Source organism: Varroa jacobsoni, unplaced genomic scaffold (assembly GCF_002532875.2).
Source record: "Varroa jacobsoni isolate VJ856 unplaced genomic scaffold, vjacob_1.0 scaffold_1047, whole genome shotgun sequence".
Classification (NCBI taxonomy): domain Eukaryota; kingdom Metazoa; phylum Arthropoda; class Arachnida; order Mesostigmata; family Varroidae; genus Varroa; species Varroa jacobsoni.
Window position 1 is genome coordinate 588,551 of NW_019213949.1, and position 72,089 is coordinate 660,639.

At 40.4% G+C, this 72,089-nt stretch overlaps 1 long non-coding RNA gene across 1 annotated transcript; it reads right to left on the bottom strand.

Annotated features, from left to right (window-relative positions):
• Window positions 1-25,626: 25,626 nt before the first annotated feature.
• LOC147752730 (uncharacterized) lies at window positions 25,627-49,745 on the bottom strand. Its single transcript, XR_015313296.1, has 3 exons — window positions 49,501-49,745; window positions 25,866-25,974; window positions 25,627-25,666 (listed from the first exon to the last, which is right to left on the bottom strand). It is a non-coding gene; the product is annotated as an uncharacterized LOC147752730 (long non-coding RNA).
• Between the last annotated feature and the right edge of the window lie 22,344 nt (window positions 49,746-72,089).

The following is a 72,089-nucleotide window of genomic DNA, read 5'->3' on the forward strand; positions in this document are numbered from 1 at the left end:
TTGGGTCCTTTCGTCATTTTTCCATTTTCTTACTGCAGCTAAACGAAGTCTATCTTGAGGTTACTCAGCTGCACTTCGCCCGCACTTGGTTTAACGTCGCTCTTAGTGTGATCTTTGAAGGCGAATTAATAACTAATCGGTATTCAGCTACTCGAGTTCGCATTCAATTCTTGGCAGCTAGGTGCTTCAGTCTGACGATACACGTTAGCGCAAACTTTAACACTCGCCACCATCGAACGCATTCTCAATGAGGTTTATTTCCGAGGTGCTTTCAGACGGCTATCAACTACAACTATACATTGCCGATAACCCAATCAACCAAAACGAACCACTATGTTCTAGATTGTTTCGACAACACAATCCGCCCTTCAGAGTCACTGAGCTAAGGAAGAGAGCTCGCACGACCCACCCGTGCTTGCTCGCTGATATATAGGTTGTCAAAATACCTGTACAAACGTGCTTACTTTTAAAGCCAATAACAACTACCGGTGCATGAAAAACTGGAAGGACGGAGGAACAAAAAAAAACCCACACCGCTGAGGCCAGCAGCCATTCAAGACGCCACCTGTTAAAAGGACAACGTATGTATATACATGTACCTACTTATTGGCTTCGAGAAACGATGTAGAGAATATGTATCACATGTATGTCGAATATTCAAGCTGATCGTTGAAAGAACGACATTTATACGTGCAATGCAAATGTACCGCATGTCGAAGCTAACCTAGTCACAAGAAGGCATCACCGCACGCAAAAACAACTCTCGCACTCATTGGGCCACATATGAGGTTTCATGTATATATAAACCCTTTTAAGAGTATCCGTCAAGAGACAATCCTTTATTATTTTATTGTTCAGACAATTCACGTATACCTGAACGTAAGGACAGATGCCAAGGTATAGACACCGAGAGAAAGAGTATTTCTTTAATATAGCAGTATATTTCAAATAAACCGGGTTTTTCGTTTCTAATATAATTCTTAATACAGGCAGATTTGCAATTTTAAAAAATTCCCTTTATTCTTCTATATAATTTAGGCGTATCAAAGTCTACTGGGATAGCGATTAATCTGAAAGTAAGTTCGCTAAACTTATTTCAGGACATAAATTTAATAACCATTCCATAGAATATACTTTTACATGAAACACTTGGACTACTTATTTAGCTTATATAACAGCTTGCAACGCCATGTTCGTTACCATAATTTGACTTAAAGCATTTGCTTGTATTACAAAGTGTCCTTCGTGAGGTTATTGTAGACTAGCTACGCGTCGCTAACTGTTGATAAAACTTGTTGACCTCGAATCTTTTAGATTCGTCCTTCGTCTTTTAGATCGTTAGATCGAAGTCCATCTTTCTATTCATAAATGTTCTTTTAACCTGCCCGTCAAGGAGAATCCTTTCTCTTAAGACAATCCTTAGAGTATTTTGTGTTGATGAAGTCCACTTCGACTGTTAATATTATTATAGAAACCCAGTGGATCCTCATGAAAAGACATGACGGGGTTTCTGAGAAGTTCGTTTACTTATAGAGCTCTGCATCGTCGTACCATTACCGCATTTCAACACCTTTTAAATAAGCTCACGATTACGTAAACAAACTGTATTTTATTGAAAAATAGAATCTTACCTACCTTTAAGTCGCCTTGAAATCAAAAAATAACTTACTAGGCCGTATAAGCCTGGTACTGTTTTATGTCAATCACAGCGATAACGTGTCTGGTTCCAAAAATAATCCTAAAGTAATGTAATAATAGGAAATGTCAATCCTCACTGCAAGACCTCTGGATGTCCTAGAATCATTGTTTGTGCTTGACATATATAAGTATATATACGTTACTTGGGACGGTCGTTTAAAAAGTCGTCCTGCTACTACATTTAAAAACATTGAAGCTGAAAAATAGAGTATAAACATCGGAGTCATCGTCACGACGCGAAGCACGAGTCGACAGACATTTGCTTTGTTTATTTGTCTATTGGATGTAATATGTATCGTATAATACAAGGAGAAACATAGTAGATGATATCACAAATGCGTACATTGATTGTACGTTAATCCTTCTGGTAATAACATGGTATTTAGGTATGTACAAGAAAGCAATATCTGTTATTGTTTTTCGGATAATATCGAATATCTCGAGTGGTATGCTGCAGAGTAATAAGTGGATAATACAGGTTTTTCGGTGTAGCCTACCGTCGAAGGTGGTCCCACATGGCTCGTTCTCTTAAGCTAATATGAAGTTTTCATTAACTCGTGTCCGTACATTTATGGCTGCGGAAAAGCTCTCGTTATAGGCATCGTTAAGCCTAGCAAAAAAACAAAAAGGGGCTATAATCGTTAGCCGACCTATGGACGATTTGTATAATGATATAGAGTTATTGGGTAGTGATTTTTTTATATTATGGCTTATACCATACCACTCTATACGGCGAGATTGGCATATTACATGAGATGATATTTTTGCATGACGCTTTGCGCCTTTGAAGAGTTGCTAGCCATATCAAGCTTTGGGCCAATCGAGAGCAAAAACCTTTTCGTGAAGCCTGCCTGCAACTGACTGAGGTAAAAATTAAGCTAACTACACAAGCATTAAAAATAAGATACTGGGGCGGCGGGGCTCTTCTGCCAACAATTCTTTTATGTCAATACATAATGAATTTACAACGAACCGGTTTTCATAGGGTGCGTTCCATCGAAAGTTGGCGATCATCACGTCGACGACTGTCAGCAAAAGTTGTCTGTAACGGAGTAGGCCATCTATCTGCGGTATAATAACTCTTTATCGTTATGACTTTTCTTTAGAAGCCTAGTTTAAACAAAAACTTTCAATTAACGCCGGCGTCCTTCTTACCTCTGATTAGGTATATACGGCTTTTCGATCGTTAGCAGAATTTTATGTTATTAACGAAGGCCCCATATATGATGTTCTATATTCCGAACTATGCACGTATCACTGGCACAACTTGAAACAATGGCGATTGGCCCCTATCACGGAACGGCTGGTTTTGAAAAGCATCTCCTCTAAGGCTTTCGAAATGGTGCGCACCTAATAAGCTATGATTTCAAAATAATTTACTGAGGGCACCGCTGTGCTACTATTCCAATAGTCTACGCAATAAAAAATTACGCCATATGTGAACAAGGTTATAATCCAGAAAATGACCTTAAACTAGCCAAGGACCCAACCAAGGATAGAAAACAAATGTCAAGCATAAGAGAGACAAATCCAAACGGGCAAGTTATAGTGAAGCAAGTATTCGGAGAGTTCTTTTGTCCGATAAATGTTTTGCCATTCCAACTTGCAGAGCTACTTTAAATATTCGATGCTTACCCAACGCCATTTTACTGTGAATCTTCAGATACCATCTAGGTAAAATTTGATTTCGAACTAAGATTTGTAGATCACTCCATTGTAACAAATGTTTTTTTACCTAGCCATTTTAAGAAATATCTTCGATATTTTTTCTTCACGTTGATATGCTAATAGTAAAAACACTTAACCCGTTTTTTTTTGTTCCGAGGCACCATTGATAGCTAGCTATCACAAATTATTCACACAACGACGTGCGATACATCACTATGATTTAATTATTATTATTATTACAGATTATGGTTACGCCAGTGGAAATTTTTTCCCAGCTGCCTTCTCGAGCGCTTCTGTCGGGTGATAGAAGTTGATGGGTTACAATAAGACGCTTGTAGTTCTGGCGCCGCATTTAATACCCAAATAGCCGGGTCGAGTCGATCTAATAGAGGCTTTTTTCAATTGCTGTGACATTTTTCTAAAATGGCCGCACCATTGATTTCATTAATGAGCTAGCTGGTAGGCATATTACATTTCATACTTGCTGACAATAAGCAGGCCATAAGGTGCGACCGGTCGTAGGACATCCCTCATTGGGTGTTTCTAATGTTTCAGAGCAATCAGGTCAGCCAAGAATGTTCCCTATAAAAAAAACAGATCTAGCCTAGTTTCCAGATATAGATTTTGTACAATGAGCAACGAGAGTTTCAGCCACAAAGAAGTATGGATGGAGCATTAACCAGCGTAATTGCTATCGCTCATAAATAATAATGATTATTTAAACATATAGGCAAATACGTTTGAGCTTTTCAGGGCTAAAACGGTTGAACGTTGTTTTACGGTTAGTTCAGTTTAAACCTTGATGTACAGCATTGTGACACATGTACAGAATAGCTGGTACTTGTGGAAATTGCAGTTCCTCACAAGTATAACTTTCGACTTTCTATCATACATTCCAAGCTACAGAATTCGCCACCATGAAGCGGTCGATACGTTAGAAAGCCTAGCGATTTCTCGATGTTCATGAGCCAGATACTAGAATTTATCTCTAGATATTGACGGCAAGCACAGACGATAGTTTGGCCTTCTAGAAGGTCTACCGTAAACAGGAAGTGCAGTAGTTATGTAGATTTTATAGAACTAATCGTACTCTTTCAAGACCAAATTAAAATGACTGTGCTGTTGACCAGACGGATTGTACGGCATCCCTCGAAGGTTTTAATGTAAAACTGTCGCTTAGCGTACATAGGAATTGTTCTAAGGCCTGATTCAGGTTCAGCCGTTAGTGGGGCAACAATTTGATTCGTTAGACTTAGACAATGACGCGTTATTAGTCTAGAATGTACAGTCTTTAGAACTAAATAACTACCATTGCTTTAGATTATCGTTGCAGATGCTTCAGAAAATTGCAGAAGACTTCTGTCAATGTTTAGATTCTACCGAAGAATGAAAAACAGTCGATGTGTATTTATATAGTATGTTGTTTTTACGTGTTCTTGTTTCAACAATAAGGTGAAGTAATGAAAAAAAAACGCAAATATTTGAATAATCCGTGACATTTCCGTGGAACTGCTGCGAATAAGAGTTGTGGTAACTTGATGCGGAATGCGGTTTCTTGCTACTCAAAAAAAACGGACTGAGGAAAAGAAGAAAATGTGAGGAAGTGTTATCCATAGGTTTTCTTTTTCTATATATTAACAACACGGTTAGAGTGTATCATGAGAGTAAGTTGACGAGGCGGATCAAACTTCTGTGGATTAGCGATGCCGAAAGAGAGCAACAAGACCCCAAGAAGACAAGTAAGCCTAATGGCGTGGAGCGAATCTTTCAAGCTGCAAACGAATCTCAACGGACCTTACGAAAGGAGACAATCTATTTATTTAGAACAGTTAACTAGAAAATTGTTGGAGACGGGTTGCTTTTTTAGGCAAAAATCAGTCAAGACCTGCGATGGGTCTACCCACCCGATAGACTCGAATGTTCACCTAGCGAACATAGCTGAACTAGCTCCTCCTTTAACCAGCAGAAATACAATTTATTATAGAAGAACAGCCAATATAGTAAGAAGATTCATTCGAAGTATATGAATATAGTCGATCTGTGAGCCGGTGAAACTCGGTCTTTCTAGTACGAATTACTGCGTACAAACACAGAAGTAATCTCTGAAAATTAAGTGAAAAGCAGCGGATCTTATCGATAAACGCGGTCAATAGTAATTCAGACATTTTAACATAGCACAAAAAAACATGCTAAAGCCTAGTTAGTATCGTTGATACAGTTTATTTCAATGGATTTATGTTTTAACGGAACTTTATAGACGGACGGATAAACGGGCGCAGTTATATGTTGAACAGAAATATGTTAAAGCAGAACTGTATACGTACTTTTGAGGGTTCACCCTATAGTATTTTCAGCTTTTGTGTTCAAACTAGATAGTTATTTCATCAAACTTTTGCTATAGTTGTCTAATACCCTGCTAAGGCACAACAGCCTGATTCCATGTCAAGTTTTTTCATATTACATAGGTGTGCTAGCTGCCTGGCTATATTAATAACTCCTCGTTGTTCAAAGCAATGCTTTTGCCTTAGCTCTCTTCATTAATGGGCTTTTCCTGACAACAGTGGTCCTTTATCAGCAAGACGCAGGACAACAATATCGAGCATCATAGATAAGGGCATTCGTTTTGCACTTATGTCGAATTATCAGTGAACAGAGTGTACATGGAACTTGGAAAAATCCTTCGTTCATAGGAGATTTAACTAGCAGACCGTGCGATACAAGGAAGATTTTTGGAGAAACAAGACCATGTTGTACTTGCTCAGCGGCGATAACAATCTTCTCTCAGATCAGACGAAAAGATACTCAGATGTGTCTGACGTATTTGAAGCTCGGAACAGACTTTTAAGGGATGGGTAACTCATCATCAAAATTATTCGAAATATACGAACGTGTTCTTCTGTAATATTTTGTTTGAATTGATGAGCTAATAGCAAAGCGATACTTATCTCCAGACGGTTGAAGATGAAATTATTTTCACATACGCTGCTTTTCCTTTGAGAGTATAATGCGGTTTCCGCTTGTTGAAGCGTACAGCCTTAATACCCAGGTCAAACGAACTTTGCTACACTACTACACGTCTGCTCTATAGTGCAAACTCATAACATTCGAGTTATAACGTGCCCTTAACCGTCCTTCCACAAGAGATTCGTCGTAATTAGCAGGTAAGTGTAAACTCAAGTTGTTTAGCGGGTTGTCTACTTTCTGGTAGCAACATGGATACAACAGAGAGGACGCGAGCGACACTATCAAAGTGTCGGCCTTGGCTCATCGTTTACATATCAAAGTATACGAAAAACATTGGCCTACAGGCCAGAGCCCTGCCTGATCGTTGAGTGTGCATGTGAAAAGTTTTGAGAAAGTATATAAATGTCCTCTATCCATCTACATGGGTATGATTTGGAACGCGTGTGGCTATAGGCATACAGGAGCTACTAGAAAAAGCGATCTTTCCGGCATCTTAAAACCAGGCTCGGGGTAGCTTTTACGAAGGCATACATTATTCGAAAGGCTCGACAAGCTGAATGACGTGCCGGAGAGAGACACAGTGGACACGTAAATTGGCGACTTAGTCTGATAGCAATTGCACAGATTCGTACCTCACAACTGGGATACTTTTTAGAGTACTATTATAAACGATTTTATTCACTTCCGGCCAACAAAAAAATACCTGTGTTGGTAAATAGTAACATTTTGCAATAAAATATTTGTGTGTTCGGTTAAAATTTGTGTAACTCGGGCTCTAACCACTGGTTAATCGCGCGTATTTCAGGAGTGGTCTTGGAACCCAGTGAAGTATCGTTAAGCGGGTCGGACCGATTGGGCTCAATCACATTTCGCAAACTATGACCGTAACCGAGTTAATAACTACGGCTGTCTTGTTGGTTACATCGGCTTCAGAAAACGCGGATGACAGCCTGCATCTTTAATGAGAACGACCCATGACAAAGCAATATAATTAGATATATTTCCACATTATGAAATATCTGTGAGTGCACCTAATGTACTAGAGCAAGAATCCTTTACGTTTGCGGGTGGTATACCGGTCGTAGTCTACTTTGTATTCGAGCATTACATGTCATTACCGGCATCTTGACGGAATATTCTCCCGACGCGTCTTGCCACACAGGCGACATGTTCACCACAATTTCAAGCGTACATTCTATTCCGCAGAAATTAACGTGTGTAAAGAGGAATCTACTGTCGAAACTAGCATTGCTCCTGATTAGTTAATTACGAGCTTGTGTTCGGACCAAGTCAATAACTAGCTCTATACTATAGTATAAACCAGACCCAATCCGATGCAACTCGGTGAACTAGCTATATTTATTACTATGACCTCATTAAATATGGGTTGGCCTACTAACGTTCCGGTAGAACCTGTTATTTCAGCTTCGTTAGTAACATCTTCGGCTGCTACTGATCCTGTACAACTTTTGAATGTAATGCAATGATCCTCTCCAGAGAAAAAGCAGACGTCTTCCAGCGGCACTTCTAACAGCAACGAATTCAGCGTGGCCACGCCCGGACCAATCTCTGGAAACCTAATAGTTGACCAGATGCCACTTAAGTCTCTCTGACGAAAGTTCGAGGATCTTTTGTCACGTTGTCCCTTTTTTAACTTCTTTTCACACCTCTCATTTATGCCCTGTGATTATCTTAAAAATCTTCACACAGTTATCTAGTCCACTTCTATTTATTGATCGGTCGTATGTGAGAATAATTCACGGGGACACCTAATCCGTTACGTCAGCATAATATTGATGGGTTACAACGTGAACGGCCGCGCCATGTTGTCATTATTCAACATACGGCCGTGTTAAACAATTTTATATGCATATAACGCAGTTGAGTTTCTACATTACGGCTTGTTTATATATGATAATGTGACCATCACTACTCATACAAGCGTAAGGGTCCACCGCAACTGATCAGTTTAACATGAGTAGGTTCCGAGTAGAACAGCCCGATAATGTGACCTGGAAATATCAGATCTTCAATGTTAATGCTTCTCCCGACAGCTTCGGAGCAATTGAACGTACCGCTTGCATACGTTTATTGTCTTAAACTATTCGATGGTTCTGCACACGAATGTGTGAAAGAGTCACTCATGATTACTAGGAACGAGCTTATCACTGTTAGCACCTCCACATTTATCAGCTATTTAACTGGTTGAGCCCGTTGGTCATCAAGAGCATATAATAAAGTACACCATGCATCAAGTGTTTGTTCGAGAAACGGATTTAGTAGATCAATCTTATTTAATAAAAACTATACCCACATTACCTACGCAGCAGGTTATCAACGATTTTTCGATATGGTTTATGTAAGGGCTCCGTATAAGTCGCAGGTAATAATCGGGCTATAGGCAAAATATTCTATATCGTGTTCTCCGGTAAGCTCGGCAACTGGTCACCTAGTAAGTCGCTGCTCAATCCTTCAACGTTGCTGCGCTTTCACATCGTTAAGAGTCCAGTGAGTACATGTTTACCTGCATCTACCACGCCTTGCATTATTGAGAAGGACAGAGGGACCACGTCTTTGCAATAGATATCAAACTAAGAAATTTCAGCGGTAAACTTAACGATCGATTTAGAAAAAACATCAAAACAAGCACTAATTGGTAGGTTAAAGGCTATTATTTAAGCAGTGCTCTATCTTCGGGAGACGCAAGGCTGGAGACTAACAAAGCTTGGCGGAAGGAGCTTCGTGACAGGAACAGGTCTATTGGCATTTGCAGGAAACTGATCAGTGGTCGAAAAGTTCGTGCTTACTCTACTGGTGATAGCAGCAGTGGTAGTGGTAAAAACCACAAAACTTTTGGGACAGTAACCTAAATCGAGGTATGAGTATCCGCGAATTGTGACATTGGATAGACGTGTAAATCGAGCATAGGGATTCCGTTCCGTAGAAGAATTTTTTCCATTATTGGCACACGATACCACCACAAATGCTTGATTTCCTAAGTACATGTCCCTTCCCTGAGTAATTAGGGGGTTTGGATGCTTGATTATTGAGATAGATCATTAATTTTTTTTTTGAAAATTTGCTGTTTACGTTACGACAGTATTATCAATAGGCGAATTACATTCACCTTAGTCTCATGCGCATCAAATGAGATAAATAGAACAGAGTTACAGAAGGACCTTACCTCCTTGTTGCCACAGGATCATACATGGGGGCTATAGTGACCCAGGCTATCACTAGTATAGCACATAAGCGACTGAAATCATTTGCTTATAAAAAGAAGGCTTGTGTCCATTGGACGGTAGGCAAATAAGGCCTGAGATGACACATTAATCGTGGACAAGAATATAGTTCGCGTACAACACGTCATCTTGTTAACTCACCAAGTATATGATGACCTGCATCAATTTTCAGGGCGAAAAAAGGTGCTTATCTACCTGAATCTGCTGTCTAAATTGATAGCGGCCTGAGTGCCGCATGCGAATGGTGCTGCTGTCTCTTTCCGTCTATTTGACAGACCTGTATGGACGAAGTGCAATAATGAACGTATCAAAAACACATACAGTGCTGCATTATCTAATAACGGATTCCCTGCTACATAGAAACCCTGTTTTAAATGGCTTCTATGACAAAACTCCAAAAAGGCCCATAAAATTCAATAGCAATGCCGCGCTTTATTTTCTCAAACTCTATTATAGCGAAGAAGTCGGATCGACATCGAGGCGGGACAACTGAAACATCTGCTCCTGGCTTTCTCCCCTCGCTTATTCAATTCACTCGTCAATTCTGCGCATAGTAGTTCTTTTGATAAATGTGTTCATCGTTGAAGAGAAAAACTCAGGCCATTGACAACAAATAAGAAGACTTAAGATATGGAGAGGAAGGGGACATAGAGCCAATCGTTCACAGTTCAGCTTCAGCTCGACGAGTACGATTGCCTGTTCAGATCCGGATGAGCCCAGTTGTGTCTGGCAGGGTAGCAAATGGTATCGGAGTCGAGCGGATTATGTATTCTACTATGGTGAACCGTATCAATCAAAACTCACACTATGGCACTTCCAGTCAGCGACCGTTCCTGATGGGCAATAAAAATGGACACGTCCACCAGATGGCCTCATCAACTGATCACTGTATGTTTACACTCGTACTTGTCCATTTGCGCAATGAACTACACAGAATAATAGAAATGGTTATAGAAGGCCATATGAGGTATATAGAGAGCTATTAAGCTCATTTGCTCCCTAACTAATAATTGCACCTAGTGGTAATAGTAATTATTATTATTATCACGGTTACTACTATTATTTTGCCATACTGATCTGATATCTATTAATTAATAGCATATATATCTGCTTTATTTATCAACGGAAAGGTGCAAAATATATCACGAATTCGTGAGCTTGTTCAATAGATATTAACGGGAGTGTTGACCGCAGCCGCTTTTCGGCAGGAGCTTTCGTTTAAACGTTTCCGCCTTTACCGCAGTTAGTCAGTCGTTTGACCCCCACCCCAAAAATAAACCCCGCTGCATCGTAATCTAAGCGTTTCCCCATTGCTATATTAACTGAACTACATGTAGTCATGCGCTTAGACGTTACGACGGTAGACAGCTTTTCGTATAAACTTCTTCTATATCTTTGGAATCATAATGATGTTTCTTGTTAAGCCTATGGAGACTATGTTGGGCTGGAAAAAAAACGTATTATTTATGCATTGTTTGTCATGTTTTAGAAAAAAAAACACTTTGATTGTCCAGCTTGTCGTATGGTGACGGCTATGATTTCGGTCACATGGGCGCTGTGCTTTAGATAAGTGGCGATAAGTGCTTTCAGACACAGACCTTGTTTGGTACTCGAAACCGTGATTTTAGTGCCCAAAATGCACTACAGGTTATTTTAACACAGATAGCTGAAGAACATTGAGTGACCATCTTCAAATCCGCTCTAAAATCTTTAGAAGGCGGTCATTTGCTGTTCGCTATTGACACCCTTGTATTTACATTGCTTGTTTCAATGAATCTGTAAACAGCATGTACATAAGAAAGCCTTCTCCATTATCTTCTGAATCCAACCTGCAATGGTAGATCTTGAGGATAGAAGTTACATGAGATCGTGAACGTAACCTGCGTTGCGTGGTCGGTACCGGCCGGAGCTTAGCAGATTTACATGCTGTCCACAAATTCATCATTTGCAAGAATAATGCCGATATCATTGCGATCTTTCGTAGGGGTCACAAATAGGTACAGCCACGTTTCACTATAGAAGTCTCAGGCCATATCTTTTTTGACAGGTCATCGTTATTTGGTTCATTGTTGCTAATCTGGGGGAGACAGTTCCAGTTTATCTCGCCTCGGTTCAGATCCCTTGCCTAGGTAAGTTGTGAAAAACTTACAAGTTTTGTCACTCTTCATTTTAAATCTTGTCCTGAGCTTTTTCAGCTGAAGAAGGAACAAATTAATCTCACGTAGTTCTCATGCAGTACGAAATTGACCGCTATTTTTCAGGACATTTGTTGATCCCCGCAGGCTGAACGCTTGCGATCTTTTTATCTTAGAGGATCAGGAATTCTCCACCCGTTTTATCACGGTCTATAAAAAAAACTTCAAATTTGCAGTTGATCCTTAATTCAACAGTCCATTCGATAATTCAGATGCTATTGTTAATACACGCCACATATATCTTTTCAGCAGTCATCATGGAGATAAGGCGCCTGATAGTAATAGAGCTTTTTTAGTAGACGTACTGTTAATTAGCAGGTGCATGTTTGTATTCCAAGTACTGCTCAACATGTTTTCCGTCAAAAAAAGGTGTAGAAAGAGGCGAGGTTTACTGATGAATCTTCAACAGAGCGGTCTAGTCAAAAGGACACAAGATATCCTTTAAAACGACCTTGTTAGAGGGTTCTATTCAACACCTGTACTCGTTACATCAACACCAGCAGGACTAACCGTGAAGAGTAAATTGAGAAACTGCGAGCTGATCCAATAAAAAAAAATATATCTATATACATATATGTATTTAATGATCTTGATTGACGACGCGGCAATGTAAAATTACATTCTATTCGTATGTGGGACTGGAGCCAAAAGCTCCGAAAAAGAAGCCTCCGCTGTTGTTCCGGCCTCACACCTATGAGGATAAAATTATTCCCAATTTTACTTCTTTCATGGGTGTTTGATAGGTGGCGAAAACTGCCTGGCGAGGAAGGGGTACAAACAATATATTTTTAGCTTGACTTCTGATTCTACACCGGCTCCCTAATTCTGATATTATTTCAAAAAAAGGTTTATATCACAAAATCGTTATTGTCAGAAGATATTTTTCCTACTTTCCATTGAAGCCGCCTCATCGACTTCCTATGGGTGCGAGATATTTCGCCTATCGACCGATGGTTACCAAATTTTATACTTAAAGTGAATTTGGCAATAATAAGCATTGTTCTATCCGGTGAAGTTGGTTGCAGCTCCAGTTCCGTTCTGCTACCGGTATTCATTTCGAATAATGACAACGCGCTCTCAAGAAACTCGTAACAGGACCGAATTGAGCGACCTGTGAAGTGTCAGTTCAACAAGAAGGTAACCAAAACGTCGGGATAAACCTACCGCTAGCCCTTCCCGCAATGTACTCCCAGCAATACCTTCGTGTGTTCCTGTGTCAAGCATTCGTTAAACGGTTTTAGTACGTTTTATCTAAATGTGCGTAAAGTGGAGATTCTTAGCTCCGTTGAACCTACCTTCATTCCTCTTGAGTTTTATTGAGATCCTCCGTAATTATCGGCTATAGACTATTCAAGTATATTATGGAACTGACGTCTGGGCACTACACGTATAAGCTTTTATTTGTGCGATACGTATGAAGAGTTTGTTTGGACGAAGGAAAACACCGTAGACGGGGCCAGCAGTGCTGGTGAATAGTGTGGGGCGGCTCCTTTCTCCAGCAGGAAAAAGACAGGACCAATTTTCCTCTATTTTTCGGTGATGCATTATCAGCGTCATTGGGTTGTCAACGAAGAAGAGATTAGACTGGTCTCTACGTTATACGTGCCATCCACTGTGCTCTATCTTAAGGTACTAACGAGCAGCTATCATAGCTATCACGAGTGCATAGAAATCCTGTCTTGGCAAGGAAATCGGCCGTACCTCGAGGGGTGTATGTATGCAGCCACGCTCCGCTCTTCATTGAATCGGCTGTGCTACATCAAGCTAGCGCATATGTAATGCTTGTTTCTCTGCTTATTTATTCGCTTTTTGGTTATTACATGTGGTTAGACGTCTCTTTCGGCTACCTAAAACAGTTATCGGTACAAGGTTCTAACGTTGTTTTAGGTGTTCCGTTCGGCGACCTTTGAACGCTAATAGATAGGATAGACAAGTTGCTGTTAGAGACAGCTATCTTTTAGCGTCTAAAGTCAATGCAGAATTTTCTGATTAGACTAAAATGATGACAACAGCTCTAACGAGCAGAAAAATAACCTTCCAGTGGTGCAGAACACTTAGGCATTAGAAAACGATGACACTGAAGAAGTAGGTCCCTCGCAAGGCGACCATTACCGACGAATCAACCCTATACACCGTCTATTTGTATGTGCCACATCGGCTAACAGAAATATTTGAAATGTCAAATCTCTATTACGGGCATCAGGTCTCACTTTGAGCATTTACCACGGTAATACAGGACTTTAGCCAGTGTTTCTTAACCGCAGTACCACCATCCATTGGACATCCAAAGTCACTTTGTCGCATAATTAATATGTAGCCTAATGTAAATTTTTTCAGTAAACGCTAAAAATACCAGAATGGTCTCGGCTCACGTATAGCAAAGCCCCTACAGAACCATACGCATGCCCTGGATGCATCAGCGGTCAGAAATGTGCAAAAGGATCGCAGGGTCTTCAACTATTTAACTCTAGCTCGTCTGGAATACAATAGTTAGTCATGAGTATCGTTTTTGTGCTAGTGCTCGTTGGAAGATAAGCTAATAGCGGTGAATGGCGCCGCTATGAACGTACTTCCATTTGTCTAGTAAGTTATTAATTTACCAATTGAAAGTTCGCTTCACGTACCGCCTTGGCATTAGTCGGCCACCCAGCCTAGAGTCGGTGGTCTTCATAGACACATTACCTGAAATAGCTTTGTCGTATAGAGTCTTCTTGGCGCATGCAGAGTGGGTAATGTGTTTAGTGTTTGAATGCAGCGCGCTGATGTAATCTGGAAGATTTCGAGCTTTATCGTACCGTTTAGGTACAACAGTGAGACTTGTCTTTAAACATTATTTACTTTTTGCGTTTGGTAAGTTTTGACGCTTCCAAGAAACAAACTTAACCAGCTCGCCTACGGCTTCTTTTTTGGCGGCAAATTATTCCGTGGCAATTATCCCCGACCCTGTGGCGCTACCGGTTCTTAAATCCTTGCTTCGTACTCCGCTGAGTATAATAAGTCGGTATAGTCAAATATAGATGATTCTAGTGATTAGTAATTATATACGCTGGTCAAAGTATTCTGATCCCCATCAAAAACCTTTCTAGGTGGCAGCGCCCTGCCGTTTCTTTCAGCTGTTTAGGGCACCGATCGAAGTAGTCAATCGTTTACGTTCGCGACGACGTAAAGGCCTTTGTTATTCTCGCTTGCAATGGAAACGAGATGTTTGAAGTGGCAGGCACGCGTTTATTTATCTGGTTCGATAATTCTCTAATTGTTTGAAGCCGAGTTAAGTCGAGGGGTGTGCGCAAGCTAAATAAGATTTTGACTATTACAGTAACATTGTGGCATTGACAGACCCATGTCCCCAACGGGGGAATGTTTTTAAAACTAACGCCACAAATACGAAGTGCTTTGTCTTACCTAACTTCATGAGTTCCGTTGGCTTATTTTCCAGACGTTTATTAAGCATTTAATATGATTAACGTTTGCAGATTAAGTGGTGCCCTATTAACCTTCAAGACGAATTCCTTACAGGACCCACACATTTTCTAGATGTGCCTTCACAGTATCCGAATCATCTCTATTAGAGCTTCCGTGTAGGCGATCATGGGTTTGCGTGAAGCCTAAATGTTATTTGCGGAACACTTGGTTGGTACACAAAAAATCATTTGAAAAACGCTGGCCAACACAATGACTTGAATGCTTTTTTCCACATGTTTCAAAATGAAAATTAGAAGTTTAGCTCGTAATTTTTATCTGACGCCATCATGAGCCGTCTCGCCGTAAAGTAGCTATGAATTCGCTGTATGTACAGGTCATTACATAATGCCTTTGGCGTCGGTGGCTTGTAAAACTAGATCCAACGGGGAAATTGCATGAGTGAATTGTTTGTCCAAATGTCCTAGCCCACGAGGCAGCGGACATGGCGGACTTCTAAGGGCAAACACTAGATCACCGCATGCAGTGACCTAACGCGGATATATACGCACAAATTGCCACTAACTAGTGGATTAAACTATGGATGACGACACCCATCTTTACTCAATAGATGTAGGATAACAAATATTTAGTATTCTACATCTTTACTTTTTACTAAGATGAAATCATTTTGTGACGATTTGCTATTTCTGCCATTGTTTCTTCTAAAGTAGCTTTAGCTGTTTTTGAACATTTTCTTTGCTAAGATAGATCGTTATCTTTACAGTGTGGCAATTGTAAAATCGTCGTCAAACAAAGACGAAAATCTAGTTCCTAGTTGTTTGGCATAACGGAAAGCCGACTTTGATCGATGAATGCTTGCTAATCCCTGAGGCATTTCACGAGTTCCAGTACGTACTCGTGATTCGTTTCCCGTGACAGCTTTGGTGTGGCAAGGCAATGGCGTATGGGTCGTCTGGCACGTCCAATCAACTGCAGAACATTTGAAATGACCTCAGTCATCGGCATAAAAGGCCTATTTTTACGGAGACAAGGTTCTCACAATACTGAACATGTTTTGCTTGTAGTATAATCCTATCTAGAAAACTACCTGTAACTCTTTTTAAGGTCGCAGTTACGAGACTGCGTTCCGCTGCAGAAGTTATTATCGCCTTCCGGCAGGCGATATTTTGGGAAACATATACTAATCGATGTTAGCTAACACTGTTGGCCGCTAGTTATGATATCAGTTACTTGATACAGCATTATTCTTCCTTAAATCTCATAGAATTTTCGCTTTCGTTGAGAAAGGACACATTGGAATATTTATTCATTTAAGGCTTCATTTGGCATTTTGCTACCTCCACTGACTTTTCGATGGAGTGAAAATTATCGCATTTAATAACATCTTTTTTTTTACCATAATGGCTAGATTTCAAGTAATTCAGTTGTAAAGGAAAAAAAATCAGGCCAGAATGAATTCAAGATTGACTAAATTAATTTTACAATGTTCCACCACTATCTAGAGAATTGGTACTTAGTTCTACATCTGCTCATGTTCTGCTTAAACCCAAAGATGATCCCGATTCAATTAAGCAATCCCGCTAATGTGAGGATGTCTCTTAGCTGTTAATATAACACTAAGCGTAAGATCACTGTAGCTCTGAAGACCAAGCCGAAGCTTCGTGATGAGTTCTTCTGTTGGTGTTCGGCAGTTGGACTTACGACACCTTTCAAAAAGGCGACAGCACACTGCGACTAATAAACTGAAAACAATGTTAGGGAAGTACTAAAAATGCGCATTGAGCTACGTAAGACTTAATCCTGATTCATATTTTCGAACGACATTTTTACACTGGCCTATCGAAATGGGACATGTGCGTGTTTTACCCAAAATATAGTCATATATACATATATTTCTAAACAAACAATTACAAGTAGCGTGTTCTTCTTAGAACGAGCTACGAGTCAGAAGACTGTAACCAGCATTGCGTGTAAATTTTTAACGCGGAAACAGCGACTGTCGCAATTTTTGAAATTTCACCTCAAGTACGATGCAGAATTATTTTTCAAATATTGTTTATTTGTTGTATACAGCTTATTGATGAACGATTCTGGTCAAGTGTTTGTACGATACGGTAATAAGCCATACGAACCTGTTTTTTTTTTTTCAGAAACGTACTTGTGCATTGTTGTTGGCTCTAACTTTAATTGCTACTAGTCAAAGTCTTTGCCAGTGATTAATCCACCCGCCCAGCGCTCGTCGATAACCTCGGGACTTTCTTCCCAGCCACAGAGACCTGAGGAGTGAAGCAAATAGTCTCTTACCTTCACAAAATCACAGGATACAGGTGTGTTTATGTATAATTGGAACGTTTCCATACCCATTTTTCAGATTGGAACGCAGAACCTCGTCATGGTAAGCTCAGTGTTCTGCATGCTACAGCTGGAAGCCTGTTTAAACAAGAACACTCTGGTGAGAAGCGATAAGCCGCAATGACAACAGCCAGAAGTGCTCCTCACAGCACCGCTTACCTTCGAAAGATTCTGTTCGAGATAGTTATTATAATTTCCTATCAAGCTTTCCGAGGAACGTAAGGTTGGAGAATAGTTTAGGTAGAAGACAGTGAAGCCTAGCATAGTACATTTAGCCACAGTGACACACATCTAATGCAGTCAAAATTTAAAATAATTGGGAGCCGTTGCAAAAATATCTAAAATAGCATCCCATCGTTTTTATTCCTTGCCGCAGACAAGACCATTGTCATAAAAACATATATGGCCTCAGCAATAAACAGCAACGGCATTTATCAGTCGCTTGACACTTTGCAACACCCATACAGGCCAAATGTCTATAGCGTTTTGTCTGTTTCTCTTTATATTAGACTCGCCGCTGCTTTGAAGGTAGTACTAGCTTTCTTGTAAGGTTCACTAACCTTGGCTACGTATTATCGTGATTTTTCGTTTTCTGAGCAGGTTATATGCCTTTCCCAGCAGCCAGACTTATCCACCACCGGCCTTTCGTTGTCCATTTAGGAAAATAGGGAAAATGTCCAGTTCCTGACAAAACAACCTTAGACGCCCCTTTTTATGTTACTACCCACATAGCGGTTTCCTCTGCCTTTCACATCGTGTGTGTGAGGGAACTCCGGCACGTTCGTTTCTAAGAAACGACTGTCGGTTAGATAGAACCGCTGGCTGGTTATCAGCGGAGCGCTGTTCGACAACTTCTAGCTTTATAGTTGTAGACAGCACGAAATTGCGATTAGCACTTAATCAGCTATAACTTGAGGTGGATTTAAGGCTCTAAAAACGACACTATCTTGTTCGGTAAAAGGCAGAGGTTTATCGTCTTTGATGTTGCTTTTCTCCCGGGCTTGGTTCTAGCCCGGCTCTGAGGACGGTTCTTCCGATGTTTCACCATAGTGTCATTTTCACGTGTATCTAAAAACAACTGCCCTTCTCAATTTGAGATTTTCTTCACAATATTTGCTAAGCGCATAACATGTAGTTATCAGTAACGCACTAGCTTATTGAATTTGTTGCAACGTCCAGTAGGACTATCTATATAAGGTCTCACAAGCATCATGCATATACCTACTATATGTCAACCATCCGACTATACTGAGAGAGTCGTAGGCGTAACGTGTGAAACGAATTTGTCTATTCTGGAAATAAGGGACAATTCTAACATATGTAATAAATAACCTCACTATAAGAAAGTAGACCTCGGCATAGGGTAGGTGGTAGTGCTGGAGACTTGGAACGAGAGCTGTATAAGCCCATTGTTTAGCTGATAAGTAATCTTTTCGCTACGGTCGTGTTTTGCAAATCGTGTATATATCAAAAATCTATAGAGGACCTAGATAGCCTACCACTGTAAACAGAGATATCGGCATATTTCATGGTATAAACATTGCAATTCGAAGCAAATGGGCAGAATTTTATACATCGACGTTCTTCCATTAACTACACGCATATTTGTGTAGACCCGTGCAATAGGATTTGATCTTTCATTGAATATATTGTAATACAGATATGGACCCTCGACACAACAAAAGAACAGCGGTACCGCCCCCACAAATCCTGCAATTGACGTAATCTTTATTTCTTAACCAACCAATAACTTTAGAAACATTGTGTTTGTGCTATAGAAAACAACAGGGTTTCGAAACCACCTTAATATGACAGCTACGTAGGGCAGGCCGATCGTCTGAACTTTAACAGCTCTCAGATACGTTCTGATCTCTGCGCAGAGGCGGTAACGCATTACCAGTGAGGCCTAGCGAGACGCGTTAATTGCTAGCTAAAGACTAAAAAATACGTTCCGATAACTTTCGAGAACGTTTTTATATAACCGATAAGGATTGTCTCTCTTTAGATCATGGGGCCAGTGGGAAGTAAATCCAAATTAGATTATGAATTGCTCCTTTTGGTAGAAACGGGATTTTGTTTTAGAAGCGAGCGAAACAATTACCCTCTAGCTTGTCAGATAGGCCTAACATGATGAACAATCAGTTTATAGGAATTCTCTTACACAAAACTAATGTCAAATTATAGATTTTTTAGTATAGTATAAAATCATGCCAATGCTTATGTGATGTCCGTTGACAGAATCACTGATCCATATAATCATGAAAATGCCTAGCTATACAAAGCAAGAACCTCTCGACTACGAGGGTTTGTGAGGGTCTGCAATATCCATCTACAGTTCTTACGACCTCAGTGATCTAAAAATAAGCATCAATTAACTTTATTAGAATTACTCATATCATCATAAAGGCCAGACTGATTTGAAGGATATAAGATGTAAATTATCATTTGTCTAATAGAATACAAGTAACCGGAAGCACCAAGTGTGCTCTAGGAATAAGACAAAGGCATAAGGAAAATTGTTCGCTGCGGTGAAGCTCCGCATCAAGCAGAGGCCATGCGCATGAGACGTATACGTAGTATTCCTCGTAGGAATCAAGCCGGTGACGTTGACAGCTTTTTTTTTCGAGTAGAAATCAATCATTCGCGAGTGACTCATATAGCATTAAATATAACTTCCTGGCCGAGTCTACGTGAAGTGCTTGATAGTTTTTTGATTGTAGGTTTCTGTGGATGCTATGAAGGAAACAGCGCGCTTGGCTTCACCTCACCGTTTCGTAAAAACAGAATAGTGCGCAAATTCAAAGAGGCAAAACTGGTTTACTATATTACTCCCACTATTGCCTTACCTATTACCAGGACAACCGGTAAACAACTGCGCATTCTGATTGTTTCATACTTCGACCCAGTCGGTTGTCCATCATAACGAACCGGCCTATCAAAAAAATCTAACCTATGAGCAGACGATATTGAAAAGTAACATTGCGAAGCCATATTTGCTCGGCTTATGCACGAACGCCTCGATACGACGCGTGTAAAATACTGACACGTTCTCAAAAAAGAACGCTCACCACGGCCTACATGCCAAGGTACTATCGAAATTTCTAAGAGTCGCTTTTTTTCTTAACAGCTAAGGTTTGCTTCACCTCGATCGCTTTCGCCTACTCGTTGGAGGGGTAACTGCTCCGGCACCGTCGTTCGCTCAAGCCTACAAAAATTTGTTCAGTCTCTCCACGGGCCTAACCCCATAGCAAGGAATCGCAGACCCAGAAACGGCTTTTGATTTTTTGCTTTGTTATAACCGTCCCTTCACTGTAGAGATTCCACAGTTAGAATTTCATTTCTGTCTTCCTATCCCGGTCTCATCCATACGCAGCGTATCTACGGACCGGACTTGTATCCAATCGGTCAGGGTAGGCAGTAAAGAGAATGCAGTTAACCCTGAAAACTCTGCGCAGTAGATGGGCTGCTGTAGTAGCCCAATTCAGAACTCTACCCGACCAATTCTGATTTCTGTACCTTTTACGCATAAGCATGATTCCTGCTGTAACCAGCCCCATGGCCCGCTTCTTACATCGGTTTTGACACTCAGATTCTCTGCTCTCGTCAAGGGCTCTGACCAACGACGACTTGTACAGGCTTGCTGTCGACTTTTCATGCTGCATTTCTTTTGACCCGCTGATACTTCTGTATTGTTCTCGATGCCTCCCGTCTATTTCGAGCGTTATGCAGGGTTATGGGTAAAGCTTCACAGTCTCACGCCGCCCGCCGTATATCGCAGTCGACGTTAGTGTGTTGACAATAACCGCCGAGGACGATTATTATTATAGGCTGAAAAGAAGAGGACGAGAAAGAAGACGATATCGAAAAGTACGTGGGCATTGGCTTAATTTCTGTTTTTCTTTCGTTCGCCACAACAGCGAACGCAGCTTGTCATAGGCGGATTGGTAGCAACAAATTACGATACGGCAAGTCATGTAAAACGGACGCTTGGATATAGCGCGGAAGCTAGCGAGAGAAAATCTGAAGGATGGGGATACTGCTGGCGTGCTAAGTACGAACAGCCGGCTAGACAGTATACATAGGTACCAAAGGGCGGTTTAGTCATAGCAAAGAAGCTGATTGAGGAGTACCATGATCATGCCGAAATGGATGATTGTTAAAGCATTTGTGGATAGGAAAATATCTTGGGTAGGTGTGAAACTCATGAAATAAAGGAATATGCGGATTGTTCGAAGTGAAGCCCGGACATGCTGAGACTCACCTCCTACAAAATGGAAGTGAATAATAGCTTCAATTTCGAAGCATGTTACCTTGCTTCTGCCTGTATTCAAGTCAACATACCTTACAGCCGATAAAATATATAGAATTTAAAGACGAACAGAATTATCTAGTTTATGTTTTTAGTGCGATTCTAACAGACAACAACTTAACAGCCTACACAGATGCGCTAAGTTGGTACGAATGTGTCTGTATTGTTTCTATTCATTGGCAAATGTTCAGAGTTCAGTGTGAAGCACATTGTGGACTTACATTAATGTTGTGCAGAATGGTAGCAAAGTAATCGTTAAGAGGTCAGCTACGAAGCGGGGCAGAGGTATCGCGTAAAGGTCTTCACAATGTGAAATTCTGAAGATAGCTGGTAGAATGCACTGGTTGCCACCTACACTCGACCGATATGCGTCAGAGCTTCGAATTCGATTACGGCTTTTTATACAGGATGTGCAGTCTGGATTGGGGGTTAAAATTTTAGTAGTTTGAGTGATATTAAAGGGAACACTCGCAGGAACGCCCCTATCCTACACGAGTTCATACAAATTGTATGGTTGTAAATATAAATGAAGAATTCAATATATTATGACATTTGGAAGCAGCAGAAGTGTTAGCGTCATGGCTGCACTATGGGGCGTTACTTGATCTGAAAACCTCAGTTTCTCTTTGACTTGCGAATGGTATTTTAAAAGCTTACTTAGGCATGCCTAACTCTGTTACGGTTTACTAGATTAATTATTACGGTTTTTTCCGTGGCGTTCTGTAGTAGCTTGTTATAGATAAAAATGAATAGGGATTGCAATGAAAAATGAGAGCTAATGAGAGGCCTAGCTCGGTATATACAACTATTGAAGCAATGTGAAATTGTTGCAATGATAGTTTACCTTGAAAATGGCTATAAATTGGGAAAAATAAAACATTTTCGTTGGATGTTTGTAAGAGCCCAAGTCATGTGCTGATTTTTACGCATTGTACATTAACCACTATAAAGCGGTTTGACATATTCTTTACAGTAGACTCATTAAATGTTTATAGGCCTATCCATATCGTTTAATTCCATCCTGTATATAAGCAATTAAAACTCATCACTAAAAAAAATGTATTCATTTCGTGCTTACTTGCTCGTTTCGGCATGCCTTCTGTATAGCCCTTAGCAGAAGCCTCATGCTGCCAAGGTGCTCGTCTAATTTTTTCTTCTAGGAAACGGTAGCAGATTTTTAAGCGGTTGCCTGTTTCAAGTAAACGAGCGATGCCTGCTTTCTATTTTAGATTTCTTCAGCCTCATAAACAAGATGGATCCTTTAGAAGTTCATTACAAGCACCTTTCCTGCGTACATTGCGTTTTATTCGATCATACCCTAACTATGCTCAGATAATAATCACTGATCTGTGATTATGAATAGCATTGTAGGAGAATCTATGGACACGACTTTATTCAAGATCATTTGTCCGACGGATCCCTTCTGCCACAAACTATCCAAAAGATACAAGGGCAAGGCGGAATTGCAAATCTCTGCTCTTATTCTATAACCAGAGCGATAATGATTTCTGGGTTTTTTAAACACTGAACAGTAGATCTTGGCACGTTTGTTTCGATGCTTTTGTTGCTTTTCTTTTTCTCACCTAAAAGCTGGTCTTTGCTTCCAATGCAGCATTGAGCGCGGGAGCTATTGGCCTACGAGCTAAATCAGGTTTCTCTATGCCGAGAAGTTGAAGCAACACTTAACCGGGAAAGGCCGCCAAGATAGACGTTCTAGACGAAAAGAGATATCGATCCTCAACACCTCCCTCACCGTCTGCTGTATCTATTTCAGACGTCATCTGCAGAAATTTAATTGTCGAAATCTGTGTTGTGTAAGGGAAAAACTGTAGCAAGTATGTAGAAAAGAATTACGGGACCTCGCTTTGTAAAATAGTTGTTTTCACATAGAGGATGCAAGCTGGTACGGACGGCGATCCAGGTTCGACGGGGTCACTTTATGCGCTGCCAACGGAATATGATCGCCGAACGACTTGTAAGTTGGAAACTGAAAAAAAAGTTGCTACCAAACAACGATCAGGACTCAGTTACACTTAATGCGGTGCATTCAGTGCGATAAGGCCGTCTCAGCCAGTCGATATTTTTTTTAATTTTAAAATTCCGATAACATGCAATTGTTTCTCATTAGTCCTTTGAGTTAGTACCGCACGAAGCTAGCAAGAATAAACAATACTTATGCCCTAATTCGAATGACGACACCACAGAGATGGATCTATAGTCTAGAAAAGATGATATAATACAATCAGTACAACGTACGTAAATGATTACTTTTTTAGCAGGCGGGAAAGCTGCCGCCACAGTGCACGCCATTGACAAAACAATATGGCGTGTCAATGGCTGTGTAACGGGGCACCGTGGGCAGATTACGATCACTCTTCCCCTTGCTGGTGGAGATAATACCAGCAAATTGATAGTGATTACTGAAAAGCACAATACGCGGTTCTTTGACAGGGAAATAGTTTGAGTAATCGGTCTTGCTGTAAGTAATGTATTTGTGCTTTCCAACTCGTCATCACCGGACGGCAAATACATTTAGGTGAAGGTGATATTTTCTGTCTTGGCCCATCTTCATTCATCCACAGCACCTAAGTAACCGGACAAGATACGCGACAAAGATCTTCTCATGATTCCACCGACCACAAGTGTTTGTATGTTGATTTAGCGCCTTATCCATGCTCCGGATGCGTACAGTAAACCGTAACACTCTTAAGAGATGTTTTCAAAATACTTTAAAAAAGCGAAATCAATAGGCCATTTCTAGTGACCACTACCGGCCTTTACTTCTATTTTGAAAATAACAACTAACTGCTACGCCGATGGGAGGCAGTACGTCTCTATTTATACAAATCTATATAATAGACTTAAGCAATTGGTGAAAATACAATATTGAGAGGTTTTAATAGAAGCCCGAGGTTCGGATTCGAACCTGGTGCCAAGCAGTCAGTCAGAAACAATGGTTTATTGGACGGCTTATAAACGATACAAAACCATGATGAGTTTATAATTTTTGTCAGCTTACCGTATTATACGAATGCTAAAAAACATGCAGGAAATTTAGTCATTTCATTTGTTGCCATGTTTTTTTTTTGATTAGAAAATTTCAACTCTAGTTTTCTAACAGTAGTTCTAACAATAGTTTGTGACAGATTTTTCTTAATTTTCAGCACAATCTATCTAGGTTTGTTATATAACAGTATACATCACAATAAAATCTGCAGAGTCATTTAATTAACGCGCGAGTAACGTACTAATGAAGTATGTATACTGAACTGAAGCTCGAGCGTCAATACGACCTTAGTTTATTTGTCAGCATCAGCGACAATCCTGCGATACATGCAGATTTCTCCATTAAAAAATAATTCATCCTAGCATTTTAAGCAGAAAGGTTGATCGTTCCTGATAGCGTAGATATGGAAAGGGATGGTGTTACTTGACATTCAATGATTTTATTGGCTTCTTTTCTTTTTGTTTGATATGTTTGAGAATTGTTATTGAAACAATAATGCTTAGGTACTAGAGTTTTATATCGTTAGTATGAACTTACCTGTTCTGGAAGCGGAACTTAATGTCATCATCTTCATTTCCTTTCTCAGGAAGATACTTAGGCAAACGTTGTAAAGTTCTATTTTTCTGCTAACCTCGTCACCTCTCGCAATACTTTACGTACCCAGCAATTTGGTTAACAGGCAGCGATAGCAGACGTTTTGTCCGCTTGTTACTTACATGAGCTTGAAGTACGATTCTGTGCATCGTTCTCAAGTTTGCTCGTTGATCTTTCTGTGCTTCCCTCGGACTATCCCCCGGACTTTCGCTGCCTGCGTTTAAAATGACGCAGCTGATGTAATCTCTGTTCTTATTCTTTGTATCGCTCACTCAATGTGCATAATGCTAGTACGTAAGCATATGCCAAAAGCAGCGGTTGGGAGAGTTAGTCTTTCCTCGATGATTTTACGGGGTATGAGATCGTCCTTTGGGGCAAAGACCTTTGAGATAAGACTCAGAGCGGGCACCTACCTTATTTACCTTAACTTCGTCGAGTTCTGTCTGGTGACAGGAGGATGATCCTGTGTGTGTGCTTGTAGCACATTGTGCATGGTAGCCCGAAGTGGCATTGTCGCAAGAGCTGCGAAAGGAAAACCAACGTCAGAAGTGTTCTACTAGAAAAAAAGAAAGCTGCATCGAAGACTAGAGGAAGATGGCAGTTAATTGGTGTTAACATTATTACTACTGAATTGGGTAGTCCAGCTTTTTCGGCAGTTCAAATGTGTGGTTATAAGGATACTTGAGATAAATTTTTAGGCCAGGTTTTGTAGTTTATATCTGCGACGTTTTACAAGTGTTCGTTCAGCCCTTTTATCACAAATTCTTTCCTTTCTAACTTAGTAGACATCAAAGGTTTAGGTGTCCACTAGAAAAATAGTCGAGACATCAAAGGCTATGACTTTGCCAGCCCTCTAAATAAATTTTAAATAAATGGCAAATATGCCGTCAGTGAGATTCTCTCATCTTACATACATCACAGAAACCTGAAAGGCAACATAGTTGAATCAAGTTAATGAATGAAGCAGCTGGCCCCGCAATAGCTCTAAGCTTCATCGAAACGCGGAGAAGAATGTTCCAGCGCAGTACAAATATTTAGTTAAACTCCTCGGATAAATTAGTAATCTTTTTTTTAGGTTTATATAGCATATAATTTAACTTAGGAACGGCAGCACAGCCAACCGCTCAGAATCATTATGGATAATCCTACTATAATGAAAGCAATCTTTTCTAGTACTTATTTTTATATTAATGTTCTGTTGAGTTTAGAAAAGATCAAACAGACACACGGACAGAACATTCAATTAAATAGCGAGCCAAATTTTACTATAGCAACTCCATTACGAACCTGCCGAAGGCCAGACGGACGACAGCTCGCCGCAAATTGACAAAAGTTGAATAGGGTATTAAAATAGGGTACATTTCTGCGGTAGTGTACTGACACAAGTGAGCGCGGCGGATAGCATGCATCAATGTTTTTAAACTCCTGCAGGCTTTCCGCTTGATGGGACCACGTTGGAGTCAACCCATTTGCCAAGACGACAAAAAAGGTGATCCCGAAGAGAACCGCATAATCGACTTCTGTTGCATAGAAGGTTTAAACGTTGTTCGTTTTGAACGAACCGTTCCATCATAGCAGGCACAGACAAGCCCATCATATTAGGTGATCTGCGCGGGCTGCTGTGGGGAATTGCCGAAACCGCCTTTAAAGACAGCAGATCATTCGTTGCATAATAAAACAACTGACGCGAAGTGTACGGCACGAAAATAGGGAAAAAAATATCGTTTAATACTGACTCTTAACGAACATCGTGGCATCGATGGCTGGGGTGAGCGGAGTGCGGGAAGCCAACCCGAAGTCTACTGATCGAGTCAAAGTCAGTTCTCTGCTTACTTCCCCATTCTTCGTCTCGACGGCCTGTCTTTTTGACTTATTATACATGAAACATGTATGAGCTAGAAATATGTACAGGGTATGTTGCACGGAATCATGAATAATGCGGCTGCGTCCTGGCTATCAGAAGCTCGACGCCAGGCTCTTGTGATCGTCTTCTCCCACGGCCTGTGACAGCCAGGATTGCTATTCTAGTTGTCCTAGGTGGAAGTCGACTGCATTTTCGAAATAACGATAATTCCATGTATTTTGAAGACTAAGGGTCCGAACAGCTTCATTCACAGAACAAGGACCATAAGGCCGTACATTCTCAACAATAAGAAAAAGATATTAGATTTTTCCTATATCGACGATATGCGTGAGAATTTAAATGAAAGAAGATTCCTCATAAACTGTCAAGCAACGTACACCCGGAAGAGAGAATGCTCACAAAGCGAGTCTTGTGACCACATACATATGGCTGATATTTACTATCCATAGCCATGGAGTAGACTGGAAGAATATGTTGTAATATTACGTAAAGCTTCGTTTGTAGACTTGGTGCCGTATTAAAAAGGAAAAAGTAATAAAAGCGCAGCGTTGACCGAGTTCATTAGGCAAGTTGAAGTAGAGGTAAGATAAACAACACGTACTTTATTACATTTACATCGAAGCTCCACAATGATAATTAAGTTTAAGTTGTAATTTTTGCTCTAGCGTTCGCCTTTACTGGAAAAACGATCGAATCTAGAAGATAAACCGTAGCTTGTGGAATGCCTACAGAAAGCTATGCAAGTAATGGCTACCTGTGTACAGGCCGGCTACTGAAGATTCCAAATCGTCATTAACCAGTGATTTTATTTTTAATTCTAAGGTTTTTGAATAAACGGGATTAAAATTTGAGCAGAAGAAGTAGCGATTGTTTATTCGAGCCTCGGAACAAGTTATATGGCAAAAAACACTTTTACTCTAAGATATTAACTTGACAATTGCGATAAAAGCAACAAATAGCAAAAAGAGCAAGAAAAAAGTATTCACAGCGTTATATAGGACACTTTTGTAAAGTCCCATTTGTGTTCGTACCATGGTATATACATATATATACAAAAATCAATATTGGGGTGTTGTAATTTCTGTTGCCATCAAGTAGTATCACGCACCTCTTAACTTAACCAATGAAGTAAAAGATATTACTTATTCCCTAACCCTTATAGGCATTTAGTCAGTTCCTCTGCACAAAACCGACAACGGTTGTGCATCGCTGAAGGAAAATGCCATCGATGGGTAGATTAATAAGAAGCACTGGTGGAAAACTGTGACATAATTTACTAAGACACTGAGGCCTTTTATCGTTCACACATTTTCGTCAGCCCGCTCGAGATTCACCATAATCCCCTTAGGGGATAGCTACTGTAAAAAAGGATACCGCGTCCTGCCTCTACGTCGCTGAGCAAGCCAGCAACAGAACCACAGATGGCCACGACTTAGTCTAGGACGAAAGGTTGTCCCGAGGGAAACCCCAAGCGGTCAGTGCTGTTCTGAGGCCATTAGTCTCTGTTAAAATAGCTAGAAGTAACCCTTCAAGGCCCTCTACATAGAGTCCCCGGATATTCGATAGTGAGGCGCAAACTCAAGACGGCCGCTGCATTGTTATGCACGTTTTGTCGTTTGACGTCCCCAGCTTTTAGGATTGTATGTTGAGGGCATTAGCCGCCGCTAAGCTTATCGTCTTGATTTTTAACATTGAGGCCGCAGTCAATGAGTGGAAAGCGCAAGCTACGTTGGGAAATTTCTAGCAAAGGCACTGTCTATCGACTGTTTCCTTGAGAAAATGTGCTAAACACTTGCTATTCGGGTGCCAGCCCTCAATTATCGGCATTCCTTATGGGGCAAACGGTCACGTCGAAAAATCATCTATCAAGAAAGGAGGACCTAACGGGCCTAGCTCTGACAGCTGGTACGGTTATTCGCAATTGCTTGGCGTCAGGCCTCGATCGACGTATCGCGTAGCATTATATGGATACAATACGAAAACTTAGTGGACTAAGGCTGTTGCTCCGAAGGAAAGGAATCAACTCAGTTCGAAACGGGCGAGCTGTCAGAATCCGGGTTGGGCAAATCAAGCCATTTTATAACTGGAAGTCTGTGTCCCTCTTGCAAAGGTCAAACTCTTTGATACGAGAGCTAGATTTTTAGCTTGTCTCCTGGCATCAGGAGTCCTGCCTCTTAGATGCAGACGCCCATTAAATAATACCCGATAGTTGGCATGTATGTACATCTAATCAGCTCAGTACAAATACGCATGGCAAAATAAGGCGGGTGTCCTTTCTATATGGATTTAGTGAGTTTAGCAACTAAAAACTCTATAAAATGACGATGCTCTCACTAGAGATGTGAGAAAACATTCAATTCGCGCGATCAGCGTAAACAGTGCGACCAATCGAACAGCTAAAATTTTCTATCGGTACAACATTGGTTATTTAGTTATTTTCAGCTGATTTGTATAAATATACCATTTACATTAAAAGCTATAGATATGAATATAGCCTGCTAGTTGCATATAGTGCGTTCGTTATCATGATCGTCTTACTATTTGGTATAACTGGATAAAGTAATTAATCTCCTTAAATTATGTTATCGGTATCTAAATCGATACGTACCTTTATACATCATGTTGCAACAAAAAGTCATATATCTTTTATCGTTTGGCCTTATATACGAGGTGAACCTAATAATAGTGTATATTGTAGAATATTTTGTTGAAAAAACAAATTTCGATTTGTTATGCATAGTGTTTCGTGAGAGTCCGGCTATCAGCAACTGATAGCTGACTAATTCTAGACGTCGACACGGCTGTACATTTGCGGTGGCAGTGACTTCAAAACGATTTTTTAGTTCAGAGAGAACAATTGTCATCCGCACTGCGAGTTGCCTGAATTGGATGACGAGTTTTTCAGCAGGCCACATCGAAGAGCAGCCAAAAAAGGACAAGTAGAGCCGTGTTCGGATTTGGCCTTTCTGAGTGGGAGTAAGCCGTCTTCACCAAAATCGATCATGGACCGGTTAAAGCCGATGCGGTACGTCGAGCTTGCACTGTCCGAGAGTCTGAACGAGTTACAGAGGCAGATGTGGCACCACTAGGCTGGCTTTACTTGACCAGCCGTCAGGCGGCAAAAAAACGTCTGTTTTGTAACTCTGTGTGAATAGCCACTGTCACCGCTCTTCTCTCGAAAATAGGCTTCGTGAAAACAGCGAAATTTGGTCAACAGGACGTGCATGTTGGATTGGTTGATAGAAAATGATTCGAATGCCTCTTATACTTCGACCTACCTAGCTTCCGATGAACCAGGAGCCAACTCTCTTCTTTAGCGGCTCGTACTGGTATACAGCATTATACATTGTCGATGGTCTCGCTATAACATGGCGTATTATCATGGGTATTGTACTGTGCTACTACAGAGCGCCGTAATAGGGTTCAAGTAAACGTATTTCAGGTGAGCATTCATGAGATTGATTTATTAGTTTTTCGCTGAGTTACTGAGTTTAGGCTATTTTTGGATGCTGATGCTATGTAGTATTATATCTAATACACAAAGCTTACCGTACAGAAATAGAAAAATCACGTGAACGCAGGTTGGTTCTACACATTTTACGAATCCCTTACCGAATTCTGAACGAATTCAAACCTTCGAACATCTCCTATCTATACTATCTATCTTTACTAAATGTGTCCCCGTGACGCTGGAGGCAATTCAAATGACGCCATGCTTAAGCATTTCCGAAAGCCTACTATGAATTTCGTTCAAATGTACAAAAAGTAGAATCATCGTCGTCGCTGTTTACCCCACTGTCAAATGTCTTTTGCACTGAACGGAAGCTTGAAACGCTCAGCCCGCTTTAGCGTCTGAGTGACGTATGCAGGACTAGTGTGTCACGGATAGCTTGTAAGTCTAATTTATACCTTTCTAACAGGTCGTACGAAGACTGGACTAGAAAATTTACTTGAAAAAGAAACTATGGACGGGCAAAAGCAGCAATTGTGACAATTCTAACTAACTACATACATTTTTTCAGCTTCCAGTCTCACTGTTTGTATTAGCGGCTAATCATCGCGCCCTCGGCTGGTACCACATTGGCATCAAGCTATGTCACTGAGGCTGTGATTTTCACGCAAAAATACGAATTAAAGAAGTGTTCGAACTGCACATATGGGTAAAAGTGTTCTTGTAAAAATGATGTTTCAATAGTGACTGGTCGGACCAATGCGCAGCCCTCGACGTTCTAATACTGAACGAGCCGTTAACTATGATTGAAAATAGGTAGGCCACAGGAGTGGCATCCTAACACGAAGGCCGCAAATTCGCGAGAACGTTACTGTATAAAGTTGTGACTGAGCTACGCTTACGGACAAGCAGATTCACAATTAGTTATCCGGAGTAGCTAGCAACTCACAACAGAGATAATTTAAATAGAACAGTTTTGCTGATAGGATCATCCAACGCTAGTCGTTTGAAGAATATAAGCTGAGATAGAATGCGATAACTACATAAAACGACCCTGAAATATAGGTGTCTTCATTCAGTTTTGACCTGACCCCTTCGATTTGCACTACAAATAAATAAAACTAAAGAACCATTCATCTTCGATTCATAGCAGGTCACGCTTGTAAGGACAAGATTGTACCTCAGAGCTACTCGTGACAAACCCGGTGACAAGGAAAACTTTAAAATAGCATGCATAGAGCCGCCGTTGCCTAAGAGTCGCCTGTTGCGTGTGTAACTTTTGGAAAAACTGATCGATCAGGTTTCGTGTTATCTTTCACAAGGAGCCGTTAGACGAGCGATAAATCTACGTCTACATTGCCGCTGACACACGTGAAGCAGGACTGGACATTGTACTAAAACGGACAGTAGGGCTCTGTCTTCCCGAGAGAGCTGGCAATTTTTTTCGCTCTAGCCTTATTTCGAGACTGCATAAAATCGTGGCAGTGCTGCGAAATTCTTGTGTAGTCCTGTTCCTACGCTGTTTATTTGTTCTTAACATTAACGGAGTACCCTCAAAGGATATAAGTTAATTAACTGACGATCGGAAGATATATGGCCTCCGTGTTTATCTTGACGAAAATGAATTATTACAATCGACGACGTTAATATCAGTGGTGAAATATGTAGTTTTATTATCCGTTTAACATTGTATACTATTAAAAAGGACTCCTGTAACAATTTCTTAATACAGAGGCCATGTGCGGTTAAATTCCATTCGTAATATAGATTTGGTTATTTCAGCAAAAGAAATTCTGAAATATTCGGTTTGATATAATAGTTTAGCTGTGCTTAGATTTTTATGTCGTTCGAAAATTTCGAATATGTGCCTCAAACGTGCGTCCAGGGAATGCTCATCGGTAAGTATGCAGAAGGAAGGACGCAGATAATCTCGAAATATTATGCAAAACGAAAACTTCATATGGATCACTTTCGAGTGTTCGGAAATAATGGCAAGAACAGTAAATGCTGCCGAACTTGCCAGTACTGCTTGCGTTGACAACAATTTTACTTTAAAACTGGTGCGCCTACTACGATAAAAGGCTGTGAGCTTTCAGTAGTCGTACAATAATATAAATAGTTACGCTAATACTACAGGTTAGGTTCACAATGGATTATATTTATTTATGAAATCAACAACTGGATAGCGTTTGTTGATATTTCCTTAATCATGCTACTGTATTCGGGCAGCGTAGTCTGGACGCAGTCCCTTAGAGTACGTTGTGATGGTAATCATAGCTAAGAAGCCTTCCACCACGCTTGTTTAAATCTCAGCAATAATAAAAAATTATGATCAAAACAACAAGGCGCTAAGCAGAAATAAGGAATTAAAAAAATATAAAGAATCATTATTAAGATGAATACTGCTGGTATACTTGCCATGCTGTTCCATAGAATCCCCAGATAGGTCCCGCAAGACCGCCGACCTGGTTAGATTCCTTGTAGGACTTAATGTTTTACCGAAAACTAAAAGCTATTATGTGGATTTCTTTGCTTAAAAAAAATAACTAAAAATCATTTTAGGTAATAAACATAACGAGGGTATATGTCATGTTTTGCTCATTACAAGGCCAAATAAGGAATTCTTCTCTAACAATCTAATACGACCTAATCTCACTGTTTAGGCTTCTACCAACAATTCTTTTACAGTAAAGTGAGTGTTCCGAAATATTTGTTATATATATGTTATATATATATATATATATACATATATATATATATATATATATATATACTTTTTAGTTTTTTTAACTTACACAATTTGTGATTTATTATAACCAGCTCTTCGAGCCAGTCCGATCCGCTAAATTATCACGTTCATGGACTCAGCGTTTGTGTTAGCACGGGAGAAACTTTCAAATTTATCATCATCTACTTTGTCATGGATTTACGTGCCCCCGGCATGTACACAAAAAGTTAGGTAATTTGTACGAATCGAATCTGGCTGCGGTAAAAGGCAACTTGGCGCCGACTACTTGAAGTAACACAATTTGTCAATTTGGATTAATCTGATTTATCGGTATACGTGCCTTTCCGCTATTGGCCACCGGCCCATCAAAATGCCCATGTCTAGAGCAGTCATCGCTCGATTGGAGGTGCCTTCCGTTGAATTCTATCGCTTGAATCTTTATGGGACTTCACAGATATGTACATCAAGTAACAATACCATTTTTCCACTGTTCCGGCCAATGACGTGTTACGTGGCCCTGGTTCTTAGCCGGTTATCATAAACCAATTGATGATGAAGTTACCGTTTTCTAAAAGAGGGAATTTCGTATAGGATAAAACCAAAGTGTACTAGTATTCATAACCGTCATCTTCTAGGTTGTTAAGTGTTTACATCATAGCTTATGGGGTCTTATAGATTTCTAGGCAACTTGTTAAGTGTTTACATCATAGCTTATGGGGTCTTATAGATTTCTAGGCAACATGTTAACTGAAAAATGAGACCACCGATTTACGTCATCTTATATAAGGCGATCATGCATAAGGTGGATTATAATTGTTTAGCTGTTAAGTAACCTGAAGTTCTTTTTGCTAGCGAATAGATCTCGTTTAGATTTATCATGCAAGGTACAGTAACGATAAACTTGCTATGAATAAGTTCGCAGATTCCGTCATCCGTATATCCCGTAAAATCTGCTATGCATCTTTTTATTATACTCGATAGACCAGGTCAAGGTATTAATTCTAGTTAAAATAGTTGCCTCAGAGATACACTTCGATATAAGTACTTAATGCATCAAAAGCTCTTTGGGTATTCCCCAAAATAGGTAAAGGCACTCGTCCTATGCCGTTTCGCTGGGGCGAATATCCACGCCGAAACAATCAATGGTGAGACTTTAAAATTTTCCATAGGAACTATATTAGTATTTTATTTCGACTTAAGTCCTGTCCATTATAAACCGCGATAGTAGATTTCAGATTTTCCAAAATATCAATAACAACCCACATGGCAACAATGTCGAAGGTTATATTGTTTTCTAGTAAATATTCTATGTAGTAATCTGTGTTATTCTCACATTAGCGTACAAATTCAGCTGACACTCTGCAACAAGTACGTACGTTTTCGTACGTTCTACAAATTATGAATAAAATTGGTTGGAAGTATCAGAGGTCGATATTACTCGAGGTAACATACATTAGGTGACTCCTGTTAGGATAAACACTGCTCAATGATTAACGTCAAGGAAATGTCCTAATAGCAGCCTATACCTATGCATACATAACCGTTGCGCTCCGCTGAGCGAGTAAAAGGAACGACGTGGTACTAAATAGACGGCCAGCGTTAGATCGGTTCAGCTTAATATAGCCGTCAGTAGCTGTATCACATGTAAAGTTTCCAAACGTCTTAGACATCAATGGCACATTGTTTATACATTGAGTGTTCCACATAAAATTCTAAACATCTGTGCTCTTCTGGCCGACTAATTTTATTTCTAATTTATTGGCCTTCGCCTTTCGCTGAAGGCACCTCTTTTTTTGTCTCGTCATGTCCATAAAGTTATTCAACAGATACACCTCTTTCCAATTCTGTGCAGAATTTATTCTAAAATGTTTGAAAGCCCTTCCGGCTAGAAAGCTTTTATAGCGATGTAAAGAAATACGAAGCCAAACCATTACTGAACGAGGAGAAATATAGTCCCAGCAAGACCATCACGAGCAAGCAATACGATGGCCTCAAACAGGAACAAGGAGATAGAATCGTACCCTCGCTTGAGGCATGCCGTTTCGAAATTCCTTTTTTATTTTTCCTACCTTTGTTGACTTTCATGGTCACGTACGTGCCCCGGGCAAAGCAGGTCTCAACACCCAAGGACTGCGCCAGGCATGTAAGAGGCACTAATCTTATGCACGTGCCAATGAAAGATAGATGAGAGAAAAGAGGCGCTGCTGCCTTACCTGTCGCCGGCTCTCACTTTATTTAGATTCGTTCCCGTACAAAAGACCATTGTATGTGTCTGTCCCACTGTCGCTCTGTCGTTTTCAGCCGGTACATCCCACTGATTGAGAGTCACAGTTTTCTTGTTTCTCCTAGGAGGAAAGATATCGCGCGTCCTCCGCAATCATCCGTCTTTTCGTTTAGTATGGTCGGCTATAACGTGATGTGTTAAAGGTTATTGCTGTCGTTGTAGTGCTTTAACCTAGGGCGTCGTTGAAAGATCGAGGACAGCTTGAAATCACGCACGTACCGCAGTGGGGAAACAAGTAATGGTGCCGACGAGGTGCTTCGTGCGTGTTGCGCGTCCTATCTGTACTGTCGAAAAGGTATGTTTATAAGTTCGAGGCGGATAACGGTGATGCAGTATTACGTTTTTTGCATGCCTCACATTAAAGGTAAAAAGTTTCGCTTTCCTAAGTAAAACGAGGCAGGAGCTGGTACGTCGTGATGCGCAGTAGAATAAGTAGGTGCCCAGTAGCAGAAAAAGTACAAACGTAATGGAAGCCCCGTTTTCTTTTGAGTCTTTAGTGTCAACAGTAAAATTTTGCATTACAGTGGTTATATTTACTTATCAGAAGGTTTTTCATGCACACTTTCAAAGCATCGTACTACGTAATAGGATTCAGAGGGAATCCCGGTTGCCTAAACACTTCCCCGCTACTTACTTTAGCGCTATTTTTTTTGCCAATAGTTTACATTTTTTTTTTTGAGAACTTCTTAAAACCAGAAGCGGAACTTACTTGCGTCGTTTTAGAAAAATTCGTAGTTTATTTCAATTAATTCTGTTACACCTAACCTCTCTAATCCCCGGATTACAGATTGACTGCAACAATGGACTGAAGGTAAAGGAGAACTTGCATCATATAAGATAAATAAATATTTTTAAAAAATAAAAACTTGACCAGTGAGATAGCAAAATAAAGGGCTTCGACTTACCCCTGTTGCACGAGTCGTGCCTCTTCAAGCCAAAGTTAAGCAGGAACCTCCTGTTCACGCATTCCAACAATAAAACAGATCATCACTGTCAACTTTATGTATCAGTTTTTTTTAGTTTCACAATGAAGCTGTAAATCGCAAATCCCCCACTGAATTGTTCTTACAGTCACGATGCCAAGCATCAGCTGTTTCAAGCGTTTCATATGTATTGAAAAATTAGGGTAGGCGATTAAATCTTATCAAATAGCGCGTTTCATTCAGCTGTTTCTCATTTTGGACAATGAATTCCTTAGATGCAATGCTAAAGCTAGTCAACATTATATTCTAGAGCTTATTGCCATAGAAACTACTACGTCCAAGTCTCAAATAATTGGCTAAGCCCAAAATCCTTTGGCCTGTCTCCGTAGTAGCGCAAATGAATGGCGCGTGTATCTGCTAAACTCAATGATATGTGGCTGTCTAGGCTCCATATGGGCGTAAACATACTTTCTCATTGGGTGCTTCTGAAGCATTGCTTAACGGCTTAAATAGCAAACATAAGACTCAAAAGCATACAGTTTAAGCTTCTATAATGCAAAACAAGTATCTATGCAAAACATGACAGTAATTAACAGAATACTTGCTGTGATTCTACCCTTGGGAGTTCAAGTATATAGCAGATTTCTTTGATTGGAAATAAATGTTAATATATACGAGCATATTAGCCGCTAATATGGCCTCTACGTTCTTGTTTATGGGTCATTTTGCTTTGCAGTGCTCTATTTTTTACGAAATATACATTTCGTATGGCAACGTAGCCACCAAATGATGCTTGATTGTACTATCTATTTAAAGACATCATTCTTGGGCATACGTTTCGCATCAAACGTTCTGACGTACGGTGAGATTGGCGGCTAGCCCGTTTAACTAAGACTTATCCGGTCTCGTAGAAGCACTGGAATCGGAAGGCACTACACAGAGATCGATAATAGTAATCTCTTTAAGCAGCGAAAAGGAACCACGTTACCGTGCTTCGCCGAATGCCACCTTTTATTCAAGTTTTGTCCGAAACTCCCAGCGCTGTACGTAGCCGAGCTACATCTTCATCAGGTGTTTTTGGTAATCTGAAATAGGTAAGCTTGTGGGACCTGATCAAATAATTGGATTAGTATTATCGTACATTGTAACTAGTAAGATGATTATGTGAGAGCTATGCGCGCCAAATTCAAAGTTGAATAATGGACATCAAGTGCATCAGACTTTAACTTTAGTGATAGAACTAAGTTTACTAACAAAAACAGCTGCTGCTAGTGTCCCGTTGTCAGCGAATTTTCTGTTTGAGCTAACAAAAAACGCTTCGATGATTTTTTTTAAGTTTTACAATACAGTTTGGGAATAGACTGCATCAGCGCAGATAGAATAAGCTGCATTCGCCTATATTTTCAAATTCTCTCTACTTGGTGGACGCCAAATAACTCGACTCAGGACGTCTTATGGCGTAAATGAGTGGGCAATGGCAGGAGAAACGGTGGCGATTGCCTAATGATGAGCAATGGAAAAAAGAACCATAAAGGCATTGCGTGAACAATGAGCCTGCATATGGCATAGGAACGAAAGATTGTTATGACGCAGAAGACAATGCTGGCGGTGTGGCGTACGATGAAAGTAAGCTGAAACATCAGATACAACTAAGCCAAAGCGTCGCTATAGATAGCTTGCCTGTCGAAGATGAAATTCCTGTCGTGCAACTCAGCGCGTCTTGCGAAAAGGGTATACATACCCCATTGACTTTACCTTCCCTGTAGGTGTCCTCCTGTGGAGGGAATCCGTGAGTCCGTGTATTGCACGTGATGTAGTGACTTTATTATACCCTCTAGCAGACGAACTGTAAATGGAAGCAGATATTTTCTAGTAAGCTATCCGTCAACCCGCTCATGAGGTGCAGACTGGGTAGTAGGCAGGACGCCATACTCAACCCGCGTCGCACATAACGCTGGAACTGCAGCTGTGGGAAACGATAGCACTCTGATGCTATGCACTGAAACAGTGTGGCTATTAGGCGACAAGAGACTGTGTGGAAAGAAGCCGGCAGTTACTTCTGCTGACTTCCTTTCGGCAAAAGACGCCACCGTTTTTTGCTTAAAGCTGACAAGTTGCTAGCCGGAGCTAAAGAAAAATTAACAGTGCATGAGGTGTTGCGGCTGACGTATTTACATGGGCTTTTGCTGCTGCTGCTGCTTTTGCCGAAATAATGTACGTATGCAGACTAACTGTATACGTAGAAACGTATCATTCTACTATTCAATAGAGACTTTGGAAACGAGTGCCACGGGAACGCCAAGTCAAGATGTACAACTCGTCTAGAAGAGTCGCACCATTTCCCTCTAATTGTACTTTTGCAATTTGCTGTTTATATACACATCACATCTTTGCATGGTGCGTTTTTTTACGCAGGTTGTCGTTCCAATCAACGGAATACTATAACGATCATTATCGACGACCCTGCTCACATTGTTTTCCATTGATTCAACTTGAGCTTTGCAGGAGACGAATCCTCTGACATCTGCCAGGGTTATTATTGAGCAGCCGATAAGGAGTCCGCGCTCGAAGATTTCCGAAAAAAACGACGACGTAGCTGCGCCATCAGTCCTTCTCCTAATACCGAGACTCATGGGCTTTTAGCTTTCGAAACAAACAATTTATTTAGATTTATAAACCACCATTATATAGAAAATAGATGGGAAAGCCACAAATAACAGCGAATCACTTCTGCTTCTGCAAAAATGATCACGTGACTTTCTTTAAGGACACACAACACTCCTTACATTTGTCGTTACATTAGGGCGCACCAAATGCGATGCAATCCAATTGCGTTAAAGGATGGCGCGCATGACCTCTATTACTCTCGTCGCGTCCAATTTGCCCACTGTATGTCTATACCTCTGAATTGCTTCTAATTCTCATTGAACTGCCCTATTCGGCCCGTTGAGTTAGTCGAAAAAGCCCAAGAGGTCACAATTTTTTTTTGTCGCACTAAAAACTAATGTCTTTAGCTTTTGACGTTCCTATAACTGGTTTTCCCATAATGCAAAGTGTTTTGCTAGAGAACAATTTCCCAATGGCGAATAGACGCCGGTAGAAAGTAGGAAAATGGCCGGTGTAACACCTAGCTTAATCCCAAGTCATCGAGGAAAACAGCCTCCTTACCTACGAAGCAAAGATGTGACAAACAAAAGTGAAAGTGAACTGACTGAACGAAGCGGGAACTGCCGACAGGACAGAAGAGGATAAAAGCGGACTCTGCCTTTGCAGCGGCCACGCTGCTACCAACACTGAACAGACTACAATCGTTCAAATATCAATGATCCTAGGAATATAATATTTGGTTGTGTCTGAGATTCAATTATCAAATTTTACTAGCTGGGCTCCCTGCCACTCTAGCTTCACGCCGCCGGCGTTGTTTCGCTTACGTTTCTCAAAATGAAAGCTACAGTTTACGTGTAGGGATTGCACTCACGCGCGAACAATATGAACCAGCCTATTCCGCATACGTGTCAAGGTTTGTCAATAGCTTCCAATCACCAGTATCAAGGTTAGCGCTTATAGGAAATCTAGCCGCAACGCCCAGGTTTATCAAGTATTTGTCTGTCCACGTCGATGGACTGCTAGTTCATTCCTCGGCGTTACTATTACATCTGTTTCGAGCTGACAAAATTTCAGTTTTCCTTTGTAGGTTGAATTTGGTTTATCCTTGTACATGGTAAGATGGAAAATCGAATTTTTCCAGTAAAAAAAAAAGTGGTAACGGGCGCCTGTTGGGCCTTCTTACTCGGACTTCGTCCACCAGCAAAAGTCGACGAGCAGCAAGGCATAGAAGTTGGTCTCGATATAGCCGTTAAGATCGCTGCTCGGCTGCTACAGTTCCACAAATGCTAGAACCTCCCCTGGTCGCTGGACCTTTTTCAGCACAAGAACAATCTTGCGATCTTGCTAAAACCAAGGATAACTATATCGGTTATGCCCCTTCAGTTTCCGCCTAGCAGAGATTGCCGGCTTTGTTTCTTCTGTTTTTTTTTTCGGATTATCGAATCTTACTACTGAAATCGTGCTAAATAGAGACGATATGGCCATGCTGCACATTGCCATCATCATTACGAAACTGTGTATCCGATTTAGTAGAAACTATCCCAGTGTATGCATTTAGTGCGTGCAATATTTTGACATTATCTACACTCAGAGGTATCTATTAGTATATAGATATGTATGTACGATTCGCTTTCTGACTACGGTTTTTCTTGGTATTCTATAGTTTTAGAATTTCGACAGGGCTTATAGTCTGAAAACGAACTTTTTATGTAGTCGATTAATAAAAAGAGTAATTATTAGTAATATCTTATACGATAAATTTGAGTAGCAGCATCTCGTTAAGCTTCCATACAAAATTTTGGTCCAAAAATGAATGGCAGGGTCTGTGGGGTCAAAACGTAATTGGGCGCAGGCGGCGTCGTAGAACTTTTTATATTTCTCAATCAATACTTGAATACGTTCTTTCGAAGCGTCTGTGCCCGTATATGATTTTATTGATTAAGGAAGTTGGTTTATTGATTGCGTTACGCTGACGCTTGTGTGAATCTCAATTTTGTGTTTGTACTTGATAAAATCATTTGTCTATGTCCTGACACTTATATTGCCTTATAACTATAATACGGATAAGGTATGATTATTTATGGACGCAGTTGTCGATAAACTGAAATAAGATAAAGCAGGAATATATCAAAAGTAAACACACAGGATCAAAAGTGTATTTGGACCTTTTTAAAAATTGTTAATATACGTGCCATTCTGGTAGCAGAGTCCTGAGCTACAGAAAAAAAATACTTTCGATTCAGGCGACGACGAATTTTACGTCTGAAACTATAACGAATTAAAATGCTGATGGAAATTTGAAATTTTAGGGTTTCCGTCAGTCACATCATCAAAGTCCCATAAGGTAATACTATATAGAAACAAACAAACTGTTTATTTTTGTTTCACAGTGGAATTGCTTGTATGTCGTACTCTTACAGCATCTTGTTCCAGCAGACGGAATATAAGTTGAAGCAAGGCCACTGCGACCCTTCGTGTCTTCACCAGGTGGACTACTATACTGATTGCCTGTGCTTAGTATTAGGTTATACTGCGAACGTTCTTGAAAGTAATTTCCGTGTCCTGTTACTCTATTGACAACGTCTATATGCTCCGTTGTCCAATAGGCACTATACGTAGGATTCACAGCTTCGTAGGATTCACACAGTTTTGAGTGGGCTGCTTTAGGTCGGCTTACCTTGGCATATTTTTTGCAAACACATGAAGCTACAGAGAGGCTAGCACTACCAAGTTCCAGTTGCCACCCATATTCTGCTCATGAATTCGCTACGAATCTGCGCACGCCTGAACTATGCAGCTACGGTAAAAATGATCAGAGCTGAGTACAGTGCAAGCTTTAGCCGCGAAAGCTTCCACAAACTCTATTTGATCCTTTTGTGGGTATATGTTTACGAGTTGATATATCAGACTCGAAAGGTGACCTATTTTTATAATAAACAGAAGGTACGTGAGGCAAATCTTATTTCCGTAAAGATATATGTACGGCGAATGTAGTATATGTATACATATATGAAAGAGAGTAAACTGAAAACTCTGTGAAAATATGTAGATGTGCCAAAACGACAATTCTTATCATACATGTAGTCGTTTGCTAAAATTTCTATCTTTTCAGAATGACAACATAAAACCATGTGTCAAATCATGTCGACTTGACGAACCGGCTTGGCTGAAAAGTTGTCTACCTTACGTAAAAAACGTGCTTCACGCTTCGTTTAATACTGAACACACGCACAAGGTTTACTGAACGATGCGGGTAGCCATTCGCTTATTCTAGACCAAAATGTATGACCCTATAGAATCTCCTCACCGCTATTACAGAATTAGCTTCGCTATTATATGGGTGCACATAAAGGGCGTACGTATACGACGAGACTAGAATTCCAATTACTATAGAAACAAGTGGGATTAGTGACAGAAAAGAATCTAGAAAAGAGAGATTGTTGAGGAGGCAGGCGTCGGCTTCCATACGCCTCTCTTAGGGCCCCTTAGACGGCAGAGCAAAAGTAAAACAAACCCTAGGTTACAGGCAGGAAAGATAAAGGCGACACAAAAGGAAAAACGCTCTGGCCAAAAGTGCATTTAGCTGCGGCGGATATATACCGTGCATCTTTTCTTAAAGCTGAGCTCTCTATCGTCATGGCGTTTGTGTAGAGGAAAGTAACATCTTCACTGTAGATTGGCTACTATGGTGGTTCGGAAAATGTTCTTCACTGTTCGTCTACACCGAAGTATTCTTTTCCCAGTAAATGTGCATTCGTTGTAATAGCGGGGCCGGGTTGAGAATTTCAAATTCGAAATAATTCTTCTTCCTCCTAAATCCATCTCGCAAACTTCTATGGTTCGGATCGGCTAGTCTCTCAATATATTCCTGCGCACACCTTCAGAAAACTTCTAGGGATTTTTGGACGAGCACTACATCCGAGAGCTGATTACAAAGAACGCAAGTCCGAGTGCCAGCTGGTGGCAAGACACCATGCAGCCTCTGCAGACTGATACGCAATCAGTTCGCTGGTCAGCCTTACTCGATAAATCAAATTAGGTAAGAAAATAGAAGGGAGCGGTCGGACAGAGACTGAGATAACTGCAACGAGCTCACGGCGGTGGCGAAGGTGGGCATAGGGGGTTGACGATAACAAAATAGGGCTAAGGAAATCGGGACCTCCTAAGGGAACTACACAGCTGAAAAAAAGTCTTTGAATAATTTTTGCTTCTGCACAAGAGACAGCTTTTTTTTTCTGGCAGAAGGAGGTTTTGTAGGGATCATTTATAATAAGAATTCATTTTCGAAACCATATTATAAACAAGCACCATTAAAGCATCTTGACTTAAAACGACGGGACAAGAATATAAAAAAAGAGCTTATTACAATTCACTGGGGCGCTTGACAGCTTCTGAATGGATTTTCCAGTTCTATCATAAGCATTATATCTGATTAGTTGTCATTCGAAGGTGAGTGATGCTCTGGACCTTCTTAGAACAATGGTGGAAGATCGCGTTGAGCCCTCGGGTAAAATTTACTGCAAGAATAAGGTTAGGGGTCAATGAATCCTATGAATGAAAAGGCACTGTAAGCTTCAAAGTTATAAAAACTGTTGTTAAAGTAAAAATTCTAAACAAATACTTGGGCAACTCTTTAAAACTAACTAGGTTTTTCAGAAGCTTATAAATATAAATTTGCGTATACAAATATATATACTTGGCAAAAGAGCGTAGTCAAAGCATTGGATTGTATGTTCTACTACTTCAGCAATACACGAAACGGCAACAGACCTAATAAAGTAGGCCAACGCCTTAGAGTAGCGGTTATTATCTCACTTAAAAACTGGGGTCCTATTGAAAGTAAAAGCGAAATGAAGTACGTTTGAGGACATCGACCCTACAAGGGCAACCATCGTCTAGGCAGAATTATTCTGATCGGTGGAAAAGCTAAATGCAATCCATTTAGAATCTATTTTATAACCCCAACCAACATGTCCCATGTCCTGGCCCAAATTGTATAAATGATTAAATATTTATATGTTCAAACTTTTTGATTAATACAGCTTTGCCTCGTTCTCCATTTTCACGGTTGAGCTACTAAGCTCTTGTCGATTGCTCTTGATGAAGATAACAGTTGTCTAACATTAGTCTGTGCGGTAGGTCTGTGAAATGGCTTACAATCTCGACGATGAACTACTCAATTGTTGCGTTTTTTTGTTTATGTTTTGGTCACCGATCAACGAGACACAACCCGTAAACCCACTATTATATACATGTAAGTCCGTTAGTATTTTGTGTGCTCACGGGTATTTGATACGACCTCTTATCGTTGCTACTACTTTAATAATATTATTCGCTTCGAACCTATTAAAACGAAAATTAAAGGCTACAAGGTTGAAGCGTCCTGACTGTTCAGAGTTCCCTATACCTTTTAGGAAGGCAAACATTTAATGTTTTTCGTAACCTTATTACGACCGAAGGGCTCCTTCAAGCAATAATTGTGCAAATAAAATGTTGGCAATATACCAAAATTACTTGAACGAACACACTATTATAATTACGTATAATAGATTTTTCTCCTTAAACCCTTCTCAATCAAAATTTTATTGGTATCGCATGGCCAATACCACTAAGAACGTATATTAGGGTAAAGTTACGTATTTATCTATATTCGATATTCAGACCTAATAAACCGACGCCGCGACGTTGCTTTGACACATAGATTGTCTAACTTAGCTTGAACTTGCTCTATTAAATAGTTGCAATGTAAAGATTTAACATTTTTTTACACTGAGAAAACATTTAGAGCAAAGCGCAGAAAATAGAAAGACGTTTACATTTATTGCGACAGGTTAATTTCTATGAAACTTTGCGGATCCAGTAGCCAATGCAAGTTCAACATATTTAATTTTGAATGTTAAAATCCTTTGGCGCTATAGACGTATACTTTGAACGTGGAACGACGTATACTACGTGGCTACATGAACGTATACTTTGAGTTTCATGATCTTTTTTACTCAGTTTCAAAGTTACGTCCACCGAAAGTACAAAACTGTAAGGCTTGGTACCGATCGGTAAAGCAGGCCTTCAGTAACATTCAGTGAAAAAATAGACTTCAACGGTAACAATACTCTGGTTGCTTGCTTGTCTGAGGAGTTCCTTTGAAAAATGCAGATACATAAAAAGTCAGTTATTTCGAAAATACAAGCTAACTACAACGTTTAGTTATCGAAGTAGCTTTCGACATGAAAATTTGTTTAACTTATAACCTAACTTGTTCTCGCGCCGCTCTTGTTAGGCAATGTTACACAAAAAAAATAGATAAAATAACACACAGGCATAAAGCAGTAGGTCGAAGATAATTCTAGTCGGTCGTTGGCAAGCGGTTTCTGGACGTAAACAGTACTTATTAGCTTTTCGCGCGCCCCAAAAGCCCTATCAGTATAACAAGCTCAATGGGCGATTCGCCTGTGGAGTGCGGCACCAGCACAAACTTTTCTGATAACAATATATGTTTGTTTGTAACAATATATATCGTTATAGTTTTGCTTGTTAGGCCTAAGGACGCATTTTTATTATCTGTCGACAATAATTCAGTCGCTCACTAATCTGCGGGCCCTCGAGTGAGCCAAGTGCACTATCGAATATCATGCCTATCGACGTAGGTGTTCTAGATGTGAAATATCTCAGGCCTATTGCTTGCGGCGAGCCTTTTTGCAGCATGCCTCGGACGTTTCTTCATCATTGTACAAAAAATTCGTGTAGACAAGCAAACATTAACTTGCGTAGTTTTTAGGAACTGGTAGGATTTCTACTTTTTTTTTTGTCCTTCACACCGATATTTGAAGGCAACAACATATTCTGCATACGTACCTCCAAATTTCCCAAACCCTTCGGTGTCTTTTTTGGATGCGACACAGATGCTGCGAATACCAAGAGTGGTACAATATATGTCTTCAATGGCTTGATATTTGGAGCCCGGTCTTTGAGAACTAATGGGTTTAAGATCCGCGGGCGGCGTGTTTACGCGAATAACTAGCTATACCCGTTATATGTTCTGTGTATTTCGGCGTAACTGTTGTAAATTTTCCCAAATCATGTGCAGTATTCAATTAATATACATGAGAAGTTTCAAAATTGTATTTTAAGGACAAGCTAAGGTGTCTCTGCTCACTAAACCTTACCCTTTGCGTCCGCTTCATCAGTCGGATCATTGACGCCAACATTTTGCGAAGCTTTGAATAACGTTCTAACGCTGATTTAAGATCAAATTATGCCACGTTGAAATGCTGATGCGTGTTAAGAATTTTTCCTATTCGAATTGTGTCCCCAACAGCTACAAATTGAGCTTTTGTTCTGGTCCGTAAGCGAACTAAGCGTCGGATATTAATCTTTGCTCGTAAACGACAATTTGAATGACAGTTTGTGTGCCACTAGGGTTAATGACATTGGCCTTTCGTTTGTAGGCCTAATTTTTGACCCCTTTTTATGCAATGGGCGCCCTATACCTGTCCGGCACTTGAGCGACTTTGACGCTGTCTGAAAATTAAGTAGGGAATAAGTATCCCGCCTGAGATATCGAGCGCTCTAAAGAAGTATCGTGATGTCACTAGTTTTGGGTTATAGTTTGTTCAGATACTCCGATATGGTCTGGACTGACAGCTAGATCACGCACTATAAACAAGAAGGCCTTTTAGGAGGCAATGAAGGACGCAGTTAGTTGTATCGCAGTAATTCGCCGTTTGACGAATCTGTATATGTAAAAACAAAAGCGCTGAGCGTTTGCGCCTCCTCGCGACTGTGAGTCATTAATGTTCCGCTTGAATATCTCATAGAGCTCAACGCGTCTTGCACGCTTATTTTTTACGGATATAATTCTAACTCACTGACTAACAGAATGCCGTATTCTTTGATTACTTGTTGTTTTCTAGTAGCTCTATAAACTTCTTTCTGTAGGTATGCAAGCTTATGCTGATCACGTCCTTTTTTTAGCTGGACCTTTATTTTGGTTGATTTGCACTATCTTCCGCTTGCGTCGGACGTGTTCATTGACTCATTCGTGATGAATAAGTGAGTATAAGGTTCACGTCTTCAATAGTTGTTAACGACATTTCTGAGATTTGTTCAGTTTGTGGTGCGTCAGATAGCGGCCGTAATAAGCTATACGAGCCGTTGGGTTTTTCCGCATTTGCCCTTGATACGCTTAATGCGCCCCACTCGATACGCGAGAGAATTCATTAATCCAGAATAACTATATTGGCGTATTTCACGGCTGTTCTTAGATTGGCGTCGGCCTACAGCTCTAAAGTAGTATGAGCTGTAGCACTATGTGTGGGGGCCTGATGGTGTAAGCAACTTTGGACAAACGTTCGGGACACGGTTTTCTCTATTTTTCACGCATAACAACTGCTTCACGACGCGATATTCTGTCCTTGCGGCGTATTTTTAACACCACTGTAGCTAAAATAATTTGTTTCTGTTATTCGAATGATGTATACTTTATTAATTCCGAAATATTGATGGAACGTATACGACCCCATTCTTATGGAGTGAATACGAATTTTAAATATAGTTTCGATTTATGTTTACGGGATACATAATTTTTCCGTTAATTGCGTGATGTCTATCACTAAATACGATTAATACTGCGGGGGGGGGAAATTGTTACACCGAAATTTTACATAGATAGGGCAAAAGTTCCAACGTCAAGGTAGATTTGACTGTTACAAGGTAAACATTGATCTATTTGGTTGCTTAAGTGTTCGTACCAATCAATGAGTATATTTTATGTAATCCTCATTAGACATCATGGTGGTATTTCTTCAAAAAATTAAAGCTGTTTTCAAACTAGCTGTTCCGTACGACGGGAGCGCTTTGCACATATATTATTAATGGCGATGTTCATGCCGCCAGGTTAAGAATTTACCTACTCCGCTCCAAAAGTTTGGGGTCTTGCCCCCTAAGAAAGTTGCGGCATTTTTGACAATAACGAATGTTTTTGTCATGCAATCAAGAAATTTCTAGACCCATCTGGGCACTGCGTAACGACTACGAAATGAACTCCATATTGATTTCAAACTCAACTCCCCTAATGCGAATTCACATAAAAACAGCCTTTAACACAAAACTGTAGTTTTTTGTTTTTAATGAACATGTTGGAAGGCTTAGTCTGTCAGCCGTTGACTCGCGAAGAACTCGTCTGTACTGTACAAATCAGTGAAAACACAATACCAACTTGATGGATGTGGCAGTTCAATAATCATATGAAATTCGTGGAAAACTCAAAGCAGAAGCCATTTCGCAAACATGAACAGTTGACATTTCGTACTAGCAGAGATGGAGGAACATATTATCAATCCCGCATTACCAAAGACATGTTGTATCTATATTTCGCTGTGTTCTGTTTCTCTTTAACCTTAAGCATGTGGTGACACAGATGCCCCTTCTGATGCACGTTTTTTGTCGCGTGTCGAAAAGCCGCAGACGCAGTCGACAGACTATGCAGGATTATAACAAACATCTATCCTGTAACCAGTCGTCCCGCTTCATCCACCTTCGTTGAGTTCCGAAGTTCGCTGACAATAGCAATGGCTCGAGGCTAGTTCGGGTGACGCCTGGCCTTGGGAGGTTAGCGGCAAAATTCATCTTCTATTCTAAAAAATATACCTAAAGAATTCGTTGTTTGCATACAACGAATATTTTGGTGTAGTGTCCTACAATTTTACGCCGGCACGAAACGACTTAATAAACTCACTTAATGGCACAATTTTCCTTGCACAGATTTATATCAACTGTAGCACGGGAAGTTGCAGTTTCTTCAGAATCCTGCCGAACCTTGGATCAGATTTTTTTAAAGTCATGTTCTATCTATGCGGGTACGAATACGCAGACGGTTCAGGAAGTTTTCTTGAACCGAAGTGATTCGTCAGAAGAAAGTATCGTAAGGAAACGATCCCAACAATTGCCAATGTGCCACGTGCGCCGTCTTGTACACCAAGCGGCTAAAACGTAGAAAGAGAACCAACTCCAAAAAGCTAATCAAAGGACTACCGGCCCGCGATCAACTAATAACGCTTGTTATGCAATAAATATAGTTGCCCCTTTGGCGAGTATCAAAATAATAGAATTATGTTATTTTTAATATCGTTTGCATTTCAATAAGCCCAGTTCTTATAATGTTCTCACAGAATCTAAGCCCATGAAAAAGCTTACTCGTTTCTCACTGCTTTTGCCGAAGTACTTGAGCGAGAATATTATTATGTTCCGCTGTCATTATTAGCGGATCAATCTTAAACTCTTCAATGGGACTCGATCAGTCGAACGAGACGCAACTTCTCCGAATCACATTTCTTAGGGCTTTAACGGCGGGCACTTCACCAGATTACCAAAAACGTAGCGTATTCCAGAGCACTGACAAATCCTTTATGATTCCTTTTAGAAGGCTTTCCGGGTCCTTTGGTCATCTGAAAATCGAGAATAGAACAATCTTTGAGTATTAAAAATAATCGCGCCACAATGTTCCCTCGTTTGCTTTCCTTGACACACCCAAATTTATAATATGTTTAAGCGTATACCGGTTAACAATAACTAATTTTCTCTTAATGGTCGATTCCCCGGGGACTGACACCTTTGTTATTAGGAGCCGCTGTTACAAAGAAGAACTAATCCGCACAAGTAAATCGTTTCGATTAGCTTTAACGTGTCTGTCTCCTTTTGCCACCTGAAAAAAAAACTGCGAACACTAATGACGCTTCCCTTCATGTCGGACTTACTGGCGCTTGGTCAAGTACGACTTGCCTACATGGGTTGCCAACCCGGTCAATGCTGTCGACTTCACCATCAGGCCACTACTCAGTTGGGTCAGCGAGTTAACACGGACATTCACTTTGGTATACACGACACAGTAAAGGCGACGGATCAGTGTGAACCGTAGGTGAGGCACCGGCGTTGACAGACTAGGGTATAGGTAACGACTCAACGCACGGGAGTGTCGAAAAGGTAACAGCCGCCTTCAACCTTCCACCAAACAAATATTGCTATTTTTTTTCAAACAGAAACGGGAAGTGAGATCACGCTTTGCTGCACCTTGCTTTTTATTCTCCCCGTCTCTTGTCCGCTGTAACACAGAAGCGCGAACCTATGACGAAGTATACAGGGTGACATCAGTACCTCACAGAGCTCCCCTCAAAAACTATTTTCAGCTATCTGGGCAGCAATAAATTATCAATCATTTCAGAAGAAGAAAATAGCGGGGGTAATGAAGATGATGACTGAAGAAAGACATATGTATTATGTTAAGTATATTGAATCTTCTATACATTGTAGGCACTTGCTCACTCTGGCGATTTGAACTGATAGTAAATTTAGCTTCGTCGTCTGTTAATGCACCCAAGCGAAATATTAGCGGTTCTAAGAGATCATGTTCCGTCGAAAACAAGGTAATATCAAACTTTGATCGCGGTTCGAAGACGCAACAAGGTCGCCATAACACATTTATTATACCACGATATAATCAATCTTTGACTATTAGAATCTAATGGAACGCCTGAAGGTCACACCGGACGTAAAATTCGAAACATAGACAAATATAATTAACTTCCTTTATTACAAAATGTAGGCACTTTTTATTATGGCAAACATTACGGAACTTCGAAAAATTCAAACGAGACCTTTATCAGAAAGTGCTTAACACCCACACGTACCACTTAGGCTATAAAAGTCAACCAGATGCTATCTGGAAATCCTGAGGCGGCGAAGTTTCTACCCTTTTAAGCAGTCTTCAATTGGGATACTCGATAAATCGTGTCGACATCATAGACAACGCTCTAGTAGACAAAGGATCGTACCCGTCACAGTCGTGCTTCAGGTTCAGCGTTAGGCCGAGCCGCTCAGCATTTAGTGGTGCCAACATCATAGATGCCTCTACCTGTAGTCTGTGACCATATTGTGCGTGTGCGTAAAACGGTTGCGCTAGTTAACTTGTACTCTTTACGAAGTGATAAACATCTATCTGCATCACACTCGTTGTACACACCGCTGTTATCCGAAATTTTGGCAAAAGTTAATTTTTTCTGATATGGAAACATTCACTCTGATCGATAATATATTTAGGATCATGCTGACAGTCTACTGTGTTATAGTCACCATTAAGTCTTCATAGGGTCTAGATGATGTTTACCAGGATTTTAAATTTTCACACAGTTATAAAAGGCGGCTATTACTAAACATGTCAAACAGTGTAATACTGGCAAACAGAAGCCAGTTATGTTCAATAATTATATGTTCAATTGATTTTTCAACGTTGGTTATAAAACGTAAATAATAACACAACGAACGGTAGAGAAAGGTTGTGGAGAACGTGCGTTTGTTTAAGCAGGGGTTGCATTGTGTTTTATGTTTTCGAACTGAACTGAGCACGAACAGCAACGCTATTGACGGTGACCCTTCTCTAGAGATCTTCTGTAGTTTACGGTTAAATAGAACACGTATAAGCTTTGATAAATTGATGCACCAGTAAAAAGTTTAAGTTAGCATAAATTAAAAACTATTTAATTTTGTAAGGACATACGGCATAGTATAAGCTTGCGAATTTTGAACTTCGATCAATAATATAATCAGCGTTTGAACTTATTTTTTACTTGATATTAATAAGTTGCTATGATTGAATAGACAATAACAAAACGTAGCTGATCTCTTCGTTTCTACACTTCTGTTTGGCTGACTAACCTAGGCCAGATTTATACACCCAATAAAGATCGGTTGCGTATTAAGCTCAATTCAGATCTATATATTTTGTCGACAGCTAACCTCTACGGTGATACTAATCAACAGGGTTACAGTTGTAACTTAGCTGTTAAGTTATTCGTTTTTAAAATTTAATAAAAACTAGATCGAAATCGAGGTATTCTGTTGATTCTAAAACGTTGGGTTAAATTCGGAACTCTTATGTTATTGTAGAAGCCATTAATGAGTAATAGAGTTGTATCACCCTCTATAAACTAGTTTTGTTTTTCTGGAGTCAAGCGGTTTAATAATGATTTAAGTGGCAAGGTTCAAAGAGCAATTGAATAACTTCTGCGGCCTAGACACTATTCAGGCCACCGAAACGGCGAAACATATGCCTGGCGGAGACGAAGCAAATTCTAATGGATCGCCCATTATCATCCTGATCGAAAACGGTAGATCTTCCACTGCCAAACGCGACTCATGACATTAGCTAATGGTTAAATCGATCGCAAGACGAACGAATGTCTATTGCTTGTGTTTCCTATAGGCGGGCTATTGATCTCTCCGTATGATTTACTTCTACTTTACTTAACCGGTGTATTTCCATTGGCGCTTGTTGATCGCGAACGCTTTGCTTTCTGGTTTATGGAAAGCTTTGCAACAGCAGTACGATCTACAAAAACACAACTCCAGCGCTGCTAATCATATAATTTGGAAGATTAAAGTGAACCGCATTTCCGCCGAATCGGAAGCCGTTTTGTGCCGCTAGACGTTGGCTGCAGTAAAATCCGTTGTTCCTCTACCCTCCCCTTGGACAATACAAACAGCCATGTATTCCTCTCCCTCTACGAAAGTAAGCGGCAGCTTTTCTATTACAAGCACGAAATCTCGGCAGCGTCTTCGAGGCGCTCAACTGTTACAAAAGTAAAAACTTCGGTATTGCTCAATAGCTTCAAAAGAACTTGCAGGCTAACGCAGACTGCAGAGCGGCGCGTGTTCGCGTAGCGAGGTTCATCCCCTGATGTTCGGGGGAGCGGTAGTCGTTCAAGACCAGTGTATATCGAGCAGTGTCGTCAACCCAATACCAAATGGCGGTAGGTTCAGAGGTTACTACTAGAGCTACCTACGCGTACTTCAACAGAGACAAGATATTGTTATTGATTCTGTTGGAAATCGTTGCTGCCGCGGAGCAAAAAGGTCGTGGATTACCGTGTCTCTTGATGGCATGTGTTGGTATGTGATAGGTTAAAGTAACACAAAGAAGTTGTTTAGAATTGCTTTTTCTCAGAAGCTTATGCGCCATACGAGTCTTTGAGGGAAGCATGAAATACCAAGATGGAATTTCATACGTTGCTGTTTACCACCGTTTCGGACTTGTTCAGTGATATGTAGATGCAAAAGCAATCCGTCTGTATATACAAGAGAATGAATTTGATTGTTATGGAATGCGTCAAGCTTAAACTTGGATCGATCAACAAGCTGAAAGCTAGTACAACTTCATGTATCTCCCCAATTGATCATTGCTACACCCAATGCATGAGCACATCACAGGAAACTACAATGCAATGCAATATAACTTATCGAACTGAACTCAAACTTAACAAATACCACATGTAAGTTAAGTAAAATTATCATTTGAGAAGCGTATTGCTGTTATTTCTGTTGTTATAATGGATAAATCTAACTTATCTTAATATTGTCTAAATATGTTCGATGAATCAGCGATCGTACATGTTTGATTGTTATCCATTACAATTTATATTCATTTAATATAACAATTGTTTCTGATTTTGGCCGTTCTATAGCCGGTAACGAAGCTGCTTCTTATTGGTGCGGAGAAGTTAATTATATGCACAGCTTTCTTGTGATATCTTCTTAACATGGTTGTTAGGTAGAATCTGCATGATCTCTAGATCGAATCCCACCCAGTTAGCGCAAGCCAAATTACGTAGACAAAAACATTCCCTTTATTGTTCTCCCTGACCTGCGGCTGCCTGGAAGGTGCCCGAAATGTCAAAAAAGTAGTGCGTATATTTTTTGGAGAATAGTTTTCTCTCATTGCGTTCTAGGACGTTGTCTACAGTTCGAGGATGAATAAAAATTCGTCGCGTATTGAGTTTGTGTCGATCTCAACCTTATCGTTATCGAAGCGGTTTATCTACGAGTGTTTAGAAGTATTATGGATTCGGTTAAATCAGATCTGATCCGATCGCCCCTTTTCTCTCATATGGTAAAGACAAACGGGCCACTTACCAACCTTAATCGACTAGAGGCACTTGGGACAACCCTTGCTAGAATGTGTGTGCTACGAGGACAAAACGCAGATGACCTCACTGAGGTGGTGTGCACTAAATGAAGGCAGAGAGCAGTGTTCGGGCACAGAAAAGTGATACACGGACAGTTCTATTTGGAAACAGACGTGTTTCTGTACACCGCCAATAGCTTCAAGGAACGCATGACAAGCGCACCATTAGGACGAACCAGTCTTCATTTAGTCAGAATAAATGGCCAGTGTCAATTTCTGCTCGATCAGATCGGGAAGGCTATTTTTTTAATAGATGGCACAACGTTTTCGATGTGTTGTTACTGGCGCTAGTAGATACCGAATCTACTTGTGTCATGGATACCTTTTTTCTAACGAACGATTTTGTCTATTGAAGCAGATCGCTAAAACTGCCTAACAGATCACTTTGCTAAGATAAACTGTAGTCAATAAAATAAGCTTTTACGATGTGCTGGCTACTCTGAAACGTTATGGTGATTCACAGGCATACACAGAGCATCTGAAGCGTTGTAATGGGAATAAAAGCTCGCAAAAGGTCAAGGGGAAACCACAACGAAAGTATAAAAGTTTGGGCCTCCGTGAAGACCAAATCGATTAGAATTCTGGTGAATGTATTGCAGCCTTTATTGTATAATTTAGTTTAGCCGATTTATTTATCGAATCACAGGATAGCTCTTCACTGTATACGCTATACAGACGTTTGGTGTAACACCTGGATCGGAACATTGTCTGTCTTCCTGTCTTTGCTTGGTATTGCGTGGCGACGAGACGCGCCCAATGACATTACTGTCGATGTTGAAAGTATTTCTACGCTTTTAGCATAAACGACATCTTTTTCCGAGCCTGCTGCCTTCACTGTAATCTTCTCGTTAAGCCGAGCATGAAAGGAACAAAAATAGTCACTCGTTAAGGAAGTTCTTAAAATGTTCTGTAGATATATATATGCACTCGACAGCTCCATATTCTCAAATGTCATCTCATATAAACAAGATAGCGATGATTTGATTTTTAAGTTTAGCTTGTTTCAATTTATGACCGAAGTTATTTGTTAAGACGAACTTACTAAGCAAAAAACTCAGGACCCACTAAAAAGACGCGATATCCAACCCCCTCATATTGCAAATCCTGGACAGAGCAGCTAAGACGGTCGCGAAAACACTTTCTATTAAAACTATATAATTGTACTACATGAAAACAGTCATTTTAAGGAGCGTTATTATCATTTTTATTTCCTTGTGAGATGCAAACGTTTCGCAGCAGCTATACATAGTTAAGTCAAGGTTGGCCGCGACTTGAAACGTACGGAAACGTTCTGTGCATACGAAAATAGGCAACAAGAGCGTTCACAAAGTCCGACGTTCCAACTTAATCTACCTCCCACGCTCTGCGCCCATTTCCCCTGGGAAGGCCACTTTCATGTACGCTATCCTGCTCGTTACCGGGGGCGCTTCAAGTTCCCCTATGTCTCTATGGTCTAGTGCCCTTGTGGCATTTACTCTCCCAGGAAGTTTATCTTTCAACTAATGTCCTAATGAAGTGAACGAGCAATGTCGATGGGCGCGCGCCTGCTCTACCTGCTGCGCTTTCCGGCTCACGATAATCGAGGCCACTTACAGTTCGTACTATCTCAGTACAGAGTACAGTTTGTACTCAAACACAAACACAGAGTTGTCGGTTAAGAGTAAAGACGTGGCTGCTCAGCGTAAGTTATGCTCAGCCACGAGTAAAAATGCAGCAGAGAAAAAGGTCATTAGTCTGCATCGTTGTTCGACTATTACGAGTGGCGCTGAAATATTTATATAAATTCAGTCAACATTTTCGTACTTACTAATGCACCCGAGTTCCCTTGAATCTTTTTTCCTACAAAAAGCTTCCGATGATTATACTTCTATTCTATATATTTCTACTCAGATTGCCCGTATACTCGAGAGACAAATACAAGTAAATGTTATAGCTTAGAGCGTGCCGTAGGAGACATGTCGTCTAAAAGACTGCATGCTGTGTTTAACGATTGAAGATAAATAACCAAGACTGACATAAAAAAAATAGATAATAATTAAGCACGTATATTATCATGGCTATCGGATCTAAACGGCGTTTCTTAACAGGACGAAGTCAACTGTATTAGAAGTAAGCACAAAAATGTCTAGAGTGACTATTTTAGAACGCGTTGCAGTACGTTATTTAAACAAAGGATTATTGTACTTGGCATTGTAATATAAAGTTCTGAAAAAAGTATACTATAAACCCGTCGTCTGAACGTCACTTCCTTGCTTTTTCTACTTTTTGCGTCAGCTAAATGATGACAGCTAACTGATGTATTCAGACATTAAGTGATAAGGCTAGGCTGTCATCTATCGATTAATTTCTCATGTGATGTATAATTCTATTCAATTTCAATGTCACTATAGGATCTCTATTGAATATACGCACTTCTTATGCTAACCCAATCGACCTTATAACACTGGAAGTACATTCGACATGGTATACCCAACAAGTCCAAGCATCGAAAAAAGAAATCCCGTTTTGCCGCTTTACAGCATTGGAACACATGAGCTTCTAGAATGAAAAGGTCTCCTGACAGAATATTTCACTATACATTGTTAGGGACTGATACAGGGTATGGAAAATATGTCCACAACATATTTCAATGATATTTTCTGATGGGCTCTGTGTTCGAGGACGTGACTTCGCCAAGCTAATGATAACGCCGATTATAAACGGTCGCTAATAGTTGACTAACGCAGACGTTTACAACTATCATCGTCGATTGAGGACGACATCTTCGGGATGGCCTATTTTGTTTATTGAAGAAATGTCAGAAGGGTGACTCGGGCACAGCAGCAGGCGATGTCGAGCGTAAGAGGACAGCGGAATTGCTTAGTGTTTGTCCCGCCCTACGTTAGGAGTGTATAGTTCTGGGAGCAACTGCGTTTGTTTACGTAGATTACGTCCGTTCATTGAGTAGGTTTCCAATATACTTGAGCTGCCTCTTCTTTTCTGCTAACTACAATAACGAAGAAATATCGGAGATTGTTGCGGAGTCAGACGAGTCTCTCAGAGAGAAGCTGTACTCGTTAATTTGCGTTCTATATCACGCTTGCTCTTCAAGTTAGCTTTCAAAGTTTAGGCTCAACGATGTTGACGTTTTACCTTCTGTGATATCTGCTGTGAAAAAGAGGCTTTGCCGGTATTGACATTCGTGCTCTGAATGGCGTATTCCCACATGATGCTGCTATAGAAAGGCTTCCTTTGACATTACCAAAGGTAAGGACCATACTCTTCAGCAAGCGTAAAATTCCCGGGCGGCCGTCTTTGCACCGATTTCGAAAAGGACAACTGTATGCAGCATACCTCACTACTGGTGCTGACATAGTTTGAAATCCGTCATCGTTATGAGATTATTCTGATCGAATCGTCGTGCCTGGAGCCTGACTGAAATTGACTTACGTCAGTGCCCTAATGGACTTGTAGTAACCGTCCCCTCGTCGAGGATTACATATACTAGAACGTATCGTTCGGACACTTTATGAGGCCATTTTTTGGGGATGCCCGATATGCGAAACAACAAATTTGCAAGGGACATAGCTATAACGTGGAACGTTAATGTAGCTTGTCCATTATTTGCGTCACCGTTGATATAGTCGATCCTTTGTTAACATTTATAGACACGTTATCATACTTAGACTATTAAACGAAGGCTATATTGGCGGCTAATTACGTTTCTTCGACTTCTGCGCAGGAGTAAACCTCTCTAGGAAAACACTAAGCCTGCTAACTTCAATTTGCTGCAAGAAAACAGTTTTTTCAACAACTACACAGACGTATTCTGATTTCGATTATTCTTCTTTACTCAATGCACGCACCGATACATTGATAAAATATCTAAACTGCTCGAGATTTGGTAGAAGCATTTCGCTCACCGCAGTGAACGTCTCAACAAGCTAGGTCTTTTTCTGCTTTATTTTTTTCTTAAATAAAAATTGAATTTTTTTGGTCTAATCGAATGCACTATATATACAAACACACAATAATATCATAGAAGACAATGTACGAACCATTTTTTGTCACTTCGATTATAGAAAGATTGTGATAGATTGTTTACACTAGCTACGTTGATATTATATCGGTCATAAACACATCGATGACGGTGGTTTATGAATTCACATTTTGTACAGATCCAATAAATATATCCTAATTTTATTTAATTATTTCTGAGCCTCGCAATCGAACCTCTGATTGGATCCCTTGGAACTTGACAGAACGGGCATGTTCTGATCAAACAGTTGAGTTGTGCTTAAGTGCTACATGCGTTTGCAGAATGTCTTCGTAACAAACAAATTCCAGAGATGCGTACAAAAAAGTTCGTGCGATAGGATCGCATTCGTTGAAATTTAGTAGAACACGTATCAACTACGCCGAACTTTATAGGTATGAAGGTCTCTACTTTTGCGATTTCGTAATATCAGCCACGTTACAGCGACTATTTATTGATCATATGATATATTCATTCAATCACTCGTCCTATTGATTAAAAGGCGATTATTATTGTTTGTCATTGGTTTGTCACTGTTTTTCTAACTAAAGCGAAAATAGTACAATTTCATATTCATTTATTATAGACAATCGTGTTGGTAAGTGGCAGATATTATGAGTAGCAGGTCACTGTATTAATAAAGAGACGATCTCTTTATGTAACACCCCAATCCGCGATCGGCTTCGGTACAGTAACGAATCTGCTGATAGAGACTGTGTTTCTTGAGTGGGTAGAGCTTCAGATAATCTTGGAAAATCTGGTCGCTCCATAGGACATGTGACTTGTGCAGAAGTTCCCATTAGGAAAGATCTTCAAAGGTGTTAGGGTTAAGAGGAGCGCCGGGTACTAGCGAGAGATGCGGCATCTCATTAGGATCTTCGCTTGACGATTTGTATTACTGTTTTTTTTTTTCTCTTCGTTTCTACGCAGCAATAGCGTATAGCTGAGCTTTGCTCGTTATTCAGGCAGGTGCGCTGTTACTGCTTTCAAGTGATGCTTCCGTTATTCTGACTATTACTTCATTGGTAGCTATTGTGCTCTTATACACCAACAGCCTACGTCAGGGAACGTCTAACGGTTAAAGTAATACGAAAAAAGAGCAGAAGGATGTTGATACGAGGGGCGACAACGAGTAATCACGCGAGTCGTTAGAATTTCAACGACTGTGGCAACAGTTAGGAACTGGAATAAGTGAAGTTGAAATGGCTGAGATTTTGTCGCAAAAGGCAGCTTATGCGCGTTACGGGTATTACGTAGGGAATAATTAGGAATATATGTACCTGTACGTATTAAATTTGTCTTGGGTTACTTTTATTTATTGCTTATGGCTGCACAAAATATATCGACATTGCTTAAAAGGTTTTGGAATCAGGTGCGTTCCGACACGCTCCCTAGTATGTGGCCGCATAACCGAGCTAGTTTAATTCTCTAGGTTGCCCTAATTCACTGGTCAGGATCCTAAGCGCTTCTAATTAGCGCTCGCTAACGTTTAATAAACAGTCCCGATATGCTTTGTTACGTGACGTCTTGCGACTACGCGAAATCGACGAGTTTGCAGCCGGCCCTCAGGAACTGACCTTCATGAAAACACAGGCTTCAGCAGCGGCATTCTCAATTATCAGCCTGCAGTAGCCGACAGTCTTCCCATTGTCGCGTTTTTTTAGTCAGCGGATATATCCTAGGGCCGATACGTGCAATAGATGCTGAATATATGCTGCAAAGTTTTCTGAAGATGTACATGTTCAGATGCTTTGGGATAATTAGATGCGCTGCAAAGTTGATTATTTAGGAGCATATAGTCCAGAACGTGGACGCCACTGTCCAAACTCGCGACTTATTAGACTACAGCAAAGTATTTGCTGTAGCATTTGATATCTTCAACTCGAAGACTGCTCCATTCGGCGTCCGGAAAACGCTGCACCTCATAAACGGTCTTTCTGATTCACGCTATATTCATAATGAGTACTCCGAACTTCTGGTCTGCGGAGCAACTGGCTTCTGAGAGTGATCGGCTATCACAGCTAGAGCAAGCCCTTGTCTTTTCCTCACATGAGTTGATCGGGATTTTGACGAAATGTAGTAATAGTCACTATCTACCGGAACTCCCGAACCAATTTAGCGGACGACAAAAAATCGAGTAGTAGGGACAACGAGAAACTATTTTGTAAGGCATCGAACTTGTAAGACTGTTTGATGCGAACATTATTACGTACATAAATTAGAGCGGTACGTGTTCAAGTTCACTCTCTTTCAATTCATAGACCAATTCACAAACCCCCGCTTGTATTCTCCAACAATTGCTTCTTCTTAAAAATCTCTGAGTATCTTCTTTCTAGAGTCTTTTTCCGTAACTGCATTGACAACGAAAGCACCCAGACGATGGTTTCCAACCTAACCTAGGCGAAATTAGACAGGTAGACGTAGATATTATCATAGAAATGCTATTGAGACCAGTCGGCACGGTTTTCAAGCTACCTTACCAATGACGATCGAAATATTTTTCTATGTTTTTGCACATGGGCAACGACTTCCCCAACTGGCCTTTTGTTCAGCCCAATTTTCTTGTCGCTCAGAGTTCTATCTCGCACCCGAAATTCTTTGTTCACCGTGCTCATGATCGAGCTGAATTGGAAGTTGCTGACTTTGCTAGCTAAAATTGTAGCTGATTAGGCAATAAGTACCTGTAGTGATGCATTTGTTATCCTAAGTTTAGGGACATGTGAGGTGTGAATCCGCAGATACGCTGTTTCACGCTGGGAGCCAGCCGTCTCAATACATTCTCAACGGCAGAACAGTAGAGGACAGAACGATGTACACATCTAGCTCAATTTCACGTTAACAAGAAACGGCCTTGTTCTTTTAATCCGTCAGTTAAACTTGTATTTTCTCTCAGTTCGAAAAGCAAACAATCAATCACAAATGTGAATGTACGCGTGGAATAAATCAAATAATAACTTGAACAGCGGCCGTTATGTCTCTGTCACGCGTACACCATAGAAGACGGGTCTTGTTCCTGCGCATATCGCACAGGCCTAGAGGTTCGCATCGTTCGACGTTGCGCGAACATACAAGTACAGAACGCTTCTCTGTGTTTTTCAGAGAGTTCCTCAAAATAGCATTCGTTCTATAAAACAACTCAAGTGAAATGACTATGAGAATGATTTCAGCGACAAACGGGTCACTGTTTCTAAAGGTTCTTGCCGGTAGGTTTCTGTTTTGAACTATTTCGAGTGTAAAGAAAACCTATGTAAATGACTCGAATCGTACGACGTAAGGAACCGCATTTATTGCCTACGTTTAAAACAAGGCTTAATCTATAGATCGATAGGGCGACGTTGAATACTGAAAGCAAGCGATCTCGATTTATAACATATAGCACGTGCTGTATGGCTAAACATGTTTAGGTTTTGGAACTTTTGGGACCGAGCTATTTTTAAGTTCTTACCCGCTTGTGGGAATTAATTGGTATGCGAAAGTATCACTGGCAACAATTGAAGAAAAATCGGACGAAAAGCATGAAACGTTATCATATTTTCTATGTGCACATAGATAGACAAACATACACAACGACCTACATCGAATTTATAAAACCCTCTATACCAGATAAGATGGAACTTGTAAAGGAAGACACCCTTATAATTTCTTCTGATAATGGCCCATGAGCAGTGATATCGCCGATCTCCATCTGCGGTTGAACTTCAATAAGTTTTTATGATTTCCAAGGATGGACTTTAAACAAAGATAGAGGCTTAGTAGGTACAATGCTGTTAAAAGGCCACATAATAATAGAGCATATGTCATTCTCGGTAACACCGTTTTTGCCCATTCACCTGTATATGTATCTTCGTGCACAAATATGATTTTTAAGTTTTCGACTGAATCAAATGTTGCTTTCACAAATTATTTGGTCTAGTATTAAAAAAGTAACTTCTGAAAATTGTTATTCAAAATTGGATTTAAAAGGATTTGTTCAAGTGGTGCTGCAAAGAAAAGACAACGATTATTGGAGGCCCTTTGTTCATTTCGAGTTTGCAGATCGCCTGCAGTTTCTGTTTAGGACAGTCCACTAAGCTAATGGACAGTAATACTAATGATAGTAAACTGGCACTAAGATCCACTGCATCAGCAATGGATCTTGTCGTCCACTAGTTTCAACAATGGCAAGTACTACGATGAGTCAGCAGTCGAGCGCAGCATTGATAGAAGAAGCAGTTAGAGGTGCTCTTAGAATAATTAAATTCGACAACCAAATTAGACTCGGGCAAAGGCGTTGGAAACGTTTGATGGGTCTATGCAAGGTGATATAAGAGGATCGCAGTAGTCAAAATGGTGGGCTAAAAGAGCGTGGAGTCAGATAGGCTTGCCAGAAGCGCAGGAGTGAACAGGTTTAGAGAGCTCTCGAAGTCTAGTAGTAGGGCCTAAGCTGACGCAGACCAAGTAGAGAGCCTTTTTTATCGTACGATGAGTGCGCAGAGGAAGTGGATTTTACACGGAACTAACGAGAAAATTCGCTAGATTTTTTTTCTTTCCCTTTGCTATAGCTTCCTGGGTGCTTGTTTCGGTGAATGCTCCTTTCCGCAGGAGGTGCCTGGAGCTTAACGAACGCCCAGGCCATTATGGAGCGGCAAAGACAGCTCAAGGTCAATGGGAGAAGTGCTTTTCTGTCGGAAGGACCTTCTACTTCCATACCGGTACTGACAGTAGAAGCGCCACCTTTGCTTCTGGACGGAGCACTGCCTGTGTAAAACGATAAAGAAAGAAGGCGTCAAAAGTCAGGAGGAAAGGGTGAGGCAAACCGGAGCACGAAGGCTCGACACGTGAGCCTCCACCGCGAAGACAACAGGACCAACTTCATATTGGAAGCTCGCAATGCAATTACTAGTAGATAGATTTCTGCCTAGGGGTAGATTGCGATAGACATCGACAGATTAGGCTTAGTCCCTACGCGAGGCGCTAAGGCCTAAATAACAGACGAAGCTAAAAGGCCCCGAAGTAGCTGGTTATGTCAGGTAAAAATGTAGGGTAAAATGAAAAGGACGATTACTCTAAACACATCGACTTGAAGCAGTGGAACAAAACACGCGTCTTTGTCGCCATATCCCTAACGGGACCTACTAATTGTGTGCACCCTATTTTGCTGAACATCAAAGCTTCAAACGATTGTTGAGAGCGTAAATGTGTACGCCGCGGCTGCCTATTCTAACGGACATAAATGAGGTCAAGCCAAGGACGACGAACGCGGTCAGTTTACAGCTTACCAGTTATGGTCGTAGCCAATATTTTCGTTTGTCAATAACCTATGGATCGTTATATGATTCTACCATCTGTCATGTAACTAACGTTGATCTGTATTGTCTTTGGTAGCTCATCGCGGTTCACATGCCTATAAATGCACTATTTTAGCGAACGTGCAGATATAATGGGTATTTGAATCCATCATAACTTTGATTTCAGATTTGTCGAGATTTACCGCAAAGCTTTGCATCGTCGCGTAAATTTGCACCCGCAAATTGCTGGTGGCCCTATCGACTTTGGGCTGGCAACAAATGACAACTCATGATTGAATTGTTTACCTACCCTCGCAATGTGTTGCTGTTTAAAAACGTATAGACTCTAGTGGTCTGACGGAGTCAGCGTCATATAAATAAACTCGTCCCATTTCCTGTGTATCCGTGAGACTTGTATCATTGTTATATTCCGTTCTGGGAACTCAGTTTGTACACCGTCTAATTTCTCAAATGTGCTATGACTTTTGATAAGTAATACTCACAATGATTTACAAAAAATGTTCATGAGGGGGCAATAATAAGTAAACGAGTACCATATCTAGTATTTCTAACGCATTATCGCACAGTGACTGGAAAGGACTAGAACAATTTTAGGGGACGACCATTAACCTGTGCATTGCTTCCATGTTAAAAAAGTTAAACGTCAAAGACTACTTCTAGATCTGTAGACCACAGTTTCCTAGTGATTATTCCCAGCGTATTAATTAAGCTCCGGAAGGACATGTTTGCCAGATACCTGTGGTAAATTCTAAATTGAAAATATACGTAGACAGATCTAGGTAGGCAGATCTGACTTCAGTTTATGGACTTTGGTCACATTCGAATAACTTATATGGATAGTTGTAGTAGTAGTAGTTAAGCATAAACGTTTTGGCGAGTCATTTCAATATCGGATTCGAATACCCCTGTCTGCCACGCAATGTATTGTACGCCTCCTGTTTTGAGAGAAAATTTTGAAAAGGTAACAAGCTAAAGGCTGTCAGATGCAAAACTTCAGCCACTAGTGCGTTCTGATACTGAAAGAATTACGCTAACCCGCTGTTCTGTACCACAAATTTGCTAATAAACTTCGTTTTCAAGTTATAACATAACTTTAATCCACTAATAATCTGCAACGCTAGTTGTGCGAACGTTAGCTTGTATTTCGCCTCTACCCAACATATATGTATAATTAAAAAATGTTTGCTACCAGTACCTTCTTAGATTCTCAGTCAGGTTTGCATCTATCGCCCCAGGAGGTGGGATAACGATCATTTAATAATCGCGGCGCCATTTAAGATGACGCCAATATCCAGCGCAGGAAGGAACGCTTCCCAATACACTAAATCTTGTATACGGCAGTCAAAGCTTCTGATGAGTTTAGCGGACGAGGTTGACTGAGGGTGGACATCACAAAGAATTTAACTGCGCTAAAACCTTGGTAGAATTCAAGGGATAACAGGTTTGGTACTTAATGATATCCCACGGTCGGGCCCAACCATTGGGGACCACTGAGGAGATCGTTTCAGGTAATCCATGACTAAATTCCTCGTCCCTTCTCAAAGACTTGATACAACCAACTGCAAGCTGAACCTAGTTGATAAGTCACAAATAGTTACGCAAATATCTGTCGGCAAACCCTGGAATTGACGGGGGTAGCGCGACATAAATATCCACAAACGATAGCTAGCATTAAGAACCCTTAAATAATTGGTTCAAAGCAAAGCATCGTTCAATAATTATTTGAATGAAGTTTAGTGCACACACGCACGTACGCACGCCTTTACTTTTCCGAGCGTAGCAGTAGCAGCTATCGTACGATCAATTATTTCCTTAAGTGATTTTTTTGGTTTACTTTTACACGCATTTCTGAATGAGATTATGCCTCGAAGTTACACAGTATGATTAAAAATTGATTTTTTTTTTTCTACAAATTCGTGCCGCTTGTTAATGAATTTACTGTGAGCTTCGGAGCGCCTTGAATAGGTAGCATTCTACGAAGCGCAAGATTTCTTCAACGAATTTTTGCAATTAGCGTATTCCATGTTATTACCAAGGGTACCGCTGGCAGGTCACCGCTTAGCAACACACGAGATTACCACCGTATTTCACAACAACAACACGATGTCCGCTGTTACCTTTTTCAGCCCTGGTTAGCTAATAAAGCGATTTGAAAGCACGTATTTCTCACAGTTATTTTTCACGAATGATTTACAATTAAATCGGTCACGTTTCAAGTCAATTTCCATCATTTTTACAACTATTAATTTTGAATGCGTTCTACTCGCATCAGCTTGCACGGGGACTTGTCAAGCCATTAAGCTCTTAATTTCCGAAAAGCCGGTTCTTGCCTCTACGAGCATAGACACGTTTTCTAAGACTAGGTTCTGATCATTTCGCTGTACCTTCGCAAGAAATACCTGCAAAAAAACAATAATTATGTTTATTTGGTAAAGGCTGCCTATACGTCTGTATGTGTTCGTCGCATGGTAGCACTTCATAGGCAGTTTATCAATATCAGCAGTCTAAAATAGATCTACGGAGCTAGACTGAACGCTCATTTGTTAATTCTATTTGCTAGATCTTGTTTATTATGGCGAGAAGCAAGATATGGCTGAAAGTCAATTATCGATTACATTCGAATATACTATTGCAAGTATACGAAAAGAGTACTGTTAGAAATTAGCTGTCACCGCAGGCATGGGTCGACCAACATCCAAAGACTAAAACAAACCGCTACGGATGTGCGTTCGTATTTGGGTTTAAGGGCAAGCTTACTAAAGGAGGGCTTTGACGCGCACGTAAAGCTTTCTAGCATTGACGGAAGTACTGTATATAGAAGGCAAGCGAAAGATAATTTGTGCAAAGGATCTCCTCAGCAATGACGTCTAATAATTTCTTCCAAAGAGAGCAGGTACCGCGGTGCAACGTTCTAGACCGAGAACAATTTCATTATACTCCATCGATGCTCACCACCCATGATCCACATAACAGGACATGCCGTGCTATATATACTTCTTGGATAAATTTAATTATTTTTAAAAATGTATTTCGAAACAATTGAGATTGCGTGACCTATTGAATTCAGCTCAATGCTGCCAGCGTACACAAAACCTAAGCGTATTCTATGAAATCGATGGTTTGTATGATTAATGAAAATGTCCTGTTTTTTTCTCGCCGACGATGATGAAAATGAAAGTTATCCACAGTTCGCAATCCTTTTAAATTAAACACATTATTGTAAGTCATAAGCCTATTAGGTAATTTAGAAAAACACTAAATCACTTGAGACCAGATAGTAAACGAAGACACCTATTACATATGTATTTTCACATAGTAATCAGTTCCCACGTTGAAATCACTTATCAGGGATCCCTGAGCGTAACTACAGTCGTTTATTTGACCTGAACGAAATAACTAACATCAACTGAAGACGTAAAGTGAAGCAACTATTCTTGTTGTCGAGCCTTAAGGCTATCAGCACGTGTCCATGTCAGAAATAGGATGATCTGTTTACCGAATAGGAATTCATTCTGCGCAGGCACGAGCCTACCTAATCGTTAAGTTTCTCTTTCTGGAAACCCATGTCACCGGGGGACGGAGGGCTCACCCGTGACTTAATACTATAGCCTTTTAGTCCCGAATATCTGAAGTGTTCTATTCGATACAAACAAAGTACCCTGTATAGTTATTGTGCCTGTGTGTTCTGATGGTAATTACGATCGGTGTGCGTACTCGGACAATTCTGTCATAGAACGTACAGATACTTTTTGTAATTTGCACATGCTAACAATGGAGTGATACGCTCACTCAGCTGGATGTATAATGTTTCGTACATTAATTGTTCCCGCAGCTTGCGCGCAAAAAACACAACGAGCGTGCTAAAAGGAAGGAAGCTTCATACGCATTTCGATTCGAAGCAATATTTACTACATCGTTGAGGTTGGCCTCAACAATACGATAAATCTCTTACGAAACCGCTGAAATTTATCATGCCAGTCATCATTAGTTGATCTGTTGTCTAAGGTACCTGCACATAGGTCGACCTTATAAAGGAGCCGAAGCACGCGAGCTTCGAAGCATATTGGGAATGTTCAGAGGTGCCTGGACATGTTAGAAAGGCCTTTGTAGATGGAATATTGTAGAGAAAGGACTAAATGAAAAATCGACTATGTATAGAGCTAGGCCTGTTCCGTCATTCGGAATTTTTCCCCTACTTAGCGATTTCACTCCTCATTTAAGCTAGTCCATTTGGTTACATTTAAATTAAAAAAAAATGCCACCTCATTATTGACCCAGCATGGTTCCGTAAAATTCTCATATCGTGTATGAAGTATTAGGTTGAATTATTCTCACTTGTCACCGATACTTAACGTCGCGCTACGAATATGAGCAAAACGACGATTTTCTTTGTTTCGAAATGGTATAGATAAGGAAAGACATAATTTTTTTTTCTTCAGAAAAGCACATTTTGACAAACCCACTATTTCGTCTGCTTTGTTTGAGAGATTCGCGTACGGTTAGCGATATTCCTAGATACGTAGGGAATACTTGACACAGCTACCGCCAACCGTTGCCTAGACAACGGCACTGGTTGCTCCTCCAGGTCCTCCTATATACGAATGTATGCATTCTCCGAACATACAGCGGGGATTGGCCTAAGAGACTTGCTCAGATTGTAAATCCGTTCCCATTTTGCTAACGCCAGGCAAAAAACGTTCTCCAGAAAGAACATCCTGAAACCGTCAATGACTATCTGCCACGCAGCGATAGATGGCTATTTTAAATTCATTGTAGTGCCTTAAAGCAAAACTCCAAATCGTCTTTCCTCATACGTTGTTCTTAACGTTTGTATCTATCAAGTGTTATTCAAGTACTGACAAACCTTAATGGTTAACTTGGTGTTTTTATCAACTGAAATCGATTAATGTGTCCAACGATATGCACTAAGCCCACAATCACAAGCCAAATTGGAGGTGGAGCATTGCGGCTGAATTTTTGCCAAACCTTCAAAAAAATACCCCAGTCTACTTCCAACTTACTGCTGTTCCTAAAAACTTCATCCCGATTATGATAGTCTATTTATTTTACGAAGCGAACATTGCAGTTGTTGGGACCACGACGCCTAGCTTTGGAAAATCCTAGCTCAAGGCTATTTCTTATTGGATTGCTTGACGCCCTGTCTTCCCTTAGGCGGGTGCTACAGCTCCTTATCCGATCAAGCGGTTAGAGGAGCCGCTGTCGAACCGACGTCAAAAAGAGTTATGAGGACCTCCTAGCGTAGGAAGTAATACCAACATTTGACAGTCTTTTCTTCTACTCCAACGTTAGAATACAGGTAGCAGGGTAATCGTGAAGTCCTTCAAGGCGTATGCGCATCGTCTTCGACGAACGAGAGAGCCCTTTTGACCCGAAGGTCTCTGCATTTTTCTCCTCGATTGCTGCTTCCGTTCAGCATCATCAGAATGAAATGTTGTCTGGTCTGTTCCCGTCAATGCTGTCACTGATACAGAAGAGTTCGATATCATGAAGACGCCTAAGACGTGTCGATGCTGTTAAACGAGTCGCCACGAAGCTTTCGACGTAGTTATATTACTAGCACACGAACGCCGAGGGCAAAGCGGCTGTCGCTGAAGGCAACCAGACGACGGTGACAGGGACGTGTCCGCATCGGAGCAAACAAAAAAGAGACCTAAATCAAGCGGCTTTACTGCTTCTGACGTGCAGCCAGTGAAGCTTATTTTTGCGCCTTGACTCGATTATATCCACCACCAGGTTCATCTGTATTTGCCAACCCATAACAACAATTTCGTGCCGCTCGCGGCTGGAGTTCCGAGTGTTTGAACACGGCACGATTCTAGCTACGATATCAATGTAATTTTATACAACATTTTCTGTGAAATAGTTTCTGCTTCGGCGTCATTCGACGATGCTAAATTTATGTCGTGCTCTACCAGAGAATTCTATCCAAGGAGGTAGCCAATTTTTACGCGAGCGGACAAAAAGGCATGGACGAAGTAAAAAGTGTCTGCGCATGTTAGTGTAAACGGTAAATTCAACACCATTCAGTAGTAAATAGCAGTGACATTTCTAAAGTGCAGCTGATTTTTTCCTTTGTCAGCGTCATTTATACATTCATTAACGTTTATTAGGTTTGAACGGTTTAACTAATGGCTGCCAATGTCAAATCCCTGGCTTTTTGAGTAACAGGAAGAATCGAAAATAATGAGGATTACTCTTACTACCGGCTGTTTTATTCAGTCCAGAGGTACAAATATATTATTTTTAAAACGTGCTTACTTTAAATATTCGCGCGCTTCAACAGTGTTTTATCACAAACCTGATGAAACCACAATGATTTTATCCTAAGCGTATATTGTTAACATTCGAAGTTGACATTTAGTTGGGCTTATTTTGTTTTTGTCCGTCTAGATAACGAAGCGCCCTTACGAAGAATTCATAATGCAAAAATATCTGCTAAGCCATATATTCTATAGACTAATAAGGTCAGTTGCCTGATTGACTCGGTGCGACTGACTGTACATCTATATAATTCCTTCTGAGTTTCTAGCTTTTAGGCTTTTGTAAACAACAAAGCCAGCTGTGATGCAACGAAGCGTCATCGTTGTCACTAAGTTGTACAAGAGGAAGCCAACGGCGTGCACTTTAGTAAGTAAATTGCCGTTTAACCTTTCGGCTGTCCTGTGCTTTCCGTAGGCGAAACTCCCACACAGACGCACATTTGATTATACGTTTAGAAATGGTTATAGTGGGACGCGGCAGGGTAAATGACTACCAATGCAGACCATTCGAAAAGCAATGATACCATGGAAATTGGACTGATAGCTGAGCATTCAAAGCAGCTGTTGTTCAATAGAAACTTGATTATTATCGTTCTTTTCGAATGAAAAAGTAAGGCAGGGCAAAGCGTTTTGTTACCGCTATCAAGCCAAGGACTTAGCGTTACAGATCGCCTGTAGCCTATGGGATATTCCTAATTTGTTTATGTTCGTCCGAGCGAGTCGAAACCTAGCAATGTTCTATTTATTATTAAGGAGCTATTTAAAGACGTCGATAACGCATTTTCTATGATTTGCGACCAACGCGCACGTTAATCGGAAACGTCTCGATGGAAAGTATTAAATATATATACTTTGCACTTTATTATTAGTGTTTGTCGTGTGCCACATTTTTGAGGACGCCTTCAATAGGCCAAAATACAAATCGCCAAGGAGCCTAACAAGTGAAGCTGCATTAACCAATGCATAGATTTAGCGTATAGCATACTCTTCACTTTGCTCTCACAACCTTTTAGTAAAATGCGCTTTATAATAGCTAATAACATATACTTTTCAAATTAAAAAAAAAACAAATTACAAGCAAAATGTACCTGTAATACAAACCATAGCTATTCAACAAACGGTTGTGAGACTCTTTTCTTTTTTTTAAATATAATTGCTTTTATAGACTAGCGCTTTAGGGCTAGGTGCTTCACTGTATCACTACCTAATACATCTCTAAAATATATAGAATGTTAATTTAGAAATAAAGATTATATAATGATTTCAATGATCAAAGTCGGCAACGAACGGTTTGCTCGTTTACGGTTGGCCTCTGGCAATTTTGGGGTTTTAAAACAGTATGCATCAAAATGTAATTAAGGAAACACACAAGTTTTTTTCTTGTACATATCGAACTGTCTAATCTAGTGAATCTTAATGTGACGACCGAAGTAGTAATTTATGTAAAAATTAATTGTGGATGATATGTTTTTTAATTGGCAACGAGCTCATGCTCAATGAGCTCTGCGGTCGTTTTAATTCGTAGTGAAAAAAGGGCAGGGTAAGACGCACCATATATAATAATACGCTGAGTCGTCACATTCATCATCACTAATAACTTGTGCATTGCTTGCCCGAACCTTAGAAAGTATGAAACTTATGCTCCATTGATAACATCCGTTTATTGTACTATAAACAGTAATTTGTGCCACTGCTACGATCGTGTCGGGCCATATAGAACCTGTCGCAACGGAAATTCTGGTAATTCGTTATATTCTTTATGGTTTCAATATCCTATCTAGACACGTGGTGGTCTTGGGTCAGATGCTAATGGGAGACTAGCTTATAATAAATAAGAATGCAGCAGCAGCGCGGTGATCTGCGAAATGAACTGGATATGGTCAGATGTTTCCTCTAAAATTCGCATACAGAGAGTGCTATCACTATTTCAGGCTTTTTTGCACCGATCCCGTAGTGCACCGCTGATCAGCTTCCATGTGTGCACACATTGCTCTATTCTATGTTTGGCAATGTTTATCTCGTTACTGTGCTAATGTAACAACGAAAAAACAAATCAAAATCATGCGGTAGTTCTATCGATTGCTGGCCGAAGCTTCGTAAATTAAGAAGGCTCTAGCGAAAGTATGTTTGCAATCGAATCTCTCTGTTATCATTGACAGGGTACCCTGTAGTGTTTTTTATTCGCC